The sequence below is a fragment of the Glycine soja genome, chromosome 7, assembly GCF_004193775.1.
Source record: "Glycine soja cultivar W05 chromosome 7, ASM419377v2, whole genome shotgun sequence".
Lineage (NCBI taxonomy): Eukaryota > Viridiplantae > Streptophyta > Magnoliopsida > Fabales > Fabaceae > Glycine > Glycine soja.
In genome coordinates this window covers 45,004,471-45,057,765 of record NC_041008.1, presented here as the reverse complement: position 1 = coordinate 45,057,765, position 53,295 = coordinate 45,004,471, and the positions used below count along the sequence as shown (strand labels likewise).

The following is a 53,295-nucleotide window of genomic DNA, read 5'->3' as shown; positions in this document are numbered from 1 at the left end:
TAAATCTAATTTAAGCTTGAAATTATTTAGGAATATGAATATATTAGGTTACCAAGAATTAGTTGCTTGTGAATTTTAGACTTGTAATAATTTAGGATTTCTTTTTATTAGTTGACGAATATAGGTAAGCTTTCACCAAGAACTGAAATTTGAAATATTATGAAAAGAATTAAATATGTATCACTTGAATCAATCTCAATTACTGGTATTCTCAGTAATCTTATGACTAGGTTAAGTTTAACAAATGATTTTTTATAGTAAAAATATATATATAAATTTATAATCATTTAAGTTTTTATGAAAAAATTAGCAATTTTTTTTTTTGAAGTTTAAAGAATCAAATTGTTGATTTAAGAATAAATCTATTTAAAATTCAAATAGCTAGAAACAGAAACTTATATAACGTTAATATATGATTTTTTTTATTTATAGGAATTAAAGTCAATACCAAAAAATTTACAATACTCAAATATTTTGTTATACCAAGAGATTGCTATGATATATTAATCTAGGTTTGGATATATATGAGTTTGGTGATGTGTATTTTGAGTTCTGACCTTATCCATGGAAGATTGATTGCATCTATGCCTTTTCATGCCGCATATAACATTAATGCATAAATTATATCATAATAAAATTTATCACATTAATGCATAAATTATATCATAATAAAATTTATCACCTAAGGCAAGTCATTTGTTGACCTTATTGTCTACTGGACCCTAAATATAAGTTAATTTAGTTTTATGAATATCCTCATTATATAATCCCATTTATTCAAATCACACTAGCTAGATTGGGTACTTAACTTCAGTTTATGATTATCATAGATCGAGCTTGTAGCCCCCCACCCCAATCAATCAGCCATTGCCCTAAGGATAGACAATTAAACACGTGATCCAAATTCCTGTTAATTGACTCCTAATATAGCTTGTTGAGTTAATGATATATTCCTATTTATAGATTCATCTACAACCGGGGGGAAAACGCGTGAAATGGTTCCGATGTTATGCTTTCTTAATTTGATTGATGGTTCTTCTTGACACGTTTGTGTGAGGTGACTATATACAAGTTTTGGGTTACAACATTACAGTTTTCATATTAAATGAAGGCAATAAGATCAAGGGATCAATGTATATAGTGTTTATTTGATTCAGTATATTTAAAATATAATAATTTCTTTTACAACAAAGAAAATCTTCTAATTTCTCTCTCTCTCTCTCTCTGAATATCAAACAACTAAAACATATCATTTTTGCTTTCTTTCCTTTATAAAATGCGTAGTACAAGTGCATATGCATTTCACATAACGCTATAAGAATGCACGTTTCTTTCAAGAAAAGCATGGAATAAGACGTTGTACGTACCGCGAAAAGAAATAAAAAAAGGTAATAAGACGAATGTACGTTGCTACCATGTATCAAATCCTATCATATCACATCCCATTTTAAAGATTACCAATTATGTACTGTAACCATTTCAATCGGTCAGAGAGTTTTGCAATCAAATCCCATCTTATCAGCATGCATGTCTACGCTCTAAAAATCAGAATATGGTAAGCTTTACTGGGCTCATTCTCTACTGCTTGTGGAATTCGCGTTCAAAACAATAGAAAAGTGACCGTGACCAAATTTAATTTGATTATTATTATTATAATTCATTAAAGTGGTATCCATCTCCCTAATAAACTGCAATCTTCCTTCCCAAGTGGGTAGCTAAATCAATTTCTAGGAGCGCTGATGCGCATATTAATAAAGAAATTGACTGCTATATATGAAATTAATAAAGGCATTATACTTTAATTTTATTCTATAATAATTTAAAAAATAATGGTTGGAACTGTAATAATTATTATATATATAATTTTATCATAATTTTTAATTTTTTAATTTTCTAATTAATTATTGCGAGCATATTTTATTTTTTTGTAATATATTTCTTTACTTTAAATAGAGACACATTTTATAAAAAGTTAATTTTGATAGTCAAATTCCTGCAAATTATACCAAGTTTTATATATTGAGATTCATCTAATATTATTCAAAATATTTCAATCTATGACCAAAATACAATTGTTAATTTATTGAGACAGGAGGTACTACTGTGGTAGTAATTCAGAAGACCAAATTAGTTGGGTTTAGAATTGAATTAAGCATTGAATGTGGAGGCAGGTGGCCCGTGGCCCCATTAATTAGCCCCTGATGAAAAGAAACAGTGCAGTAGTTGTAGTATTGTAGGACACACTCACATACATTAGGCGGTGTGATTGACCGTTACTCTTACGCGCACTGCGCGAGTTTGGGTCCCAAGAAACTCGTTGATTAATTATTGTTAAGTTGTTCTAACCTAGTGATCTCAGATTTAAGTTCTAAGTATATAATTATATTATATATTTAAAGAGAGAGCTTCACTGTGGCGCATAGTCATTCTATTGATGGCTCGACTAACTTTTCATGGAGGATACTTAATTACCTATAGTTTAAAAAAACTTCAATCTAGATTCTAAAAGCTAAACTAAGGTAAATCAATACTCCAATCCAATAAGTTCAAACAAAGGTAAAAGGCTAAAATAATTCAATCTCACATGTCTATAATGAAAAATTGGTAACTTCTTTATTTATATGTAAAGGTTTTAAGTAATTTTATTTTAGAAGATATCCGTGAGTATGAATACCTTCATATCTGTCTCACTATTAATAAATCAATAAAAAAAAATTATTCAAATTATTGGTGAACATCTATTTATTTATTCAACTACAATACGATACAAACTTTATCTGCAGACATATGTTAACTTAGTTTTATTAAAAATATTAACGAGAGAGATTTAAACTTATGACTTTTTTTTCTTTTTTTAATCACTAATTCATATTGTTAATTGTTAACAAGTATAAGTATTAGTTTCTTTTTTTTGTTAGAAGAGTTGTTCAAGAATAATTTCCAACAAGATTGTTTCATACAAAAATACATGTGAGTAATAAATAATACATAATTGTTTTACATAAAAATGAATGTGATAATTGAAGATGTGAAACAAATTAAAGATCCGCAGGTGATTTTTCAACTACCTAAGCGCATGTGTTAAAACTTACAACCATGCTTGTGGATTAAGGTCGGCATCAGTTGTGAAGATAATATGCCTGGCCGCAATCAAAGACAAATCACAATGCTCGTGGGAATCATAGTCAGGCAATCTTAATAAAATCTCGGAATATTTTTTATTGTTAAAATTAGGGAATATATCAATATTATATATGGCAAAAGTTTATAATCAATATGAGGTGTGTATATATATTCATCGATATATTTTATTCCCCACGCGAAGAAAAGAGAGAAATAAGAGAATTTTCCTTTTCGATTGTGCTTTTTGGAGGGTTTTAGATACTTCGCGAGAGGCTAAGCTATTCAATTCTCTATGTCTCGTATCTTAAAAGGCAATAGCGAAGGCAAAAGGGTATATATTATATCACGTAAACATGGTTCATTGATTTTTATTTTTTTTAATAAGACGGTTCTTTGATTTGGTCCTTTTTCTTTCCCTCTGTATAGAGAATGTATATATCTTATATACAGTTATATTATATTTGTTTTAATCAAATAGAAATGTGTACAGTTGTGTACTTCAACTCTCAAATCCTAATTTTGTGACCCATCATTGCATTTTTTTTTAACAATCCTTTTCCAACTATAAAGTCAACATTCTTTCTTCTTTTTTGTGTTCGCCATCTTTCGTCTCTTTCACTCGTATATGTGCCCATCTCGATTTAACTATATATGTACGTATGCTAGCTAGCTAGCTCTATTGGAATTTTTTTAAATTGTCTAAAGAACATGTCTCATTGCCTAAATACACACACACGAATTGTTATTCTTATTAATATTAGAAAAAAGTAGGTATTAGTTATATAATCGTTCTTCAATACCACGAGAATATTTTTAATAATAAATGAATATATAATAATTATGTAACTATTTTTTGAATAAAATTGAGGATAATTAAAAATTATTGTCTATTATTTTTTAACAATATATGATTTTGAACTGTTGTATGTGAAAAAAATATAAATACCTAGAACTTAAAAAATGTTTTTTAGTTTGTTGTTTATACTAAATGTGAACGTGATGTTACTAGTTTAGTGCAACAAATATATTATTTGAGATTAAGCAAAGGTTCATTTAAGGAAAATGGATTTTAAAATTTTCTGTAAGTGAGTGAATTTATTTATTTATAGTTTTTAACCAATTTGATTTATAAAGAAAGTTGCTTTTGGATTTTTCTTTAATTTTTTGTCTTGATATATCATTAGGCAATAGTTATAGAGAACCATTATTCTTAAATTTCTTGAGAGTGGTTTTTCGTCCGTTGTTTATAATAAAATAAATAAGTAGCTAGTGAGTTTTTATTTACTGTCATAAAAAAAAGAAGAAAATTATAGATAAAAATTGTTATTTATTAACTTTGGGCAACAATTTGCAACCATACTTATGTATAAAATATACAATTTTGTTTACTAACATCAGCAGTGTTGCTTATTACATTTTGATGTACCTTTTTTTGGAGCGATGGAGAAATACGTATTGTTATAGGTAAAATATGTGTGTTAAGCCGTCTAGCTAATAAAGTTCATGACATGCCTAAGAGCTTTGTTTAGTAAATGCACACAAAACCCAGCAAGAAAATATTTATTTGTTAGTGCACACAAAACCTAAGATATTCTTGACCGAGAATTAAGAATTAATTTTTTGAGATAAAACGATTCATTCAAGGATTTAACTTCTTTTATAAATATTTTTTGATAAAAATTTGAAAATTGAACCTCTAACTACTTAATTAAAAAAAATATGGACATTAAAGTACCGTAAATCTGTAGGGAGGGAACCCTCTACGTATGCTTTGCGCATTTTGCAGCCTTTTTTTGGGGTGTGGATCAAGTAGCTATCGCAACAAAACGTGGCGCCATGTTAGAATAGACAAACACACAAGGGTATATGTAAAAGTGAAACACTAGTAGTTTTGGACGTGAACATCACTTGCACCACACCAAGATTCCTTTAGTGACAACCACGCATGTTGCACTTGCATGCATGCATGCATTATCTAGAAATTTCTCAGAATATTTTTCGTCGTTATATACGACGTACAAGTTCAAAAAAGTTCTAGATCGAATTGCTGCAAAAGAATTTATTTGATAATTAATAAATTGCAACTTCCTTTCCCATACTGTATGGTCGTTGTAAACCTGCGTCAGTGGCAGCAATAATTGTGATTCACAATGATCTCAAATCTTTGTAATTTTTTTTCTAAAATATAATGATGCAACTGCAAACCATTATTGAATTTTAAAATATAAAAAAAATTATTGAATTTAAATTTGTTTGAGTGTTTCTTTTTTTTTGGTCCATAAATGTGAAATAACTATCAACTTATTAGACTAATATATCTTCGTATAACAACTTGATTGATTAATTGAATTAGTTAAATTTATTTTTTGTTATATTTTTTCATCTATAAAATTTAAACTAAAATTTTAGTTCAAGAATATGAGTCCAGTTCCTTTTGGATCAACCACATGTTGATAAATTTTCTACTAACAACATTTTTTTATCAAGTGTTTTATAATAACAGTATAACAAAAAATGCTAAACTCAGCTATAATTAGATAGTAAAACTCAGCTATAATTAAACTCAGAAGAATTTGAATGATTAAAAATTTGACGAAACCAGATAAATCACTATGAAAAACCCATTTTCGTTGAACCGAATGTAGTTTTGGAGCTATCTAATTAATACAAACAAATTATTCAGAAGCTCAATCCTTGCATTATCGCTTTGTCTCCATAGCCTGATAATCTAGCTTTATTTGTTAATATTCTATTTGATTTAAAAAATTACTAGTACTATTTAGTTCTTACAATAAAAATGAATATTATTTATTGTTTTTTAGCCCCAAAAAGTTGGCATTGCAAAATAATTTCGTAATATTAATTGCATGATGATATTGGTCGGTAAAAGATTAGAGGCGTTCACAATCACTGCGAAAACATTTTTACGGCAAAACAATTTTCATGGTTCATGCCAAAAAAAAACTGCATATATAGTTACTAAAATGATTTTAAAAATTATCGTAAAATGAAGTGTTATTACCAAATTATATATATATATATATATATAATTATTTTTCATTTCAATTCCTGATATACAGCTTCAATGATATTTCCCTTTCTAGAATTGGATGCGAATATTAGTGGCGAAAAAAAGAGGCCCCAATTGGATAAATTCAACTTTTCTTCCAACGCAGCAGATGCTCAAAGATAGATAAGGCAGAAACTTCACCATTAGGAAAAAAAATGTTATATTATTGATGTCATGGCACACATGCAGACATGAAGTGATATCTAGTAAATGCAAAGCTTTTCTCATAGTACATGAAAAAATAGAGCTAGCCTCTTACAATTATTTTTTACCATGATTGGGAAATTAGTTAAATAAAATAGCTTAACTAATTAATTGATCCAAGGCATTCCTATTCCATGTACTATAGATACTATTCCTCATTCCCCAAACGGAAGTGGTACGTATATATTCAATCATGTAAAAACAAAACACGAAAACTGTTTGATTTTGTCCCCAGAATCAAATAACAGTATACACATGGAATAAAAGTAACAATTATGAAGGGATACATGCATTAGTAATTTTTTTTATTTATGAAGCCGTACCAAGGACTCGTCTTAGTTTTTTCCGTATGCATGCATGGATAGAGAGATTCGATCGTTTGTAGCAAAAGGAAGAGTTGGATCAATCACTTTCAACAAATGATCAAAGAAAATTTCGAAACCGACCCAAATATCTCATCGATGATTCTCCACCCTATCTATCTTTTTCTTTGCTTAGCGATGTCAGTCCACCACAGCAACCAATAAGGCCTTCAAACCCCTGCCTATATAAGCATGCCACATTTGCTTCAACCTCATCATCAACCACACCAACAACTCAATTCCTAACTTGCCTCCATAGCAACCTTTGCTTAATTCTTCTGTTCAATTACCACATTCATTATAGCTCTCTCATTCACAAACTTTCAATTTCTGCTTCCAAATCTGAATTCAACCCATTTGGCATTATTGTTACATATAATTAATTAAGGAAGATCGAATGGAGAGGGTGACAAAGATGGTATCAGAGAGGCCAGTGGTGATCTTCAGCAAGAGCTCGTGCTGCATGAGCCACACCATCAAGACCCTCTTCTGTGACTTTGGGGTGAATCCAGCGGTTCATGAGCTCGATGAGATCCCAAGAGGCAGAGACATTGAGCAAGCTCTTTCCAGGCTAGGTTGTAGTCCCTCTGTGCCTGCTGTCTTCATTGCAGGTGACCTCATTGGTGGAGCCAATGAAGTCATGAGCCTTCACCTTAATCGCTCCTTGATTCCAATGCTTAAGAAAGCAGGTGCTCTTTGGGTTTAATTGGTCAACAATATATTAACATATAATTCATCTTGACCCTACTCGATCATCAGCCACACACACATATATATATATATATATATATATATATATATATATGTGCAGGCTCTCTAATTAATTAATAATATATGTATGTAATGATGCAATTATATACGTAGGGGCATGGTATATATATATGTAATGAGGAAACTATATATATATGTGTGTATGTATCCACGTACGGTATTATTAGTATAGAGTTTATGGCACTAGCTATATATAATAATAAGGCTAGCTTAACTTATCGAGGTGTAGTTTAGCCTTTTTTGATGAGGCGTTAAATGTAATGTTATCTTTTTTATATATATAGTTGTAATAAATAGAGATGGAGTTGCAGCTTATATGATGAAGTTTAATTATCAGTATTTTCATAAAACTTTTTAAATTATGGCTACACTCTCTCTCTAACCTGCAGAGTTATGATCACTAAAAGGAGATCGAGAGAATCAGAGAAATACAATTAAATGCCCTTTTGGTTTTATAGTTGAGTAAATTGATTTTGATACAATTTATTTTTAAACTGTTAAATGTAATTAAGATGTGTGTTTAAATTAATCTTAGCCAGATGTGATTAATTAATTAATTTTAATTTGGGTGTAAAACAATCAAACGGCCGGTAATAAATTGAGAGAATAACAGAAGTGAAAACGAGAATACAAAAATGAAACCATCACTTTCATTAGCCATATATCTATATTGGGTCAACCCATGAAATGAGATATTTAAAGACTTCATCTTCATAAAATGTCATACAAATAAACTATTGGATAACATAATGTAATGTTGGTGTTATTATAGCTTTTTCTGTAAAATTTACTGTGCAAGTATCGTAAACTATAAATTCACAGTGCTTGCTAATTATTTGTTAAAAGAATAATAATACTGGAATTAATCACATCAAATTAAAGATTACACCCGAACAAAATCCTACGAGGTAAAAATGGAATATTTGTAAGACAAAAATATTAATAACCAGAACAAAATCTTACTAGTTAGTGGAATATTTATAAGACAAAAATACTAGCGCATGTGATTCGGCTACAAGCTGCGTCTTGTTCCAGCATTTAAATTAGTTGCTAGAGTACGTAATGTTTTTTATACACGAAAATTTTCAACAAATTATAAATGAAAGAGAAAAATAAGAGAAAGAAATATGTGTAAGAAGATAATAGATGTGGTGGAGAGAAACAGAGAAAAAGCAAATGTATATAACATTATTCTAGCTAGTTGATAAGGGACAAATGCCCAAATTAGAATAAACGCATATTGTTACAAGTGAATTCGCCATATATATGAGTAATATTGCAGCTAGATTCCCTTTGATCACATCATCAAATAGTTAGATCCTAAACAAACAGACAAAATTATGGGGGAAAGCACGTACAAGTGGAGCATATATATATATATATATATATATATATATATATATATATATATATATATATATATATATATATATATATATATATATATATCATGGAGTTCAAATAGAGGAAAGCTAATTGCTTCGTGGAGAAAAATAATGTAGTTTGAGAATGGACATGATGGAGACTGTTGGGACACCTTCAACACGGTTTGTTTCCCCGAATTACGTTAAGAAAATAACATGAAAGAATTTGTAATCCAGTCATTCCAGTGAATATTATTTCTGTGAAAAAGATAGTGATAAAATTAGACATATCAAATCATAAACCCTATTATTTTACAAAAATGAATAATGACATCAGTGCATTCATCTTTTCACGTCGTCATGCATCTCAATAGCTTTCTTCCTTCCAAATAAGTTCCATTTTCAAGGGTTGTTTGGAACTTCATCTGTAACTAGCATATATCGTGACCCTCTCTCCATGTCTATTAGAAATAACAATTAACAAGAAAGTAGTTACTGCATCATTTGGGTCTGTTGACATGATTTTTGAAGTGGATTTGGGTGAGGACGTTGTTCCAAACAGGCTCTACATTCTAAATTGGAATGAAAAAAGCAGAAGAAAAAAAAAACAAATAGAAAACAAGATTGAAGGTTCTAACTCGTATCAATCCGTTGTTGAGATGAAGAGAAGAGCAGCTCAAGAAGTGAGCTCATAAATGCATTTAAAAATTACTACATATTAACATTATATCATTAATAAATAAAATAAATAGATAAATTTTAATAATTATATAGGATTATATATTCATATTTATTATTTTTATATTCTTTTTAAATTTATATTATTCATATAAGAAAAATAGACCTGACAAATAAATATTTGATAATACTTTTTTACTCATATCTTTAATGATTTTAGACTTAAGTTAGTTATTTTATATTTTTCTATTTTTTCTTATTTAAATGTTAATAAATATAAAACATATCGTTTATAAGAAAATATTTTATAAAATATTTTAATAAACTATAACATTTGATATATTTTATTTTATAATAATAATGATATGAAAAATTGATAATCAATATATTTAATTTTAAAAAAATACACATAATATTTAACAATGAATTGTTTATAATAAATTATAAAGTGAGTACAGATTCATTTTTTAATATAGCACATGGTTTAATAAACTTTACTCTAAATAATTATAAATTTATATTTACTATTTTTTCCTGTGAATTTATATATTTCATATAGCTATTATATCACTATTTTTTTTTATAAATGGTATTACACTGTTATCATTATTATTATTCCGTTAAGAAATAACAAATCACAGTACATTTCAATAAACTTACTATTTTTTAGGATAATATATACTCAATTAAAATATAATTAATATTTTTACTTAATTTTAATGTTTTTATATATATTATGATGTTAAATATTTTGAAAAATAATAAATTTATTTGCATATATTTTTAAATAATACTAAATACAAATTAAAAAAAAAATTATCAAACATACACATTAGACAGATATAAAAATCTAGTGATAATAATAGATTTGAAAGTACATCATTTAGGAGAGAATTAAAATTTGATCTTATAAAGTAAATAGGTAAAAAAAAATTAATCGTCAAGGATAAGAAAATCAACCAATAATATTCAATGCATGCTAATTTATTGCTATACATATGTACATAATATTAATCATTAATTTTCTTAATAACTTACGTGACACTTTAAAACAAGTTGCTCACCTTAGAATAGTCGAATCCACAGAATTAATGTTAATGAGATTTATACCAGACTTGAAACTCAGAATTAATTCCCCTATAGCATATATTACCCAGAGTTCTTCTTGTGACAGTGAAGAGAAAAAGTTGGTTATTCACTGTGGTTCAAATATATGTACACATCAAATTCTTAAGTGGAATATGCTTCTCTAAAAACATAAAAAAAAAACTGGAATAAGCTACTTCAAAGTTCAAACATCCACTTCACTGTACATGAAATGGTTTCCTCGGAGTAGTAGATGCTCGATTTTTTTCCATTGACTGCAATCTTTGTTTGAGATGAAAAACTTCATACTGTACAACACCCAAAGTATGACAAAATCCAACGATCTACGGTCAAAATATTATAATGAACCGGACACAGATAAGATAAGTAGGAACAATGATCGAATGAATAGATCATAAATGTAAACATCATATATGGGGTTTGACATATAAAACAAATAATGTTTAGATCAGTTAAAAGCCAAATATGTACCTGAAGTTGGAATGCCCTTGCTCTTTCTCCTGCAATAACTCCTCTTGTCGAGTGCAACTCCTTTACCAAATTTAAATAAATCAATATCTCATAAAATGTACACATTATGCAGATCTTCATGGAGGATGCATGGCTTTGATACCATATCATAAACAAAATCATATCTTATCAAATCTCTCGTAAATCTCTATCATATCATATCTTAACAAAATATGTATGTACCTTTTGTGTATCATCTAAAACAGCCTTGAGGAAGGCAACATCATGCTCTAGCCGTACATTGTCAGAATGCACAATGTTTGATAGGTTGTTGGTCTCTTCCTGGGCCAACTCTAGACCAGCCAGCTTCTCTCTCATCAATTCCATCTCCTTCTCTGATTCTGTCAATTTCCTATCCATTTCCTGCCTACTTTTAAGAACAGAAGTCAAGCTTTTCTCTGCCGCTTCTTTGCTCGCTATGGAAGCTGCTAATTGTCCCTCCAAAATTCCATTCTTCCTTATTAGAGAAGCCAATTTACTTTCATAGTAATAATAGACATTTGAAGTAGTCAGTGATCCTGAATTAATGTTAATGTTAATGTTTTCACTGAATAACAAATTATCACTTTCTGGCATGTCATTTTCAAATACTAGGTTTTGTTGGTTTAGAATTCCAGATAACAATGTTTGTTGTTCCTCCATATTGGTCTTGACTTCACTAGTATTCATCTGTTTACCATGGTCATCTTTGTTCGTTCTGTGATCTACGGCCTGGAATGCATCACAAATAATAATATAATATTTTGAGTTGAGACTTGATATTTTTAACATTAGAATACTTGGTTTTGACAATGGACTTTCAAAAATTATAAAAATATCATTTATTTGATTTAAGTGCAATGAAGGATGAGGAGAGTTAAGAGATGCCAGACAAAATATCCCATTATAGAAATATGACATTCTTTTCTAGGAAACCTTACTGCACCATAAACAGCTCACTACAAGCACTCTATGCTATTTGTGCAAAAATGAAATGGAATTGCAATGATATAGATGTTTATTATACAACATGCTCATTAAAGTATACAGTTCAGACATCTGAATGTTTAAATTATGATTTAATTGTTTTTCCCTTAAAGCAACGAGTGTATTAGCTAGAAAGGAACTAAGCATAGTGTCTTGGTCTTGTATATGGAGGGAGAAAACAGAATCCTATGAAAGAACATAGGGTATGACCAAAAAACCCAATTGCTGTGATAGGGTATGACCAAAAAACCCAATTGCTGTGATATAATCAGCAAAGAAGCTGATTACATAAATATGTGTTTGCATGTGTTAGAAATATGTTGACAATGGAGGGTCAATAAAATCAGACAATCTTCATTGCAAATACATAATAGAAACAAATCTCATTTATATTTATATACATACATGTTGAAACAAGATGCAGATAGATATGTATCTAATGCCTAAGTAAAATGCATAAGGAGGGTCCATCATGTTTTAGAAACACATTAAAAAATGCATCCAATGCTTTGGGATGTCTAATAAGTGTTTTTATATTAGAAAACGAGGTTAATAATTAAAAAATGTTTTACCCGAGGAAAAGAACGTTCATCTGAGTTCTTGTCCATCTTGAGATCGGTATTGTATTCTTCATCGTGATCAAATTGCTTACGAAGGGAGGTGTTGGTGGGGGGGAAATTGGGATCAACAACCAGGGATTCTGACAGAGATCTCCTGCCGGAACCATGTTCAATTGCAGAAGCTAGATTTTGTCTAGCAACTGAGTCAACTAAATGTTGAGAACAATCATTAAGTTGGGGGGTCAATCTAGTAGATGATGAATGTTTTTCAAGTAGTACTGATGCTGAACATTTACTGTGAGCTGATTGGCTCCCCAATGTTGATTCATTCTTTTCCATTATCAACACCTCCACCTGTTAGGTCAAGAAGAAAAAGGTTAAAAGTTCAATAAGAATGAACTCAAATATTAACTTCATACTTTCTGCCAAACCTGATTTGATGGTTCTTTTTTGGATCCCCCAAATGCAACAAGAAAATCTTTTTCCTTGTGCTGCACAAGTACCATGCTGAAACCCTGGTAATTCAACAGATCTTATAAACATAGTTTTAATTTATCATGAAGAAAGGATGTATAAGGCATCTAGAAATAATAATGTATAGTAAGATGGTGCTTAATAAAATTGATTCAACTTAAAATCTCATTGGCTGAAACAACCAATGAAAATATGATAATGGGGGACCACACAGGGATTTCATGATTTTCGTAAAGAATAAACATATCGAATTCTCACATTTAACCACTATGAGACATGGTGGTCTCATAAAATTCAGTAAATATTTTCATCACCTTGACACCAAAATGTTAAGTGAAAAAGGCTAAACAGACTCTATGAAGAAAAATCAATGTTACTGTATCATGGTTAACGAAGAAACAAGAAATATGTTGACCAAAAGTCATATTTGAGCCCAAGGACCTTTGCCAATGAAATAGAATCATCATTTTATAATTACTTAATTAGTAATTATTTATTTAATAACCTTTAATGTAAAAAAAGAAATGAAAGTTAAAAAAAGTGAGGCAAGTAGGTAACAGCAGATGAATGATAGGCATACCTTGTTTGTAGTGATAGAAGACGGAGGCGAAGTAATTGCCACAGACCATTCATTTTTTACAATATCAAATATCACAGTCTCTCCGTGTCCTGGAATGTAGAAGAAAGGAATATTGAAAAACAAATAGCACAAGGGAAGTTTGTAGAGTATGAAATGAAATAATGTATAGACCATTGTTTAATGCATAAAAAAACATCAATACTAACAAGTAAAACTACTTTAACAAATTTGCTTCCAAGGTAATATATTACATATAACTTCAGCTAGATCACTTGGAGCCAAGGGTAAAAAACTTGATGCAAGTTTGTATGACATTCTGTTTGTCCTTCTTTCCGTTACAGTTAGAAATCACTACCCTATCAGATTCTTTTTTCCTGTAAAAGTATTGTTTCTCCAGTTAAATATTGCCCAACAAACTTTAAAAAGAGAAATGCTGACAAATTTTATACAACCAACAGCATAACACTAGAAAAGAAAGGCAAGAGTAACAAGTATGATACAGTAAGCAGAGAAAAACACTTCAGGCCAATGTATCAAATATTACTCCACAGTTGAAACATAACAAAAGTTCAAAACACAGAAATAAATAGCAAGTTTAATTAATATCATGAACAAATGCTTCTTCCATTATAAAAACATACTTTTTTTCCGGCTTCCACCCCCAGTGATATACCATTTAGTACCACAAAGGACGTCACAACAACCAGCTCTAGGTGATGGATGAAAACCTCGTATCTTTCCTCGTGACCATGCCATCTGAAGAAATATAAATTTTTAGCAAATTAAATGGTCTACGAAAAATTCATTTGCACTGTAGAGAAATCAAGCAGTTATACTGCATGTTATTGCAGTATAGACCATTGACACATTTGGACCTACAGAGCTCCCTCACAGTTTCAAAGTCAAGTGAATATAAATCATTTAAGGTCCTGGATTTTGATGATCCTCCAAATATATAAAGAATTTTATCATCATAAAGAGCAGCTACATGGTTGAATCTTGGAGAAGGTGCTGTTCCCCTGCAAGTAATATAATTTCAAAGGCAACATAACATCAGGATATTGCAGTAAAAAAATCAGGATATTGGGTGATTATGATTAGATAATCACAACTAAGTCCAACTTTTTCTTTTTAATCCCTTACGTGTAGTGAAGTGGAAGCCATGTTAAGGACTTGAGATCGAACATATGTAGATCATTCAATTTCCTCCTTTTTGCATCCTCACCACCAAACAATATTAAAACAGAGCTCGCTCTAACAACACTATGACCACTGCGAGCAACCTGCCAAGAACAAACTCTTTGTTCAGTACTGCCTAGGTCTATGATATTAATCTCAAGGTGTCAAAGTCCGTACAGAGATTTTAATTGAAAAAAAACAAAGGATATGTTAGTTCTAGTAAATGTGAAATTACAGGTTTTGTTTCTATATCATTTCCCTGCAATTGTTTATGCTATTGAGTCTTGACTTTCTATAATGTAACTAAACGGAATTCAAATGTAATATGGGAATTATATGCTTGTCAGTTGTGAAAATGTCAATTTGGTCAAGATACAAAGCATTTCCACCCACTGGGAATTCATGACCTGGTTCTTTTATTTTATTTTTTTACATTTTAATTAATCAATAATAACACGATGGAACAAAAATATGTAATATAATATCAAAATAGTAACAATGCACAAGAGCAATTTCTATCACTGAAGCATTGACACTGTCATGAAACAAAATTTCCTACCGGTATGTCCCCCTTTGCCTCCATGAGTGACCAGCACTCTGTCTCTGTATCAAATGCCCATACTATACAAACACCAAAATTATAATCAGAACAATTTCACAACAATAAGCAGGACAGAACTATTACATGTAGAGAACATGAATTGAACCTGAAATTCTGTCACTTCCTGGGTCCGTTTTCCCTCCAATGAGCAGTGCTTTTTTCCCCCAGGATACCTTGTCAATTTATCATCAAGTGTAAGAGACTTGAAATAAGACACAAATCATCATCAATTATTATTATAAAATTAAAACAAAAGGCTGTTCAACGCAAAACTCAAGTATTAAATTGATACAAAGCTCAAGTATAAGAGTATATTTAATTAGTCAAGTAGCCATGGTACTACAAGGGACTTGGGTTCAAGTCCTTATCAGTTACTTTTCTTGTTCATCAGTGTCAAGTTTCTATTTGCTACTTTGAACCATATTCCTGATGAATTTTCCTTTTTAATTTTTTCTCTCATATCTCTTCCTATGAACTTTATATTCAAATTGGAGGGCCCGCCCAAATTTTCGATATCATATACAATTAATTTGGTGTGGGCCACAACAAAGTCCTAATACTAGTTCCTCCACTTGCTCTGTCTGATCAGGGGGTCATGCAATGAGATCTGATTGAGCATATTATTATTATTAAACAGAACGGTTTTGTTCGTTGCTGATAGAACAGAACTTGCTGATGAATAGTATGCATGGACGTGCAAGGGTGCACTGCGGGTCCATGATTTGTCTTTTCAACTTTTTTGAGAAATTCAATTTTATGACCTATACATATATTGAGAGACATGTTATTCCATGTCTTGCACAATGAAGCAATGCCAAATGTGATAGTGAAAAAAGGGGAGAGAATTCTCAAGAACACTAAATAAAATAAAAAAATGATTGAGATATGCCAGGGTGCAAAGAATATGTTGCTAATAGGACAAAAGTACCAAACTATGGCCCTTGCATGCTGGAATTTTCAGTGGCAGACTGCTGGGTGACAAGTAAAGCTTTGACGATGCCATGGTCCACGAAAATCTATCAAAAGTCAGCACCTGACAGTAAAAATGAATAACACCCAGTAGGTGAGAGGAACAAACAAGCAAGTAAGTGCTTAAATCTGAGCAACAATCTCCCACTTATACCTGCACGTCATCCAACAATCCAGTCCCAGATTCACCGCCCACCACTATCATCTTATTCCCAATGACAGCTGCTGCATGCTACTCATACATAATTCACAATGAATAACAACAATTCAGTCATTTTACCTTGAAAGACACAAGTAATAATAGCTGCAGTTGCAGAAAAAAAGACAGAGAGAGAGAGAGACATTCGATCTAGGAGTAGGTTTATCCCCAGCAATAGACAAGACCATCCAGTTCTCTGAGCTGCCACTAGTTATCTCAGTTGAAGGCTGGCAATCAACTTCATCAGAATGGCCACTTGAACCTCCAGCATCTCCCTCTCCTTCTCCCTGGCAAATTGTTTCATTCAATGAAGATGGACATTCCACGTTGATTGATGAAATAACTAAAATAGACTTAGAGCCAAACAACAAAACACATAAATGTTACTTACATTGGAGTTTCCGTTCCGTTTGGGGTGTCTGATGGGAGTTCTGGTTCCCGGATTGGCCTCAGAAAGCTGCACCTTCAATCTGATGTGATTGTGAACACGCCAGTGTTATGTTACCAAATTAAGTGATTGAAGGAAAAAGGGGGGGGGGGGGTATTTACCTGCCAAGTTTCATACGGCGACGAGAAATGCCAAACATGTTGATGAAAGGTAAATGCCAGCAGCAGCAGGAAGGAAGAAGAAAAAAATGGAGAGAGATGGAGAAGTAAAAACCCTAAAAGGCCAGAAAGGGAAGGCACATTATGACATGAGCCAGCCTGAGTCCTGAAAGAGTTAGTTTCTTTGCTGTGCCCAGAAAGAAAGAGAGCAAAAGTGGAAAAGGAAAAGGTAACCCTGCCCTGCACTACACAGCTATGGTGTGAGTTTGAAAAACGACGTCGGATTAGGATATGTAAGTGTGCTGAATGAAGAAGGAAGAAAGAAAGAAGCAAGTTAATTAGGCATTAGCTGGAAGGAAGTGAAGAAGCAAAGTTAAGATGAGATGACAGAACATAGAGACAGACAGAGAGAGGATGCGCACGTTAGCACAGTGTCAGGTCCGCATATGAAGGATTTTGTTGGATATTACGACCTACGCTACTCTACTGTTTTAGACTGCTTATTTATGCTTTATTTTCCAAGTTACCGTTGCATCGAGAATTTAACTAATGTATAATTACTAGCAGTTTGTCAAATAAAAAAATTATATTTTCAATTATGATTAATTAGTGTTGAGGTTAATGCTACGTTATTAATATTAATCATTATGATTAATTTAACTTACTGCAAAGTGGTGATTTGTGGGGTCAGTTGTCTCGGGACTTGGTAGTTGAGGAAAAGCATAGACCGTATCACACGTCAGTGTTTGCTTTGTTTTGTTTGTGGACCCAGAGAGACTAAAGGACAATGCCCGATCCTCTTCACTCTACACCGTTGTTGGAGGTTGGAGCTGTATTTATTTTCATCTTTTTTTTATTATTATTAATAATAACAAATTTCCTTTCATCTTAATGTAAATATTTAAATTGATATTAATACTATTCAATCCAACATAAAACTGTTGTCACGAAGATTATGTACTACGTGGGTGTACTATGATTTTATTTATTTTGTTCAAATGTACACATTTTTTCTGAACACGGGTGTTCTATGATTAGAACTGCCTTCATTTGAAAACATCAAATTATATGGGAGGTGTCCTTTCTTTTATCACTTTGTTTGGATACGTTAAAATAGAATATATATATCGTTTATTTAGAAAGAAAAATAAGGTGGAGATATTTAAGGGGACTTGATAAAACTTCTTCCCCAATAAGGAGGACTGTGTGACCGTTAGATTGCTTTAAGTTTTGATCCGATGGTTAAGATTTTTTAATTTCTTTTTCTCTTTTTCATCATTCCTTTCCCAAATTATCCTAATCTTTCTTTTTCTCTCTTCTTTCCTGATCTTCTCGTCACAGATCACCGCCGCACCGCAGCTCCCACTGTTGCAGCTACTTTGTGTTTTTTTATGCAAATCTCATAAAGGAATTGTGATTTTTTTTTTCATGATTTACGAAAGGGACTGAACTTTGGTTTCCGGATCTGAGAAAGAGAGGAAGAGTCGTCGTCACGGTGGTGGGTTTCGTAGAGGAAGAGTCCATGACGAGGAAGGCAACTCAGATCTGAGTGGAAGAAGAAAATATGAGAGAGAAAATAAACGAGGGACAAGTCTGGAAATGGAGGAGAAAAAAGAAAATGGAAAAATTAAAAAAATACTAACCATTGATATAAAACTACTCATATCTAACGGTTGAGACAAAACTTTCGTATGGTTTACTTTTCCACGGTAGACACGTCAAATAATAAATTGTTGTAAAATACATAGTATAGTAAAAAGTTTTAATTTTTAGGTTAATTTATTGTTTCATCTCTTACTCGTTCAAATAAAAAGATAAATAATCTCTATTTTTTATTTATATTCAAATAACACATTTTACATATTTCACTCCTCCCTAAATATAGTCGTAATTGTATAAAAAGAAAAACAAAATCACATAAATATTCACAATTTTTAAGAGTGTTCATGGGTATGAGTCACTCACAAATTTGAATTGATTTGAATTGATCTAAATCGATCTGAATAATTTGGGTTGGGGTCATTTATGTAATTAGATCAAAATCGAATCGAATCTATCAAACTTGTTAGAGTTGTTTGGTTTGACTTTAAATAGGGGAGTATCTAGACAACTGTTGAAACTTCTTAAAGTATTGCTTTTACGTTTCTTCCACTTTTTTTCATATTTATTTTTCTGTTATGTTTATAATACTAATGAATCATATTTTGTTCATTTGTTTTAATAAATCTAACTATAACAAAACTTATTATAAGAAATTAGTTTGTAATAAATAGTTGTGATTCAAACTATAATAGTAAATCCCATTGAATAATATTTTGTTTTAATTTGTATTAGTCTATTTTAAAATATTATGTTGATAGTATTAAATGAATCAATTTTACTGTTGTTTAATTGTATTGGATATTTGGACTAATCATGATATAAAATAATAATGTTAAAAAAATTAAATTTAAATAGGTAACTCGTTGACCCGAAATGAATCAAACCATTGAAGGTTGGGTTGGGTTGGGTTGGATTTCAAAAAAAAATTATGAAAACCGAACCGAACCAAACCAATCAAATTTGATTGAATTAAGTCATGAATTTAATCAAAACGGGCTCAAACTTAACAATTTCTCTTAAGAATTTTGATTAAGAATATTAAAAAATATTTATTATGTTAAAAAAATTAAAGTATTTAATATTTATTTTCAAAAGGCTAAAATATTTTTTCTACAATCGCAATCTATAACCTCACGCTTGTACCAAATCCTTCTTCATTTTTTTTTTCTTATAAACAAATCCTTCATCATTTTTTTTTCTTAAAAGCAAATCCTTCATTATTAAGTAATACAATATGTTCTCGTTTGATATCCATTCATATCTCTAGTTTAATAGTTATTTCCTCTTTGGACTGAAATATAAGAAAAAAACATAACTCACGTTTATCAAAAAAATTATTTAATATCATTTAATGTTGAGAGTTGAGAGTTTCAATAAAAAAAAAAAGTTGAGAGTCTTGCTATTCAACGTCCTTAAGATATTAGTTAGGAACTGAAATAAGTTAGTCACATAAAACGTAATTTTATATATTCCAATAAAAATCTTTCTCATTTTAGTTACTTAAATAATGCCTTAATGGTATTGATTAGTATTTGTCAAAAAGTTAATTCATTTCTTACCTTTACAATAAATGCATAGAACAACAAAAAAGAAAGTTATCAGATGTAAAAGCCGCGAGAAATAATATCAAATGTTTACAATAACTTATGATCTTTCATCCAAGTGAGTATGAGTTAGATCCTTCACATTAAATAAAATATTTTAGTCGTAATATTCGTTAACTATAATTTCTTGATCTATGTATCCAAATTTTGATCTCACTGGACCCAATTGTTAATGCTAACAATAAAATCCCAATAATCGTGTCATAAATTGGGATTAATAGGTGTTTGTGCGGGTTCTGTTAAAAAAAAAAAAGTTATTTGTCAGTGTTAATGTTAACGATAACCATAAAATCCAATTATTGTTGTTGGCAAACTGCCAGTGAAAGGAAATGCTGAGGAAGAAGACCATCTATAACATCAACATGGTTTTGCTTGGGTTCTATTATAAAGAAAACCCAAAAAAGCTTAAATTAAATGGCAGCTACAAAATTGATAACATTGATGAAAAAATGTTCAACAGTGAAGCAGGCAAAGCAAATCCATTCCCACATATTGATAAATGGTTTTACCTTTCTTCAACCCCTTTTAATGCATCACATTCTTCTTTGGGATGTCACTAACCACAGAACTATGGCAAACTATGCCTTCTTAATGCTTCACCATTTGCACATTCCAGATTCCTTCTCGTGGGGTTGTGTGATTCGATTCTTCTCTCAAAAGGGTCTATTCACTGAAGCTGTTTTTCTCTATGTTCAAATGCACAGGATGAGCTTGTGTCCTAGTTCACCTGCTGTATCCTCTGCACTCAAGTCACGTGCTAGGATTCAGGACATGTTGGTTGGCGTATCAATTCATGGGCAAGTCCGTGTGTTTGGATTTAACACTTGTGTGTATGTACAAACTGCCCTTCTTGATTTGTACTCGAAAATCGGTGACATGGGGACTGCTCGAAAGCTGTTCAATGAAATGGCTAAGAAAAGTGTGGTTTCATGGAATTCTTTATTGTCTGGATATGTAAAAGCCGGTAACTTGGATAAGGCTCAAGATTTGTTCGATGAGATTCCCAGGAAGGATGTCATATCTTGGAACTCTACGATATCTGGATAAGCCAAAGCAGGAAACATGGATCAGGCGTGTACTTTGTTTCGACGAATGCCTGAGAGGAACCTGACCTCCTGGAATGCAATGATCGCTGGTTTCATAGATTGTGGAAGCTTAGTGTCAGCAAGGGAATTTTTTTATGCAATGCCGAGGAGAAACTGTGTCTCTTGGATAACAATGATTGCTGGCTATTCAAAGGGAGGGGATGTTGACTCTGCTCGTATGCTCTTTGACCAGATGGATCGCAAAGATTTGCTCTCATATAATGCTATGATAGCCTGTTATGCTCAAAATAGCAAACCCAAGGAAGCCCTTCATCTATTTAATGATATGCTTTAACATGATACATATGTACATCCAGATAAGATGACTTTGGCTAGTGTTATATCAGCATGTTCACAATTGGGGGATCTGGAACATTGGTGCTGGATTGAGTCGCATATCAATGACTTTGGAATTGTATTGGATGATCATTTGGCTACTGCTTTAATTGACTTGTATGCAAAGTGTGGAAGCATTGACAAGGCATATGAGCTATTATTCCCTAGCATGAGAAAGAGGGATTCGGTTGCATATTCTGCAATGATATATGGATGTGGAATAAATGGAAAGGCATCTGATGCAATCAAGTTATTTGAACAGATGCTTGCAGAATGTATTGGTCCTAATTTAGTCACCTACACTGGACTCCTAACTGCTTATAATCATGCTGGATTGCTTGAAAAAGGTTACCAGTGCTTTAACTCCATGAAGGACTACGAGCTTGTGCCTTCAATTGATCATTATGGCATCATGGTTGATCTCTTGGGAAGGGCGGGATATCTGGATGAAGCATACAAGCTTATAATAAATATGCCAAAGCACCAAAATGCTGGTGTTTGGGGAGCTCTGCTTCTTGCCTGCAGATTACACAATAATGTGGAGCTTGGGGAAATAGCTGTCCAGCATTGCATTAAGCTGGGGAGTGATACAACTGGGAATTGTTCTCTTCTTTCTGGCATATATGCTACTGTTGAAAAATGGGATGATGCCAAGAAGTTGAGAATGGGTATGGAAGGAAAGGAAATCACTGGATGTAGTTGGACAAGTAACTTAGCTACTCCATGATTGGGAAAATAAGGAGCACACAACATAGCTATAACGTGTGGTCATATTGCTTCTGCCTTTAATTTGTACATGGCATCTTTGGGGGATGGAATGGTAGCAATGAAGCAGTGACGTCTGGGACAAGGTGGTGAGGAAGGTGATTTGGACTGTGATTCAATGTCACAATTGTCCAATATGTTTCAGAGATATGAAGTTCTTGGTTCCGTTCTACAACCTCAGGCTTGGCCTTTCTTACCCGTTCACTCTCTCCAATGCATATCAAGCATGCCTCCAACCTGGATTTGTGAGTCAACAAGCAGGAAACTTGAATGACACGCCAGTAAACAAATTAACATGCTTGCTTTGTTTTTATGCAGATGTCTTCAATTATTGACTGCTGATGCTATGTTTGGTTCATATTTGTTTTTTCTGTGACAAATACAGTCAAGGATTGAAACCTCAGGTGTCATGAGCAAGGATGCAACGGCTGTGTTCCATCAAACTTGTTCATTTTTCATATAACACTTAATAGAGTTTTGGGGAGGAGTCAAGAGAGAAAGGCATTTTGGTGGCGGGCGATGTGTGTTGTTATTTGGTGCCTAACTTCCTATGGTTGGGGATGAATTTTTAAATTTTCAGGTACAATTTTTGCTTTTACCTCTTTTATGGAATAAAACAGTTTTGTGGTGTTTAGCTGATGGCTATCTTAGACTCTTCATTGTATATGCAGAGAAAATCCTGAACATGGCATACTTGATGAAGATTTTTGTTTGCTTTGTTTTTATAATCTTGGGACTACGTGATTATTTCAAGCCACGTGTTAGATGTTCTTTACTTCATCGATCAAAATGGAGACGCCCATTTCTTTTAGAAATGCAAATGAAACTGCCGTTTGCAGCACTTGAAAAAAGAAAAAAAAATACTAGCTGTTTCTACTAGTGTTTTTATCACGTGGATTTGTGTGTTATGACATGACAAGCAAAATTTGCACTTAAAATTTTTTTGTTTAAACTTCTGGAGGTTTTGCGAATTTTCTGGCTGACTAAAATCGCCAGAATTGTTTAAAAAGAAAGAAAAACTCCAAACACTCTTAACATTTGTTGTCTCCAATAGTGCTTGAGGAGAGCCCTCTTCTATTAAAGTGCTTAAAAAGAATCCCATATTATTGATATGTTGATTATAAAAAAGTGACTCAATGGTATCAGCCCTATATGTAACAGAATCTAACAAAAATGTGGCCAAAAACACAATTGAAAATAGTTTATAAATAAATAAATAAAATACAAAAGAGTTTATAATCTTTTTAATCCTTGAAGTTTTTAGAATTTCTGTTTTTAGACTACAAACTTTTTTATGTTTTTAGTTCTATAACTTTTTTTCTTACTTCCAGTTCTTTAATTTTTTTTGTTCTTAAATATGGGCGAAACAAAAATTGAGGAAATAAAAGTAAAATTAAAAAATTGAGAAAATAAAACATAAATCTTAAAAAGTTTAAGAGAAATGTTGATTCCTCAAAAAATCTTATTGGGTAAATAGTCATTTTTGTCCCTCAATATGTAATTTGTTGACAAATGTATCCCTGAAAGATGAAAATACAAAATTTAGTCTTTAAAAATGTAATAAGTGTCATAAATATATCCGGCCATTAACTTCTGTCTGCCACCATTAATAAAATAGCCTATGTGATACGGAGGGACAAATTTATCACTAGAATGATTGTGAATGTAGATTGCTAGCATAGGGATATATTTGTCATAATATTTTTTTGACTTTTCGTCTTTCCACTCAACTAACAAATGCGTTCCTGAAAGATGAAAATACAAAATTTAGTCTCCGAGAGTATAAAAAAGTGCAACAAATATATCCATACATTAATAATAGATTGTGACTAATTATTATTATTATTATTATATGTTTGTAATTTACTGTTCCTATTTGTTTAGTATTTATGCAATACATTTTTTAAATTACCTTTTAATATATATATTTTTATTATTTTGATTTTCTTGTCAAACCTTAATTTTTGCTGTTAAAAAAACTTTATCTTATATCTTATAATTTTATCAAATTTCTACTAAATTTTTCACTTTTAATCTTTAAAATTATTTCATATCTCATTTTCAACTTAATACCTTTATATTTAGATTGAAAATAATATGTCGAGAGTTTTGAGTAGAAAAAACATAACCGACCACGGGATCAAATTTAATTATTTATTTATTTAAAAAAAATTAATCAACTTTTTTTTAAAAAAAAGTCTCACAAAATTTTAATTATATAAAGTTAAAGTGGAATTATAAGTCTTTTTTCTTAATCAATAAAATGTATATACACATCAAATATGAAATAATCTTTTGGATAAATCTCATGTGCTTTCACTTGAGACAACACTTATTATATATAATATGAATAAAATAAAAATAGTTACTAACAAATAAAGAACCCAAATAAATTTAAATGAAAAATACAATAATGTTCAAACTAATACAGAGGTTAACTACAAAACAAAAAAAACTAATACAGAGGTTTATTGTTTGTCTTTGGGACGTAGAGTTGTATCTCTCGCTGATTTAGGGGCTGCACCAACCTTGCATTCCATTTGGTATACTTTGACAAAGTAGGTAATAAAGATTAATGATTAATTAAAGAAACAAAAAATTTTAAGAAATAAAAGCTTTCATTATTTTAAATGGTAACTCAATTTTTTATATCATAAAACTAAAGAAATTTATTTTATTTTGAAAAATAAGTAGTAATATTGAATAATTAAAAAAATTAATTAACAATTTGATAGATGGATAAATAGATAGATAATCAAAGTATAAAAGTTCAAATCTTAAATTGAATTTTACTGTTTTTTAATTCTTTTTTCCTAACTTCTCTCCTACACAATTTATTATTAACGTCCAGATATATTTGTTGCACTTTTTATACTTTTGGGGACTAAATTTTGCATTTTCACCTTCCATGCATTTGTCAGTAGACTGGGAAAATGAAAAGTAAAAAAAAAATATTATGACAAATATGTCTCTGTGTTGGCAATTCACATTGACAATCATTTCAGTGACAAATTTGTCCCTCCATGTCACATTTGTTGCACTTTTTATTTGTTGTACTTTTTACACTTTTAGGAACTAAACACATTATTAATAGAATGCTCAAACCAAATAGGCTAATAAACACATTATGTTATAAACAAATAGTATTGCTATATATAATAGACACAAAAATTATATAATGAGCTTTTTAATATATAAAATATATTTTTAAAATTTGTTTAAAATTTAGTAATCTTATACTTTATAATGCAAAATCAACTATTAAAATTTAGTTTTTTTTTAAAAAAAGAAATACCCATTAAATCTAATAATCAACTACTAATGTCATAAATTACAATTGAAAAACACCTAAAATTCTAAAATATATATTGTTTGAAAATAAAGTAATACATTTTTACAAAAATATTCTTAATTTAGTATCAATTCTTAATTACTAGTTTTTTAAAAATTGTTTACAAAATTTTTGGAACCCCACAAAAGTACGGTCTTAACGACCCAGTTTATATAATGTTGTGATAGTAAATTTTTTTAAAAATTATTTTTTTAGAAATTTTTTATTCATTTAATTTATTTACAAAATTTAATAATTATAAAATTTGATATTTAATTGAATGATGTATTTAAATATTTATTATAATGATTAAAAAAATAAATAAACATGATATTTAATTGAATGATGTATTTATATGTTTTTTATAGCAATTGATAATTAAATAAATTTGATATTTTTTGACATACATAAATACTTATTAAATCTATGATTTTTATTTATAATTTTTATATATAAACAAATTAACTATTAGATAAAAAATAATCATCACAAAATTTATTATATAAATTTACACGTACATTAAATATAAATTAAAATTTTTAATATTATATATAACGTCATTATTTATTTATAATATAATTCATTTATTAGTTTAATCGATTTGAATGTTCTATTAATAAAACAAGGGACACAAGTTTGATTTTTTTTTGAACCATTAATTTAATTTTAAATTAAATCGTAAATTAATAAATAAAATTTTGATCTTTTTACTCTGTTGCTGATGTCCAAGCAAAAATACTGGTGTCCCTAGAAATTCCCGCCAATCAGAGGTAGTGAGGCCCATCCCCAACTTATTCTAAAATACTCCGTCGACAGAGTAAAAAAAAGATTGCACCGCCGTCGACGACAGCGCCTTGCCGACGGAACGATGCCCGACGGCTCCTCCCTTCCTTCTCGATTCCGACCCCTAGTCCCTCACCTCCGACTCGGTCCAGTGCGCCATAAAAATACAGATCGGAGTGAGTGCGGAAGACACGTAATTTTCAGGATACTGTTGCGATTTCAGATCTGAGTTTGTTATTTCATGATCTTTGTTGTTTTTTCCGGATCTGGGCTTGTTCTACCGCTCTCGTGCGGCGGTTGAAGATGACGATTTGGGATTAGTGTGGTGGGTGCTTATCGGAATTCTGAATCGGAGAGGTGTTCTGTGGGTCACACCACCGTGCAAGGCTTCATCCGTCAAAAAATGATTTTTTTTATCAAACCAAAAGTAGTGGAGAGAGAAAGGGTCTTAGACAATGGAAAGTGAATCGTACCAATGAGTGGTGGGGCCGAGTAGTATCAGGGGTAAATTTGGCAAGAGAAAAAATTTAAGATATTAAATCAAACAATAGACATCTGTCAAAATTTAGTAGTTCGAGCCATCATTCAGTTTCCTTCCTTCGGAGGATTTAGCATTACTCAGAAAGCCTATTCCTACTGTCAAAAAAATATAAAGCCTATTCCAGCTTCAGCTGAATACGTAATTAAAGCGAAAGAAAACTTAACCGAGGTGTTTAATTTTGATTTATTGTGCAGGTTCTTTTTTAAAGGATTGGGGGGAGGGGCAATTTTATAACATTTCAATTTTTTGTCAGATTCCCCTTAAAAATGCAAATTCAGGAGGTATTATACATCACTTAGCATAGATAACAAAGCAATATCATCACTTTGTATTCAATCATAAGCATTTGGCTAAAGTTTACGATCGAACTTCGAACCCATGGCTATACTACATACACACTAATTTATGATGATTTTACAGTTAAAATGCCGACAAACACAACTAATTCCACATTTAATAATTCAAACATATGAGCGGTGTTACATCTTGTGAGGAATCCTAAGTTGAAAAGTTGTATCAGCAGTTTTATGTTAGCAAGTCTCCGATCAGAGTTATTCTTCCTCCGGTTCCTCCTCCTGGAGAAGAGTTTCTCTATTGTCATGAGCCCAGAAACCACGTACATCTATGAGCATGCTGGCTACAGTTCCACCCTGTTTGCAGGCCAGTAGGTCTGCCAATGTTATTTTGAGTGGATCTTCTGGCTTAACCATATCCCAGATTTCATCCCTTACATCTTCGATACAAAGTTCATAGTTGCCACCCTCAATCCATTTATGGTGTACATCTCTGTTTTTTCACAAGAAAAGGGTCAGTCAGTGAAAAGTTGAAGTAACAATGTCAAATTATATGCGCATCGAATCACATGGCCAGTGAAGGGACGTCAAAGATCTCCGTGGGTCCATCAAATAACTAATGTGTCACTGTTTATTTGAGACTTGCAGTACTTGCTCAAGCATTGCAAGCAGGAAACAACAGTTCTTCTCTATAGGAAGATTGTATCAGGCAACATCTTGCCATCTAGATGCTCCCCTTCTATTCTTCCAATAATAGCATTAAATAATCATATTACTGGTTTAGAAGTTTGACAACTTATTTCATAAAAAACTAATATCAATACCACATGCAAGTTAAAAGCAAAGAGCCCAAGAAAAATAGTAAAGAAAACAAATAATAGCAAAAAAATGAGGTACATAAATACTAGTATACAACAGAATGACAGTTTACCTGAAAAGGGAGTGAACATCAGCAGTAGTGAGGTAACCCCTTCCTTGAAGATCAAGGCATCGAAACAAGTATGTCAAGCCTTCAGGGGTGTCTTTGTTTTCTAAAGCCAAAACAAAGTCCAGGAAACTCTCGAAATCCATCTCTCGGGCGTTCCCACCACCACTCTTTCCACGTCGAACATGTTCATCATATACTACAGGAAGTGCAGTTGTTTGTCATTTATTTACAAAAGAAAATGAGTATAAAACTATCAACAAGACAGAGTCACTTTACACTTTGCTAAACTAACCCAAGATTCCAAGAATCAAGATGAAGTTACAATCCAGCAGTAAAAATCATAGGCACGGTGAAAAAAACATATACGGGCATCAACCACAATTATCATTACCAATAGGAAATTGGAGGAAACCAGCCTTTTGGAGTTCAGAATATGCAAATAGATGTTCGTGCCAATGGTACATATGTGCCAAAATTTACACCAGATCTGAAAAGGGTATTATGGTAATAATTTTTACCTCTCTCAATAAAAATATCAGCCAGAGTCGCATCTGCATATTCTCGCAGCTCCTGCTTGCTTAATGTCCCATTTGTATCTTTATCAAGAGCAAGAAACATGTCTGCAGAAAAATTAGGAATAAACATAAACACAAAACTGATAGGAAATAATTTTAACCGTAATTATATTCATAATTTCAATTCATCATGAAATTTAGGCCTGTCAAACATGAGTTTAATAAGAAACTTACATTGTAAAATTGGATAAGAAAGTTCCTTAACACTACCCATTCAAAAGTATACAAACAAGCAAAGATGGAGTAGAATGGACCAGAAGCAGTAGGTAAATGAGTCTGAATCCTAAGACTATATAGATAACCCACCACATATGCGTTGAGCAGAAGTCAAAGAGAACCAGTTTTCGGCTTGCTCTGTGTCCGTGACTTCTTCTTCACTTTCCTGAAATACACAACAGCATACTCAAATAGAACTCAAGCTAATATGGAGTTAGAACAAAATACGGTTCACAGTAATTATCAGTTATTATTAAACAAAGCAAATTAATCGTGTGAGGTAATACACTAAAGGATAAGCACCAGAAGATCCATGACAACATGAAACCAGCAGAGGGAGGGAGAGAACAGAATAACATGGTGTTTGCTTCCAAAGATCTTAAGAAAACTTTTTAGACAATCTACCTGGTGAAGCTCCATGAGTTCCTGGAGACAATTACTAAGCAAAACTTTCTTGATGCAAGCTTTTCCTACAAGAAGAAACGAAATTTATCAAGACTTTTGATAGTACAAGTGGGATAAAAATATTCTGCATTAGCTGAAATTCAAACAGCCAAATGTGATTGAGCACACATGACTGATGTGAGCACAAACATCTAAAAGATATATATAATTAAGATATGACGCAGCCAACATTCTTTCATGCCCTAACTACTCATTCACTGATCCTTACTAAACTTTGTGAAACAAAACCACCAATTGGAACAATTTTTCATTTTCACATCAAAAACATGAACTAGGTATGTTAATGCACCCTACCTTGTGCTCAAAGCTTTATTAGTAATAAATTATTTGCAACACGATATCTAATTGAGCATTCATGAAAGGAACTAATCAAACTATGGAATCTAATGCTTATATACTTGCAAACCCTTAATGACCAGTAATTCATAGTGGTATTCAAGAAACTAATTTGTAATTCACAAGCCTACAATTGTTGCCATCAATGTAAAATTTAATGTTGTCTCGGGAAAAATGAATAAGCAATAGGCAACAGACAGGATGGCAGCATCAATATTAGTTATTAATTAGATTCCATAATAACCTGTCAATGCTATCCTCAACGTGTTTTATGGTGCAAAAGTTTAAAATAAGGTGATCAACTTTATTGAATTAGGGTTAGAATCTAAGCATCAATAGCTTTTAGTTGATAAAACCCCGTGGCACAGATTGGACATTCTATGGGAAAATATCTGGGAAGTTTGTGTTTCATCAAGGTCTCATTTTTCTCATTGGTAGCAGCATATGCAAGATTCTGAAAATGGAAAAACTCAGTTCGAGAGAGGCAAATATGCTCTCTTGAATGCTAAATATGACAAGCAAAATGTTGATTAGATGCTCCACTAACCTCAGTAGCAAATATGTTTAAATATTGGGATTTTCTCTGTGTATTGAGTTCAATGATTTATTTCTGCCAAGGATATAATAGCTTTCTGGGGTCAACAGTTTACTTCATCAACAATTGCTAAACATCTTCCAATATTTGGATCATCTATTACAAGATGAATATGAAAATAATAGGATTGTGAATTGTAACTTGTAACAATTTACAAACTACCATGAAAACATTGAAGAGGAATACTTTATAAAATCCTACTCACTTTCTGTCAGTTTTTTCTTTTCTTTAGAGAACATATAGGAAAGCTGCTATGAGTTATGCCCCCTTTGATTATACCTCAATAAATTTTTCTATTCTATTATTCTAAAATTAAAAAAGCATATTTTTTGTCACGATACAGAAATTCAAAAGAGGAAATACAACTATGAAGCAACATCTAAACTTAGCAACTAAAAGATATCAGCCATGCAAACCTCGTCTATGAGGATCGCAAAAGAAGAAGAATTTGTGTGCAGCAATACGACAATACATTTGAACAAAGGCAGCTGGCATGTCACGTAACTGTGCCAAGTTGGGTATCAGACCTCGTATATAGGCCTCCATTTCCTGAAGAGCAAAGTAAATAATAATGATGATGATGATGACGTGACAATGGTTAACCTAATCTTTTTATATAAGAATGTAAGAAATTATTCAAATACAATTTATTTCCCATCTTACTAAATAAGTCACTCCAGAAGTTAGAATTCTCAAAAACCTATACGACCAAAAATATGCATGCTAACAAAATAAAGGTTAGATAATCATAATAAGGAATGAATCACGTGATACCACTCCATAAGCCTAGTTGACTAGTGAAATGCTGCTATTAGAGGAAATGTGGATATAGAAAATTGAATACGATAAGTGATTCTTTTCTATAACAGAATAGATATGTATATATGTACAGCAAAAAAAAATGAATAGTTGAGAGAGCAAACTGATTATTCAATTTAAAACAATTGGAAGCATAATAGCAATAAGAATCCATACATGTGGCTGAAGGAAACCATCAGAATCCTCATCAAGCTCACTCATATCAATTCTTGCCTGCGTAAGTGAAACCTGCATAACCATAACCAGTATTGATCAAGCTGTCATAAACATTAGATAGGTTCATCAAGTTCAAGGTACGAGTAAACAACTCAATAAATTTTGATGGCAGATGACCTACCGTTCGCATCACATAAAGGTAAAAGGGTAGAATGGCAATTCTTCCCTGCTCATCTTTCTCAAACTTCATAAAGTTTGAAGGACTGAAAAACCGCCGGCATTTAGGACCTATTTGTTCTGTACATACAGAGGCAATGTGGCAAAAGTCTTCATAATTCATCTATGAGAAACAAATTGAAGTGTGATTAGGATTGCTTTAAAAATAGTATACAAAGCTAAAGAGCCAAGCATTCAAGAAAAAGCATGATTCATAACAATGTTACAGTAACTTTGAGATTATCAAGGTGAAAATCTTGGCCGAACTATAAATTACATGAACAGCAGCAACTTATATCACCATTCAACAAAGAGAAAAATAATAATTTTGATAGATAAAATAGACAGAGTAAATTTAAATTATCACTATGAAAGAAATAAGATTTTCTCAGCAAAAATCCATTATGGCACACAAATCAAACTCTAATAGAAGGACATACAGAGTGCATGTCAAATTGCACTTTTAATAAGGTAATTCTAGTTGAATATGCCATAAAATTTGGAAATATGAAGAAGCAAGACACAAAATGGCAGACCTTTTCTGCACCAGTAGCATCATCAATGACGCAGTTCTCTCTTAAGCACACCCACATTGCATCCAAATCATCAGCATTCAGCAAAAGATCGGATTGTTTCTGTTGAACACACCAGGGTTGAGAAAATATAAACTGTTTAAGCAACAAAGAAGTAAAGCGGAAAATGATACCCTTAGAAAGCGATACTTTGCCAATCTCTGAACTCTATGACTGATTGATCCATCTTCAGGTTTCTGAAAGAGCATAGCAAGGATTGAATCACAAATGGAGGCAAAGAAATCCAAATCTAAAGTTCAAACATAAAGGGATACAGCACATAAGGGCCTGGGCACAAGTTAAAAAAAAAAGAGCACATGAGATGACATGCCTTCTTGTAGAAAGTGGGAATTGTAGCAGCTTCGGCGGTTTTCTTCTGCTTTTCCTTAAAAATGTCGAGCAAAATTCTCTTAGTTTCAAGCTCTGCGAAAGGGGAAAAGGGTTAGGGTTTGGGAGCAAAATAAGGAAATGTAATAACGAAACAAAGAATACAGACGGACCCATCAAGGCTTCGGATCCGAGGCCGGCGCCGGATCCGATGAAACGGCGAAGATTGCGGACCCAAAGCATGGAGGATGCCGGCGGAATTTTCCTCTGACTCTGAGGGGCGTCATGGCTTTCGCCGTCGCTGGAGCCGCTGTACATCGTACGTAGAACAGACACGATCTGGATCAATGAAAATCACTCAACAGCTTCGGTGTTTGGTTTCACTTTCACCATAACAATGATAACATATTAACTCACTCACTCTCAACTATCATCAATGCTATGATCCAGTCTCATTTCACCTCATCTCATCTACCACTGGATTGGATCCCTTTTACCCCACCTTTTCTTTTCTTTTCGCATCCCAAACTAATTACAGTACTATTATTTTTTTTCTTTCATTCTTAAACGCTCAATCTTCCTCATGAAAAACAAACACTTAAATATAATTTTGGATCCTAAATTATTATTTTTTTCATTTTTAACAAATTTAAATTTAGTTTTTTTAAGTTTGTTCCTTGTGAAATATTTTGCTCATTTTTAGTTTACATAATTTTTTTAAAAATTTTGATTCCTAGGAGCCTAAACTTATAAAAGAAATTAGAATCTTATTAATACTAAAAACTAAAAATGAATAAAATATTTTACAAACACTAAAATTGAAAGAACGTTACTTTATAAATCTCGGACATTTTCGGAACCAGAGCAAAAATTTAAAAAAAAAAATCCCTAAACAACATAAACGTATTTTATAAATAATTTATCGACAAAAAAATTTCATAAATTTATAAATTCAACACTAAAAAATAATACGCAAAACTTTTATATATTAAAAAGTTCACTAATAAAATTTTTCTTCAGATTTTTTTAAAAATTGTGGGACCCTTTAAAATGGGGATTGATCGATCGGTTACCTTATGCATGTATTCGAAACGACATTGTTTATAAAAACTAAAACTAGATAAATAAACTTACTGGAAGCAAAAATAAAAAAACGATAATTTAAAGTGACAAAAATCATAATTAATTAGTAATGTGTGAGAAAAGTAATTTAGACTCCTATTTATTTTTTTAGGCAAAATAATTTAAACCGTTTCATTCGTAAAAGATTCAATACAAGTAGGAATGAAATCAAATACACGAAGATGAGGAAAAAAAATTCTATTAAGTATTATGAATTAGGTATTTAAATATATTGAGGAGTAAAACTTTTTATTTTTCTCTTATTTTTTTAATTACCTTATTTTTATATTTCATTTTTTCTTAATTAGATTTGACATTCACTTCTAATTATCGAACCCTATTTTGACCTCAGTCAAAGCAAATTTTTTCCATCAAAATTGATATAGAATCAAATAGATACCGGTAGGATCAATTTAAGTTGGACTTAACTAAATTTTTAATTCCAAAACTTTTTCATATTATAACTTTTGCTCCATCAAAATATTTTTATCGTTTAAAAGTAATCTCAAATATAAAATAAATAAGAAACTAAAAACTGACAAAATAATGATTAATTTTAAGTAATAAAAAAACAAATAACTAAAAATAAGCAAAAAAAATAATAAAAGAACTAAAATTGCTAACAAAAAATTAACAAAAGGTTAAAAGTTGTATAAAAATTTTGAAGGACTGAAAATTAGAATCTAAAGAAGTTAAGTGATTAAAAACTTAATTAATCTTTTAAGTTGTGAAGCCTAAGCAAGTCTCTGAAAATAATACTAAGACTTTACATGATTTGTTATTACTTTCAATGTGACTTCATCTATCTTTCCTCGTTTTCTTATTATTATTTTGGTTAATATTTATATATTCTTGTTGGCCATTACTTATTGAATTATAATTCTAACTAAACTATAAAATTCAAAGAACTCGTATTTAATTAGTCTATTGGAAAAAATGTCATGAAATTGAATAAAGTGTAAATTGTGTAAAATTATAATTTTAGAGACGTATGATATTAAAAAGGCTATTTGATGATAAAAGAATAGGAGTTATTATAATGTGTATTAGAATAATTGTGCGAGTATTAGATTAAATTAATTACATTATTCAAAGAGTGATTAAGGTTTTAATAAAAAAAAATTAATAGGTGTAATTCAGTTTATAATACACGTTGAATTTGTCGAACATGAATTTGATTTTCATATAATATTCTTTGGGAGGGATAATGATCCTTAAGTGTGATTAAACCCGAACTTAATGGTTGTGGTTAATAAAAAAATTAGATTAGTAGATTAGTATTTTAATTAGACGAGTTAGTAAATAATTAGTTCGGTTGAATTGTATTTTCCTTCATGGCCCCCAATAAGCAATAGCCCACTAACTGTTAGAGTTTTGTTTATGTTTCTTCTCCTTCATGGGCTACGTTGAGCTGTCCCTTCAACCCAAAATGCTATAAGAAAAATGATAATTGTGTTTTTGCATTTTTTTTTTTTTACTTATACACTCTTCCGTGTTTCTTTTTTTCTTATGAAACTTTAAAAGTACTCTCTTTCTAGAAATTACGTTCTGAAATTTATTTTATTAATGAACAAATGTTCCAATGAATTTGTAGGTTTTGGGGTGTCAACAACATAATTGGAATTCTCTTATGCATTTTGATGCTTGGCATTTAACCTTTTATGAAAAAAAAGATCATCAACAAAGTTATACCTATAAGAATTAATACTAGAAATTCACATGATCTATTTGTCATTTTTGGTCTTATTCATCGTATGTTGACTATCCATGAATACCTTTATGTAAATTATTAATATAACACTTATGTTTGAGAAATAATAAGTGACGAAAATAAAATCCAAGAATCCTTGAACACAAAACACACACTCAACCATTAAATCATTAATAAATCACATTAAAATCAACATTTAATTATGGATAATCAACTAGCATAATAACATAATCTTTTGTTGATATGACACATGGCAATATTAATATATTGTTAACAAATCAACATTTAAAAATACATGATGATTTGCTAGCAACATACTAACATTATTCAATCATAGGTATATCGGTATTAGGGTTGGCAGGGTGGAAGTGAATTTTTTAAAAAACATGTATAATAATAATAATAATAATAATAATAATAACATGGTAAAAATCATAGTAATTTATATTGTTAACGTTGTTGATTTTTGTATAGAGCTGTTTTTTTTGTTTTATAATAGTAATTTATATTGTCGATGCTTAGGATTAAGAAAAGAATGTTAAAGGAGGAGAGAAGAGGGCAAGATCTTTATATATATTTCCCTTTCTCATTATATGCTTAATAACCTTTGCGCTATTCCGAAGGGCGAAGGCCAATTGAAAATTTCTAATATAACCAATCATACATGATCGTCCCAATTCTTCATCAGGAATAATAATAATATATGAAAATCCATATAATGCATGGACACACTTTTATTTCTCTTTAATCTTCGTTTTTTATTCATTATATTATACCACTTATCATGTTTATACTTTTTTCTTCTATCTCATAAGTGTCTATAAAAATAATTTTTCTAGACAATTTCATATATAACTCTATTTGCATTATGTTTAAATAATAATTAAAAACTTAAGTTGCCATGTTAATTAATGTTATGCAGGTATTAAGCTGCGTTAATTTCATTGTGATTTTAAATAAAAATATATCTTAATTTATTAATCATAATTCAATTATTAGACATTGACTAGTAATATATATAACAGCAAAAGTCTTATTCTATTATTATATGAGAAATCAGATGTACGAATTTTTTTTACGAGAGCTATATGGATTATTAAACAATATCATTTGACAGATTTATTTACAACGTACACCAACAATATGTGACGGTAAAAAGAAGAAAAAAAGATGACAGGCATTTGGAACTAGTAATAAGGTTTCGTTCCATTATGAACTAGAAATACTTAAACAAGTTAGAAAAGTAATAAACAATTTTCTAACAAGTAGAAAACATACAAACAACAAAAATAAGTGAAAAAAACAGGCTAAAATTCAAGAACATATGTACGAAAACTAATTAAAATTTAAATTAGTAAAAAAGTACGGAGATTAAAATTTACTTGAGTGCTAAATGTTTTGATATCAATGTATTTTGATAGTTCGACAAAAAAATTAAACTCACAAACACACAATTATTCTGAAAATAATGTGAGAGAATAAATAAATTTTATATAAGGGAAGAAGAGACTTAAATTTTATAAACTAAAATTAATTTTTCTCATGCTTCAAATTTAAAGTGTCTACGTGTTTCTTCTTGTGAGGATAGAGAAAAATCTTGAAAGTAAAATTGTTAGAAACTTTTTTACTGTTATTATTTTTAAAAGCTTGATTTAAATATATATTTTTTAACTGACTACGTCTAATCGTATTGGTTTATATTTTTCATTAATAAGTGTCTATGTCTTGTCTCTAATAACGTGACTCTTGCATGTTATCATGGCACTTTGACTAAAGCAACAATAATTCATAATTGGATGCGAATGCCATGGCGATCGAGGTACCATTTGTGGTGATCATGAGACACAACACACTTGTTGCGAAATAAGAGGGTTTAAATTCCAAAAAAACAATAGTTTGTGGGAGGACACGAGTGTTGTTTTTGAGCAGAAAGAAGCCGAAGCATCAAAAGCTAACATGGGACAGGTTTGAACGAAAAGTGCTTACTGTAACATTTGTCACTTAAACACCATTAGTTTCTCTTCCGTCAAAATCCAAGTCCTAAAAAACATGTTTATCTTTTTCCCTAAATCCCGGACGACCTTTAACATTAGCAAAAAAGTGTGTGCCACTTTTGGAGAATGTGCAGAATTCCCTTCTGACCATAAAAAGTTACGTGCTAAAAACCATCTTAGAGAAAATAAAATAAGAAGAGAGAGAGAGAGACAGAGAGCTACTACTACCTTTCTTTGCGGTCTTGTTTGGTCATTATGGAAGAAAAACATCTATTTTAGGGATGTCTAAAGCACCTTGTCAAACGTTCACAAAAAAAAAAAAGCACCTTGTCAAAATATACCATTTGCCAACCCAACTTGAAAAGTCACATCTTTTGAGACACGCATTGACTAACCTTTATTCTTTCTTAATGGTAAGTTCCAAAACCTTCCATACGAAGAATGGTTATGGAACACATCCCTCTAGTTTTTCTTCTTCCTCTTTTGAAATCAACCCCCTACTGTAACAATATATGTCTAGTTTTGATCAATCTGTTATGTATAATTAGAATGTTTTCTTCACTTTTTTTACCCTGCATACTCGGCTAGCACTCCTCCTAATGGAAAATTCAGACATGAAAAAACTCCATGCCCATTTTTCTGAATTTTCTATTTGTGTTTTCTCTCTCTTCATATTAGTAGTCATTAAGTTGTCTTGGAACAAGAGAGCACTATGATACCATGCTCAAATACTAATATTTTGCCATTTCACTCTGGGGCCCAAATGGAGCTAACATACTATCTTTCTGCCTCTTGGAATCTTTAGTGGAGGAGTCAAGGTTCTTGGATTCAAAACCCAATCAATTAACAAACAAAAATGACTAATTAATCTTAAACAAATGTTGTTGAGTCCGTACGTGTGCATCTCTATCCTTGCAACATGCTATTAATAGTTGCAAAATACTTTGGCACTTGGATTATATCAAAACAAAAAATTACACTAGTAAATAATATGCTGAGAGCAACAAGACACCTTGACCATTTGTATGATTAGCATTGTGCTATTTCCAATGCAATATAGGCATGTGATTGCAGACTAATTAAAGGGAGTACTAAAATTACAATTTCCTTCTTGTAGGAACGGTGAACTAATAAAAATGTACCCCACTATGCTTTAGCTTTGTGGGGCGGTTTAATCCAACTCAAGTTGCAAGTGTCCTTTAAACTTTTTATTGCCCTTTTGACTACACCCTTTTTATATTGGCTTTTGGAGATCAGAGAAAGTAAAGGTGATTAACCTAAAAGGCTTTGTTTTTGTCATCTATTTTAATTTTATGCCTTTAGCCATTTTATCCTCTACCGTTAAAATCATTCAGTGTACATTCTTGGTTATCTTAGCCTAAACATGACTACCACCAAAATTTGATTATAATATGTATAATACAGAGTTGTATTTGTCCTCGAAAGGTCTAAATCACAAGCGTAATAATATATTTTCAAAATCCAGATTGGTCGATAACCCTTCTCAGAAAAATCCCTCATATCCAAGAGCTTGTACTGAGTATCTGAATAAAATTGTTTACGGTTTAGGCTTGTGTAATAGTCTTTTGGGTGGACTTCAACTGTTAAGTACTTCAGCATGTTATTGAGGTGTCTTTTTGTTTAACCACTGTTTTATAAGAATTTTTTTTTTTAAATAAACTAAAATCTGCTGGAATGTTGTTCATATGAAAACTGGACAAAGCAAGTTAAGTGCAACTTGTAAATTCCATCATCCACAACCTGCGGGTGTCCAAATTCTAGTGCAGTAAAAGAAATCTGATCTACACTTTTATCCAAGAGAGGTTTAGTTTGGCTGGCTGAACCACATACTCATAACAGGGCACTAAGCTAAGACCATGGTCAACTGCTATGTTCAGTTTGGCACTAATAAACTCTTGTACTAGAATTGAAAATTCTACAATTGATTACCAAATATAAAAATATAGGAAAATCTTCTATTGATATGTGAAGCATGTGTAGAACAAACAAAGTTAAGAGTTTGTCTAGTGGGCCCTTCAAAAGGGAACTTTTTATTTTTGTACTCCAGTGTGGGGTTGTTTCCATGACACAAGACAGGGAAGGCTCATACAATATAAAATCGTTGGATAATTTTTGTGTGTAGTTATAGATGATTTTAACTGCTCCCTTTGAAAATCATGAAGCGAACAAGAGCCTCCGATGTAATTGGTTGATTATTTTGCATAAAACGCGGATTCACATGTGCATAATACATGCAGCTAGTGAATGTCATGCTAAGATTAGTACCTCCAAATTCAAATGTTTGAGACTCTCTAGGAGGGTGCAGACAAAACCACGCAGTTGTTTTTCCTTTTATGGTTTTGTCAGGGATTGATTCCAGCATAATAAGATTTCATTTGCTCCAATCATTCAATCATCCAGGAAAGTTCTCCAAAAACAGCAGTATATGTATTATCTCAAAAAACAAACCTTATAGGTCAATATCTATCAAGCCTAGAAAAAAAACTGAGGTTGAAGTTTTATGTTAGATTTCTTGGTACATAAATTAAAATTAAAAATAGTAATTTATAGGGAAAGCTTTACTTTTGTGGTGCATCAGTATGTCCTTTTTTTCTTTATTTTTTTCCTTGTATTGGAAATAGCACAATAGAGCTTACCAGGTCAATTCCAGGTAGTTAGTTGATTAGCTGGGCCTTTACACGTGAACTGATATGCATAGAGATTTAATTTTGTCAATCCTTATCAAATCCCAATACCTTACATGGACCCTCATGTAATAATTACCTCCCTAAGTTTTACATTATTCAACATCTATGTAATTTTTTTTCTCAACCTCAAAAAACAACTAATCCAAAGTTTCGGAATGTAATAAAAACATGACTAATAATTTTTTTTATTAATGATCAAACTTGAATATTATTTAAATAATTCAATTTTAATTTTAAAACATTAATTATTTGTGTTCAATCACTTCATTAATACAATGTAATTTTATCTATTATTTTTCCAGCTCATTTATCTATCTATGTCTGTGCTTATTATTACAAAGATACAGAGAACACATTTTAGACTGTCGTTGGAACTAGAAAGAAAGTGACTGTTGCAAGGAAATAAGATCTCAAAAGTGCAGCGTGTAGAGCCCCATTTAAAGTACTTGACAAGTGAAGGGCATCTTTATTTTCACTGTTTAGTCGTGAGCCTTAACTAAATGGGATGGAGAACTAGAGGTTTAATAGAAATAAGAAAAAGAAAGGTTTTAAAAAGTAGGTGGAAAGGAGAGGATGGTCTCCAAAGAATGACATCTGCAATAAAATGTCCTTTTTTCTTCCTTCCATGATCAAGTCACAGTCTTTAAAAGACTCCCCCCAAAGACTTCTCCCATTCATCATAACGTAACCTTCACTACCTTCTGCAGTCCCATTCTCTTCATTTGGCACACTGTTTAACTCACATTTCCTCTGCTCATTTCACTCCAAATTTTCTTAGCCATGTCAACCTCGAGAACCTCATCAGATACACCCTTCAAAGGATATGATCCTAGCCAAACTCAAATGTGTCTCTCTCTCCTCCAACGCAACACTTCTCCTTGTGGTGAGAGGAGGGGCAGAAGGAAGCAAGCAGAACCAGGGAGGTTCCTTGGTGTGAGGAGGCGCCCTTGGGGTCGATATGCTGCTGAAATTAGAGACCCCACAACCAAAGAGAGGCATTGGCTTGGCACATTTGACACTGCTCAAGAAGCAGCTCTTGCTTATGACAGAGCTGCTCTGTCCATGAAAGGAAGCCAAGCTAGAACCAACTTTGTTTACTCTGATAACATCAACTTCCACACTCTCCAGCTTTCTCCTATGAATGTTCAAGTTCAACCTCTCTTGCCAGCTTCACAGTTCCTCACTACCACCACCACTCAGACCAACCAAAATAGCCACTTTCAGGTTATTCACAGTACTCCAAACTGTGGAAACCCCTCCCCATTGAACAATGACATGTGTGTTGAAACCACATATGGGTCAGCTCAGGATGATAATTTCTTCTTTTCCAGTGATTCTAACTCGGGCTATCTCGAATGCATAGTTCCTGATGATTGCTTCAGACCTGCTTCATCCAGTTCCAACAGTTCAAACTCCAGAAAGAGCAACGTGAGTGATCAAAAGGCTAACACAAGCTCCATGGAGAGTACTAATCACCATCATCATCAGTACTCACATGTTGACATGACTTCATTCTCTCAAGAAGGCATTGAAATGGCACCAAGGGCATCTTATAACTTTTCAGATTTTTGTTATCAAAGTGAAGTGAGTCAAGGATCATGGGATGATCAGCAGTCATGGGATTGGAATAGCAGTGAACTTTCAGCTATATTTAAGAACCCAATGAGGGTGGAAAATGGGTGCATGGATGCATTATGCCCCATAAATGATAGTCCTAGTTCAAGCTATGGGCTAATGAATGAGGCTGCTTCTTCTTCTACAACCTGTTCTCCGTCACTTCCACCCTTTGGGGACGTAGACTTGGGATACCCACTCTTCTGACGTGCATTTATCAAGGAGTGCCATTGTGTACTTGTATTGCATGCACTTGTACGTTTTTCTTTTTATTTTTCCTTGTAACTTGGGTCTAGCAAGCCTTTTTCCTTCTTCTAATGTAATTACTAAATTGCACACATCATGGGGTGAGTGAGCTCTTTAGGTTTTGAGATGTTGAAAAAAGCTCCACTGCCAGCTCTCACTTTCAAATCAATGGAAAGCCTTTCCTGTGATGCTCTGGCTTTCCCCGTTATTGTTATTTAGGTTTAATTATACTTTTATACTCTATTTTATTTTCTCATTTTGCATATGATTTTGGTTCTTTAGATTTTGTTTAGTAAAGAAATATTTTATATATCCTTCATGGGAAATAATTTTACTGTAGTTAGGTAAGATTATAATTAAATACCTATCACTCAAATTCAAAATTATTGATTGAAATGAAATAATTTTATGTTAATTGAGTTTCCTTAGTTTAAATTTAATTATTTTCCTTAAAGTATCCAATAATTAACATAAATATAACATAAATGTAATGTATCATTGATTTTGGGTAAATTAAGAAGAAAAATATATCAAATATTTAAATAAAAATTAAAAATTAAAATATTATAAATCTAACAAAATCCATTTTTAATTGTTTTTATTTTTTAAAAATCTAACTGTTGTCATGAGTAATTATTCATAACTCTTGGGTTTTAAGATAATGAACTGTGAAAATAAAGATGAAAAGTACAAATAAACTTATTATTTATATTGTATATATGTATACATATTGATGGCATGATTTTATCCTTCTTTTGGGCTAGTTGCCTAAGCTTTTTGCTACAATAAAGGTACGCATGGAACAAGCATAGGTACACAGAAAGACATATTGTCAAGCCAATAACCCGGGATTCTAATCAATTGCTTGCAGTACATTCCCTTTTGCTGGCTATTGATTGATTAGATAATGAGTTGTTTTTCCTTCTTTTCGTTTCCCTCTTCCTTTTCCTTTTCTTTTATAATCTCCTAAAAGAAGTTGAATTTTCAAAAAATGCTCCATGCCTGAAGCAATACCATGGTTAGGTATGGGAACATGGGAAGCAAGGACAACCATCCCAAATCTTATCAGACGCACTTTTTGTCTGGAACAAAAAAAGGAGAAAGAAATAGTTACGGCAGGAGACTTTAGCGAGTGAACTGGTTGAAGTTGAAGCATTCGTGTTCATGGTCATGGTGGTATGTAAAATTAATTTTAAATAGAATTGAATTTTTTTAAACTTCAAATCAATTTTGAATTCAGAATTAATTTATCAGCTTAAAATTAAATATATACTCATTCCGTTTCTTTTAAAGTGTTAGATTTTTTGGGAAAAAAATTCTATTTATTTATCATTTGTAAAATTCAATATCACAATAATTATTTTTTTTATCAATTTTGTCCTTAGTTGTTTTCTAACCTATCTATGTATGTAAGTAAATTTCACTTCAACCTTTGAAAGGCGCCAAATCAAAATTCTAACTTTACAACAGTTGTTAACTTGATTTAATTATGTAAGCCTTTACTTCAAAATATTTTTGAATTATTAAATCAAAACTTTAACTTCACATTACTGATCAAACATTAATAGAAGATTACTCATTTTTTAACTTTAATCTTTTATTTTTTTTATAAAAAATAATTATGATTCAATATCTTTTGATTTATTATTATTATCTTTGACATATTTATTAAATAGGAAATAGAGAAAAACTAATAAAATAAAAGATAATGTAACAATTAAAAATAGTATTCATTTCCACTCCTTAATTGATATTTTTCTACTGCTCTCACATCTCTCAATAACAATAATATGATGTGACGAGAGATTAGTCAATTTAAATCTTTACTAATATCACATAATTAAAATTATATTTTTGACTTTTTCTCTTATTTAAAAGTTAATAAATATGAAATATATAATTAATATTTGATAATTTATTTTAATAAATTATAATATTTGATATATTTTAGTTTATAACCACATCTCAGGAACAAAATTCACAATCAATATTTTTATTTATTTTTTAAAATTAACATAATACCTAAAACTCCATTTACGATGAATTATTTATAATAAATTATAAAATAATAATAATTTTATTTTTTATATATTTAAATTATCTTCTTATATTTAGATAAACTTGTCCAAGTAATAAATTTTAATTTAAATAATTATAAATTTATATTTACTATTTTTCTTTTGAATTTATACATTTAATATATGTATTATATCACTATTTCTTTTGGAGAAAAAATATGATAAATTTCAATAGACTTAATATTTTTAAAGATAATATCTACTCAATTAAAAATATAATTAATATTTTTATTTAATTTTAATGCAATTATATTAAATATAATACTAAATATTTCAAAAAATAATGTTTATTCGTTTTTTTTTAAAATAATATTAAATACAAATATAAAAAATAATTTAATGAAACTCATGCATCACTTGTGATATAAAATCAAGCCTTTATTTATTTTATACATAAATTTATTGGAGAGTGAGAGAAAAAAATGAGTAAAAAAAAGTATGACTATTTTATTTTGAATAAAAAAATTTACACAATCATTTAGCTATTAGTTTTTCTAACTAAATGAACATTACTATTAGTGATTTTGACTAATTGAACATTACTCCAAACAAAAGGGTAAAAGCTAGATGTCGTTTTCTTTAGTGTGTTTGGACTAAAAAATTTTAAATTATGAGAAATTTTAAATACTTCAATTAAAATTCTTTTATTTTTAAAATTTTGTGTTTGAATAAAAAAAAATTAAAATTGTGAGGGTGAAAGAAAATAAATGCAAAGAGAAGAAAATATATAGTTGATTTGCTTCCAAAGAAAATAATACTGATGTGACATGGGGAGTTGTAGGGGAATCGGGACATGCCAGTTTACACCACCACACTACACTTGACCACAACATTCTCAACGGCGCAAGATATGGCCCAGGCCCTCCACGCAGACGAGTACCTCCGCCGCGTGATGAGCATTGATGGTTGCTCCCCTGATGGATACAATTCTACGTGTCCCCCTACGGCCAGCACCCGATTGATATTCCGTGAGCTCAAACGGTGTTTCTTGAAAAGGAGGATCATCGACGTGAGAGAAGAGTCACGAGTTCGAGAACAAGATTTAGAGAACTTTCAGGTGGAAGAGAGGATGAATATTATAAATGAAATACGCGTGCGTTATGAAAAGTTCTTCTATCAATAAGAGAATTTCAATTTCTCACCTTTTAGAAGGAAATTAAAATTTCACATTTTTAGTTGTTTAAAATTTTGTTTTAAAATTTCAAAAATTTAAATTTTTTATAAAAAAAATTCATATAATGAATTTTAAAATTTTGTTTTCTATATGTGTAATCTATGAATTGATATTAGATGTCAAATTAAGGGTTAGTTTATTTAAGCCTATTTTTAAAAAATAAGTAATTGTATGGTCTGAGTGATACTAGACTTAGTCTCCTTAGGTAAGATCTTAGATTCAAACCTTATGGATGAAAAAAAAACATAATTGAAAGGAAAAAATTTCACTGATCAATCATGTTCAGGCTATGGGACAAAGAAACTCTCGATATCAATGTTAAATTACATGATATGATAATTATCACATATTTTAAAAAATCATACATATATATATATATATAATATTCAATAATAAATATTTATTTGTATTTTAAATATCACATTGCAGGTGTGATGAAAATTTGATTATTTTTTAGAATATGTCTTTTTGTAGATTTGATATACTTTATAACATTTCAAATATCAGTTGAGTTGATATAATTCACTTTTAACAAAGTTATTAAAAATGTCAATTTATAAGATTTGATACCGGGTTTCGAATCATTCTGTCTTATATTGTAAAGACTAAAATTGGATAACAATTGTTTAATGAATATAAAACAATTGACGATAAATATTAAATTTGTAAAATAAAAAGGACTTAAATACGGAATACATTCTTAAAAAGGACGATGAACTTATATTGTATCTAGTTCAAAACCAAAGCTAATAAATACTTCAGAGTTACAATAGAGTAATGCTCCCAAGCTATTTATGCAGTTATTTCTTGTAATCCATTTAGCAAAGTTGTTATCAGAAAACGGATGTTATTAATTATTTTGGTCCCCGGGTATTAAGAAAAAATAACACTTCACAATAGGTTCTGTTCAAAACTGTTTTGATTTGTCTCTTTCCCTATCTTATCAGTTGTCCTGGATCGTTGATGAAAATCCCAACTATCCAATTATAGAGATACTAAGTATCATACCTTTTTAAGAGAACAGAGAATACCCGAGTTTGGTTCATCTCAAAGAGCTTGGAAAAGAATGAGATATAATTTTCTAAAACAAGAAATGATTGGACGAGTTTAACCTAGTTCAGAGGCTCACCACATAGCTTTACCAACAGCATCTACTACTAATTAGAAATCGATACTCGGATCCAATCATTGTGCAAAACAAGAATTTGCAACTAATTCTAGTTTAGACCACTGAAAAGTGAAAACTGGGACTTGTTTTGTTCTAAACGAAGGGAAATTTTGGAGGTTACAATCAAACTCCTTTTAGACAGGAAGATACACTCTGAAGAGACCAGTTTGATATTTCATTTTTAATGTGAAGGGGTTTTTTTTTTTTGGTGCCATGTCAGTTCGTTGGTCAGGTGCAATACCCCTGACCTTCAACTTTGAAATGGCTAAGAAGTAAGAACGTATCTACTGCTCTGAATTCTGTTGCATATTATATGTTGCATGTCACAGGTGCTCTTTCGCTAGAAGAAAGTGTATTCTATTTATAAATACAATCATCTTACAACAAACATCCAAATATAATGGGGGAGGGGCAATGATAAAAATTATAAAAGAAAAAAAGTTTAAATAACTTTTAGGTCCATGATATATTAGTCATTGGAATGCTATCACGTCATCGCTTAATTGACAAAACAAAACTTTTAATATATCATAGACTCAGAATAATGAAAAGAATTATCAAAGACTCAACAAAATTTAGGTATATATCAAGGATTTCAAACATATTTAAACAAAAAAAAAAAAACTCCAAAAAAACCTCCTGATATCACACGAAAGCTTGACCATGTAAAATGACAGAAAAATAGATTATTAGACATTCAAATGTGTTAATTTAAATGTGTTTCTTCATATATGTATTGTGTAATAAAGTACCAAGTCAAGCATTTTACTTGTCACAACATCACCGTGTATCTAAAATCACAAAAGATAGCAATGTGAAGCCTCATTGTAGTCTCCTGATTACTTCTCTTCACTTCAAACCTTAGATAAGTTGGGAACAGTGGCAAACAGGACCTTCCAGGCAGAACTAGAGATTATTCCCACTTGCAAAAAAAGGGTTCAGGTGAAGAGAGATTACACTGTCAATGAAACTCCGGGCAGAAATTTTCTCATATAAAAAAAGATTGAAGCATAGATAAGCACAACAAACTACGAAAATTGGAGATGTGAATGGACATGTGCATAATGGAGTTGCAGATTCTTTTGAAGTTATTCAAAAGCAAGGTGCGTGTATGGGTTGCTAAAATTCTCAAGGTTGGCCATGGTTTATTCAAGATCAAAGGGATGGCCACAAAAAGATTATATGAACACAGACAATTGGTGCAATGTGTGCTATAGACCTGAATGTGGAGCTGGGATAATTGAAAAATAAAACCTATTTGAGAACCTCGAGTAATGATGGCCGGTTGAAAAATTGACATAAAAAGGAGTAATAATGAGGAATTCATTCACATTGCTTAGCTTGAGGTGTGAGATACAGTGCTACTTGTGGTAGCACTGGTAGTTTCCGGAGAACTGGAACTCTGAGCAGATGGTTGGGTGCTTGAGTGAGAAATGGGACCAACGCTTGACAAGGTCAAGCCAACCGATCCAGTCGATGTGCTCATTGAAGACATTCTCGATGCAACAGACTCCTTGTTGGATCCTGCACCAAGTTCAGGCCGCAACTCTGATGACAAAGATGACAGGGCAAGAGTACCAATTGAGGAACCCACAGGATAGGGTGCAACTGGCATATCAGCTAGGGAAGAGGCAGATGGACTATAACTCAGTGATCCCATAGGATGATCAAATTTGCATGCAGAACCAAACTTGCAAACTCCACGCTGGGTATAATGAGTGCAAGGTGGTGCCCCCTGATTATCAAACACAATACGTGACAATTAAGAATTTATGAATGCAGTCAGACAATTTAATTAAAGAAAATCAACAGAACAGACAAATTTGTCATTGCAGTCACAGTTCTTTAAACAATTGAAGTCATAATTATTAAAAATAACGTAAGATAATTGTGTATTCTTCAACCACAGTCCAAAAGAAAAAATACTAAACCACTAAGCAGAGGGGAAAAATAGCCAAACAGATCATTGAAGACTAGTCTATGAAGACTGGAAATGACCACATCAAATAATAAGAGAAAGTGTGCCATGGAACATAACATGGGAAATAGAAAGCACCCCTAATCCAAAATCAAAAGAATGTAACATGAAATTTACTAATGAAAACAAAGTTTGAACTCAAGCTAGCATGGGAACATAGCTTTGAGAGAAACAACAGATAGCAGAACATATGCACAGCTATGCAATAAACATGGAAACCTAGAGCATAAAACTCACAGCACTGTCAAAGATTTCAGGCAAATACAACCAATGGCAACCAACTCTGTACATAACCCAGGCAATAAACTTATGGTTCTTGAATTGAGTCACAACTTCATATTGGAAACACATTTTAATGTAAATAAATTTCAAGCATACAAACAATGAAAAAGAATATGGAATGCTCCAATGATAAACATCCAATATGAATGAACATAAGTAGAACATAACATGTGATCGCATCTAAATCAGACAAGGAAAACACTGATGCCATGGCAGACAGATGCAAAAGATTGAACAAACTATGATGCATTTAAAAACACATTGCACAGCAAGGACCTGAAAAGAACTCAATGCTATATAAACTAAATAAAAAAAAAGGGGGTGCAATAGTAAAAAGAGATAAGAAAACCAACACCTATCCAAATAAAGTCAATAAACTGTTAAAACATGTCCTTTTTTTGAAATTGGGTAACGGGTTGTAAGAAATATTGATAAGGTTATATTACATTGCAAGTCCCTATAGTTTTACAAAAAATTTCAAATAGGTTCCTATAGTTTAAGTAAGTTTTTAATTGGATCCCTGCTAATTATAAAATTGTATACTTAGGTCCCTGAAACCTGTAACAGCAAAATGGCTTGCAGATGATTGAAAAGATCCATAAATGGAGTTTAAATGCTGGAAACCTATTAATAAGAAACGTTCTTGGGATTTATATTAACTTGAGATAAGGGGATAGTTGGTTGTTGAGACAACATGCTACCAGAGACTCTGACCAAGTGCATACAAAATTGATCCTTGCTGCTCACTCTCTTTTAATCAAATAAAAAATTTGGCATATGGTGTCAGTAGGCTTTTGCTTTGTCCATTTTTCAAGGGCAAGTAACTAAGCAGGAGAAACTAATCAGAGAATTAAAGTACAATAGAACATTAGACCAAGTATTACATTCAAGGTGTAAGTTTCAGTACATACAAATTTAAAGAAGAAACACAAAAAGTTTCAATCATTCAAGAGTTCATACAACAAAAAATTCCCTGTCCTGTCAAAGAACATATCCAGAGCAAGAGAACTGAAAGAGGAGCTTACTTACAGTACTTGCACTTGGGCACGGTCATAATGATACACTACATTTTTAACAAAAGCTACACACCTAAAGAAAGGAACTTGAAGCACACTTATAACAAATGCAGTACAAAATGGGAATTCTAATATCATAAAAGGTGGCACTATAAAACCAACAGGCACATGTAGCCCGACATGAATGCATAATACATGAAAATAGAAAAGCATCCCAGAAAATAGCTAGCATAAAATGAAAACCAATGAACAAGATCCTACACAGAATTGTTTTCAATGACGAATTTAAATGAAAAGCTAAAAAGTGCAGTGAGCACCTTGCTCCCGACAACTTATGCCTCTGACTCAATTAAGAAGTTAATTTTGTCATGCCTTAGTTAGCTATTTTAATCACTGGATACCAAAACTTTTGGTAGGAAAGGGGATATTTATCAAGCATACGTTAGTCACAACCAAATATAAAGCACCAAACAAAGGAGTTGAAATTACCGGACGCAATGGAAGACCCACGGGACTAAGGGTTACATTTGCTTTTGGTGCACTCTTGTCTGGTGGATGATGATATCTACACAACGGGCCAAATTTACAGTCCCCTGTTTTCATGTAATGATGACATTCTGGTTGATCAGGCCTTTCTGGAAATGGATGCTCCTTCTGACTAGCACCTGAAGGACCAATTGAAGAACCAGAAGGTTGATAAGGTCCAGTATAAGTAGCTGCTGATGAAGGTAGCTGGGTTATCCCATAAAGCTGTGTAGAACCAACATTAGATGTAGTGCTGGATGGAAGTAGAGGGTTTGTGGCAGGAGCCTGCACCAAATGCTTAACAACTTCAATGAATGTACACATAACTATAGTAAGCAGTTCATACGAAATGGAGGACCTACCTGATAAGGACTCCAGCCTGAAAAAGGGACCATGGTAGGGGACACTACCATAGGCCCATAGGGACCCTGGACTACTGAGCCAGGTAGCATAGGTGGCCTTGCAACAAGTACACCATATTGTTGTTGTGAAGGACCAGATGGGGGATGTACAGTTGGATACATTGGTGAAGGTACAGGTACAGGCAGAGGTGAAACTGGAGGAACTGGTGATGGTGCTAGAACTTGGACGCCTGCAGGCTGTGGATGATGGAATTTACAAGTTGCACCAAACTTGCACTGTCCAGTTTTCACGTAATAGGAACACTCTTTCTGACCCTGTTATCATGCACGAAAATTCAAGTTTGAACAAAACTTCCATCATCGTTAGGAAAAGAGTGACACCAAAATTCACAAAGCACACATAATTTTACGCAGTAAACACAAACTGATACAGACCACTCGCAATGGGTATCCATAATAATTTAGTGGCACAGGGGTAGCAGTGCCTGGCACCTGCCTAGGATGGTGGTACTTGCAGGACGCACCAAATTTGCATGATCCCGTCCTCATATAGTACTGCAGTTTAACCATGAGCAGATACAACCAACAGATAAGGAAAGTCACCAACATTGAAGACAACCAAAACAAAAACAGAAGTCAATTTGAACTTTCACCCAAACAAATCACTTTGTAAAACAGAAAGTAAATATAGTATCATCCATCAAATGCAACCATTTAATATAAGTGCAGCACAGAATCTATGAAAAACCTGGCACACAGGCTGTCCCACGCGCTCTGGAAACTCTCCTCCAGTCCTCGGCGCAGCTCCAATAACCTAAAAACAGCAAAACACACATAAATACCCCCAAATTAGGAAACGTTCGATCACAGCGTCCAATGCAGACCCCGTAATCTCACACAAATTGAGTTCAATTAACACACGACACAAGAAAAATTCAACGAACTGAATTGTAACCGTTCATAGTAAACCACACAGAGCCGAGATCAAAAGCAAAATTGGAGACACAAACACGTACACGAGGAAGCAACGAAGCCAAAACCCTGCGAAACGAGAATTAAGAAGAAGTAATTACCGCGGCACGGTCACGAGGATGGTTGAATCGACAGCGTGTGCCGTAACCGCAAAATCCCGTTCTCAAATAGTAGATACAATCCGCCTCATCGGGACGCATAGGGTAAGATTCAGCACCGGGTAATCCGAGTTGCCACGACGACTCTGCATTATTCGCAAAATCAAGATCAAACTCAAACCTACTACTACTCCGCATTATTCTGTTTCTGCGCAAATCGAAAATCGCCAAGGGAATGAATAATAGAGAATGCAGATAGAATCACCTTCGAGGCCGGCGTCGACGTCGGCGGCCACGGTCCATTCCGGCGACGGATCAGACTGCGACCCTTCGCTGGCCCGCCCGTACCGCTCCATTGTAAGGACCAAATGGGGGGCGCAATCTGAACGCGGAATGAGAGGTTCCGATCAAAAAGTGTGAGAAAACTGCTTCGGATTTTCTCTGCTTTCTCTCTCCCTCTCTCTCCCACACCCACACCCACACCCACACAGCGTCTCTGTTTCTTCTACACTAATTAGTTTGGTCTCTTTCTCTCTCTAGCTTCTCTCTCTCTTTCCGTTTCAAAGCTTTTATTTATTTATTTTTTTCTTTCCTTTACTCTGAGAGACGATCTTTTCATTGGTGGGAGAGAGAGACTGTTGATTTATTATTTATGTACGCGCCAAACATCTCACAATATTACCAAAAAAATAATCCCACTCTCCCTTGGTCTCTTTCGTAAGGAATGAATTATTTATATTTACATTTTTATTTTTTGTTTTTATTTTCAAAATATTAAAATTTTAAAAACATGTTTGGTTTCACTTCTTATTTTTTATTTTTAAAAAATAAAAACATTGACAATGCGTTTTCAAGAGAAAATATATTTTTAAATTTATTTAAAATTACATTTATTGCCATCAGCTTAATTTTCATTTTATCCAAAATGAAAAAAACACTGAAAATGATATTTTATTATTTTCAATTTTTGGTTCATTTGAGAAAATATTTTCACGAAAATATTTTCAAAAATTTAACCAAACACATTTTCATCACCATTTTTTATTTCCAGTGAAAATGAAAATAGAAAAAAATCAAACCAAACATCCCCTCAGAATCTATCTAAAGATTGTTTTGAGAGAAAATATTTTGTTAATATTTTATATTTTTAAGAGAAAATAATCTGATAATTTTTTTTATCTTTTCAAGGAAAAATAATCCGTTGACCGATAATGTAAATATATTTTATATTTTTAACAGAAAATAATTTGTTGACCAATAATGTCTTAAAGAGAAAATAGTCTATTAATCAACAATATAAAGAAATTTTATATTCTTAAAAGAAAATAGTTCAGACAAAAGATTTAAATTATCATTTAATCATAAAACATCAAAATAAAAAAAATCATAGGTTTTTTATTTTTAAAATAACTATCTTAAAAATTAATTTATCATGATTT

The 53,295-nt window shown here is 31.7% G+C and overlaps 7 protein-coding genes and 1 non-coding gene across 9 annotated transcripts; 4 read left to right on the top strand and 4 right to left on the bottom strand.

The window, feature by feature from the left end:
- The first annotated feature begins 6,958 nt into the window (after window positions 1-6,958).
- Window positions 6,959-7,869, top strand: LOC114420070 (monothiol glutaredoxin-S2-like). Its single transcript, XM_028385923.1, has 2 exons — window positions 6,959-7,524; window positions 7,551-7,869. Exon 1 carries the CDS (start codon window positions 7,157-7,159, stop codon window positions 7,463-7,465), a length of 309 nt encoding a protein of 102 aa, XP_028241724.1. The 5' UTR covers window positions 6,959-7,156; the 3' UTR covers window positions 7,466-7,524; window positions 7,551-7,869.
- A 2,815-nt stretch (window positions 7,870-10,684) lies between these two features.
- Window positions 10,685-17,744, bottom strand: LOC114420069 (acyl-CoA-binding domain-containing protein 6-like). 2 transcript variants are annotated; one of them, XM_028385921.1, is made up of 16 exons: window positions 17,267-17,744; window positions 17,109-17,187; window positions 16,861-17,004; window positions 16,673-16,750; window positions 16,478-16,582; window positions 15,656-15,722; window positions 15,508-15,569; window positions 14,913-15,052; window positions 14,662-14,788; window positions 14,411-14,525; window positions 13,770-13,858; window positions 13,147-13,230; window positions 12,728-13,069; window positions 11,373-11,900; window positions 11,151-11,210; window positions 10,685-11,002 (listed from the first exon to the last, which is right to left on the bottom strand). In XM_028385921.1, exons 1-16 carry the CDS (start codon window positions 17,302-17,304, stop codon window positions 10,877-10,879), a joined length of 2,184 nt encoding a protein of 727 aa, XP_028241722.1. In that variant the 5' UTR covers window positions 17,305-17,744; the 3' UTR covers window positions 10,685-10,876. The 2 variants fall into 2 exon arrangements, with proteins under 2 accessions (XP_028241722.1, XP_028241723.1); XM_028385922.1 differs by having other exon boundaries at window positions 10,685-10,966; window positions 17,267-17,743.
- A 3,115-nt stretch (window positions 17,745-20,859) lies between these two features.
- Window positions 20,860-21,539, top strand: LOC114420068 (pentatricopeptide repeat-containing protein At4g22760-like). The gene has a single exon (XM_028385920.1). It carries the CDS (start codon window positions 20,884-20,886, stop codon window positions 21,514-21,516), a length of 633 nt encoding a protein of 210 aa, XP_028241721.1. The 5' UTR covers window positions 20,860-20,883; the 3' UTR covers window positions 21,517-21,539.
- LOC114420067 (pentatricopeptide repeat-containing protein At4g22760-like) lies at window positions 20,884-22,643 on the top strand. The gene has a single exon (XM_028385919.1). It carries the CDS (start codon window positions 21,877-21,879, stop codon window positions 22,615-22,617), a length of 741 nt encoding a protein of 246 aa, XP_028241720.1. The 5' UTR covers window positions 20,884-21,876; the 3' UTR covers window positions 22,618-22,643.
- A 4,940-nt stretch (window positions 22,644-27,583) lies between these two features.
- On the bottom strand, window positions 27,584-33,363 carry LOC114420066 (probable serine/threonine-protein phosphatase 2A regulatory subunit B'' subunit TON2). Its single transcript, XM_028385917.1, has 12 exons — window positions 32,982-33,363; window positions 32,813-32,904; window positions 32,616-32,678; window positions 32,446-32,544; window positions 31,875-32,033; window positions 31,694-31,765; window positions 31,135-31,267; window positions 29,728-29,792; window positions 29,413-29,488; window positions 29,050-29,151; window positions 28,535-28,727; window positions 27,584-28,096 (listed from the first exon to the last, which is right to left on the bottom strand). The coding sequence occupies exons 1-12, from the start codon at window positions 33,124-33,126 to the stop codon at window positions 27,862-27,864; spliced, it is 1,434 nt and encodes a 477-aa protein (XP_028241718.1). The 5' UTR covers window positions 33,127-33,363; the 3' UTR covers window positions 27,584-27,861.
- LOC114420767 lies at window positions 28,223-28,340 on the bottom strand. Its single transcript, XR_003668400.1, has one exon. It is a non-coding gene; the product is annotated as a small nucleolar RNA snoR104 (small nucleolar RNA).
- Window positions 33,364-40,951: 7,588 nt separating the features above from the next.
- LOC114420065 (ethylene-responsive transcription factor ERF086-like) lies at window positions 40,952-42,391 on the top strand. Its single transcript, XM_028385916.1, has one exon. The coding sequence runs from the start codon at window positions 41,124-41,126 to the stop codon at window positions 42,162-42,164; it is 1,041 nt and encodes a 346-aa protein (XP_028241717.1). The 5' UTR covers window positions 40,952-41,123; the 3' UTR covers window positions 42,165-42,391.
- A 4,889-nt stretch (window positions 42,392-47,280) lies between these two features.
- On the bottom strand, window positions 47,281-52,445 carry LOC114420064 (zinc finger CCCH domain-containing protein 34-like). Its single transcript, XM_028385915.1, has 7 exons — window positions 52,122-52,445; window positions 51,860-52,002; window positions 51,535-51,600; window positions 51,222-51,341; window positions 50,787-51,101; window positions 50,389-50,709; window positions 47,281-48,358 (listed from the first exon to the last, which is right to left on the bottom strand). The coding sequence occupies exons 1-7, from the start codon at window positions 52,210-52,212 to the stop codon at window positions 47,960-47,962; spliced, it is 1,455 nt and encodes a 484-aa protein (XP_028241716.1). The 5' UTR covers window positions 52,213-52,445; the 3' UTR covers window positions 47,281-47,959.
- Between the last annotated feature and the right edge of the window lie 850 nt (window positions 52,446-53,295).

Excerpts from the sequence above, each read along its gene's own strand:
- LOC114420066 (XM_028385917.1), bottom strand. The coding sequence starts at position 33,126 with ATGTACAGCGGCTCCAGCGACGGCGAAAGCCATGACGCCCCTCAGAGT. Across the intron at positions 32,545-32,615 it reads CAAAGTATCGCTTTCTAAGG|AAACAATCCGATCTTTTGCT; the intron begins GTATCATTTTCC and ends TGTGTTCAACAG. Across the intron at positions 31,766-31,874 it reads ACCTTTATGTGATGCGAACG|GTTTCACTTACGCAGGCAAG; the intron begins GTAGGTCATCTG and ends ATGGTTATGCAG.
- LOC114420068 (XM_028385920.1), top strand. The coding sequence starts at position 20,884 with ATGGCAGCTACAAAATTGATAACATTGATGAAAAAATGTTCAACAGTG.
- LOC114420064 (XM_028385915.1), bottom strand. The coding sequence starts at position 52,212 with ATGGAGCGGTACGGGCGGGCCAGCGAAGGGTCGCAGTCTGATCCGTCG. Across the intron at positions 51,342-51,534 it reads TGGGACAGCCTGTGTGCCAG|TACTATATGAGGACGGGATC; the intron begins GTTTTTCATAGA and ends GTTAAACTGCAG. Across the intron at positions 48,359-50,388 it reads TGGGTCTTCCATTGCGTCCG|GGGGCACCACCTTGCACTCA; the intron begins GTAATTTCAACT and ends TTTGATAATCAG.
- LOC114420065 (XM_028385916.1), top strand. The coding sequence starts at position 41,124 with ATGTCAACCTCGAGAACCTCATCAGATACACCCTTCAAAGGATATGAT.
- LOC114420067 (XM_028385919.1), top strand. The coding sequence starts at position 21,877 with ATGACTTTGGCTAGTGTTATATCAGCATGTTCACAATTGGGGGATCTG.
- LOC114420069 (XM_028385921.1), bottom strand. The coding sequence starts at position 17,304 with ATGTTTGGCATTTCTCGTCGCCGTATGAAACTTGGCAG. Across the intron at positions 15,570-15,655 it reads AGGAAGTGACAGAATTTCAG|TATGGGCATTTGATACAGAG; the intron begins GTTCAATTCATG and ends GTGTTTGTATAG. Across the intron at positions 14,526-14,661 it reads ATTCACTTGACTTTGAAACT|ATGGCATGGTCACGAGGAAA; the intron begins GTGAGGGAGCTC and ends ATATTTCTTCAG.
- LOC114420070 (XM_028385923.1), top strand. The coding sequence starts at position 7,157 with ATGGAGAGGGTGACAAAGATGGTATCAGAGAGGCCAGTGGTGATCTTC.